This window comes from Gossypium hirsutum, chromosome A07 (genome assembly GCF_007990345.1).
Source record: "Gossypium hirsutum isolate 1008001.06 chromosome A07, Gossypium_hirsutum_v2.1, whole genome shotgun sequence".
Lineage (NCBI taxonomy): Eukaryota > Viridiplantae > Streptophyta > Magnoliopsida > Malvales > Malvaceae > Gossypium > Gossypium hirsutum.
In genome coordinates this window covers 10771103-10843191 of record NC_053430.1, presented here as the reverse complement: position 1 = coordinate 10843191, position 72089 = coordinate 10771103, and the positions used below count along the sequence as shown (strand labels likewise).

General features: G+C 32.0%; 2 protein-coding genes across 2 annotated transcripts; one reads left to right on the top strand and one right to left on the bottom strand.

Annotated features, from left to right (window-relative positions):
• Positions 1–12268: 12268 nt before the first annotated feature.
• On the top strand, positions 12269–16190 carry LOC107899379 (protein DETOXIFICATION 8). The gene is given in 8 exon segments (XM_016825080.2): positions 12269–12607; positions 13822–14104; positions 14107–14365; positions 14452–14538; positions 14628–14684; positions 15174–15412; positions 15496–15701; positions 15792–16190. Coding segments are annotated over 8 exon segments (1422 nt in total). The 5' UTR covers positions 12269–12376; the 3' UTR covers positions 15852–16190.
• A 22285-nt stretch (positions 16191–38475) lies between these two features.
• Positions 38476–39370, bottom strand: LOC107898415 (uncharacterized). The gene is made up of 2 exons (XM_016823897.2): positions 39238–39370; positions 38476–38994 (listed from the first exon to the last, which is right to left on the bottom strand). Exons 1-2 carry the CDS (start codon positions 39287–39289, stop codon positions 38552–38554), a joined length of 495 nt encoding a protein of 164 aa, XP_016679386.1. The 5' UTR covers positions 39290–39370; the 3' UTR covers positions 38476–38551.
• Positions 39371–72089: the final 32719 nt, after the last annotated feature.

Genomic DNA, 72089 nt, shown 5'->3' with positions numbered 1-72089 from the left:
TAATGGAATAGAGCTATAATAAGTAATTCAACTGTTTGGTTGAATGGAATAGAACTGTAATAATATTCTTGTGTTTGGTTGAATGGAATGATGTTGTAATAGCATAAGGAAAAAAAACTAAAATGACCAGAATACCCTTGCAGAATTTTTTAAGGTAGATGATTATTCTTATTATTATTAAATTTTAATAAGATTATTATTAAAAATAATTTAATACAAATAATAAATAGTTTAACCATATTTTAACATAATTATTATTAAATATAATTTAATAAAAAATATAATTTAATAACATTCTTAATATAATTATTATTATATGAATTAAAAAATCAAAATATATAATACTATAAAAATATATATACTCTACTTTATTATTTTTAAATTGCAATACATATTTAATGTGTTAAAATATCATTACTGAAACAAATAATTTAATTATTCTATAATAAAAAATAATTAAATATTAGAAGTAATAAATAACTCATTGCTAAAAAAAATAAATAACTTGAGAATTATATTTCACATCCAAGCATAATATTCATATATTAACAAAAAGTTACATGATTTCATTAGTTTATATGTCATAATCCATATGTTTTAAAATTTTACAACATAAAAAAGTTACATCATTGTAATGACATTCTATCATGTCATTATACCATTCAAATATTACAAACACAAAAATTTACCAAAATATCAACACAACCATGATTTTTAATGGTCGGCAAGAAATCTTCTGACCCATTCCAATCGCACAGCAGAAGGTAAACTAAAGAAAATGAGCATTTGCGTTGGATGATCTAGAATTTTGCTCAATGCTCGATAGCGTTCATCCTCAGTTAAACCTTCCACTTCACATAATGTTGGATATAATTTCAGAGCACTTTCTTGAATGGTCATTTCTGACTTTTGTTGAATTACCACTTCAGATGCAATACTCTTACTGATTTCAAGGCCAACGGTCTGTATGTTTTCCGCCAATAAAGCAGCAGCATTATTAAATGAAGTAGAAAAATCACTTGCATCAGAAATCTTTTTTTTTCTTCTTTGAAAATGCAGAATCACTTTGGTTTCTAGTTGGTTGCGGTTCTAGTTAAGGTTGTGTAGCTGAAAGATCCATGTCATCCAAAGAAACATCAACTTCGGATCCATGAAAATCGTTTCTTTCTTCATGAGTATTTGTAGCAGCTACATCCTTAGCATTTATTTCTTCAATAATATCAGCAGCTGTTTGAGCATCTTTTCCGGTAGCTCGATCTTTTGCTTAGATGGCAGTAAGTTGTTCATAATAAAGGAAACTCCGATGTCTGAATTGAGCTGCTTCTTTATGACTCTATAAAAATGAGAAATTCATATTAGATATAATTTTTTTCAAAATAAGATAATAAAGACTTGAAATAATTCTTACATTTATATATGAGTTCCACACCGCATCTTCAGCAACAACAAGCTGCCTATGCTCATCCCAACCAAAGCCGCTATTATTTTTTCCACTAAGCATGTCATAAACGATTGACTAATCCCTTTTCAATGTCCTAATCCTCGATTCAAGATTAGGTTTAGCCTTCAACATGGCATTGGGTAAAACTTTTTCTAACATTTTTTCTAACTCATTTAAATTGCCAGCTTTGAATCCCGTATCCGCATTAAAGGTTCCAGCATTGTGCAAGTCGACCATACAAGCAACCAACGTAGCATCTTCTTCTGGAACCCATTTCCTTTTAGTTCATCGAGAACTCTGGAAAGAAACACTTGATTGGGAAAAACCTGACATAACTATCTTAAGAAAAAACACAAATGAAAATTAAGTTCAATATTATGCATCAAAAGGTCAACACTTTATAAAATTATAACACATGGTGAATCAAAAGAAAATAAATTATCATTCAACAAGTCTACTACAATACAAAAAAAAATTCAAAATGTATTAAAACCATTAAAAATAAAAATTGTTTAAGAAAAACTAAAATGTATTAAAACCATTAAAAATAAAAATTACAAAAAAAGTATTAAAACCATCAGAAAATTGAAAGTCAAGTCAAAATCATGATTATGCTGCAAGGATGTATACAAAAAGATAATAGCACAGAACATTGCCAAGAAGCTAAATACTGTCACACAAGTACAAGAGAATAATCCACTATGCTCTAAACATTTGAAGATTCACACATTTTCTTAACAAAGATAATGTGAAGGAGAAACTATCCAAGAATTACATGAAAATAGACCCAACTGATCAATCGGAAGACAAACTACATGAATAACCTATCATTTAGCATTTGATTCAGTAAGTTTTAGCAACCATTCCAATGCAGAACTAAGTAAACCTCGAGGAACAAGAAAAGGAACTCCCATCTTTTTTCTATAATAATATATATAATCACAAATGTGAATAATCTTCTGAACTAACAAAAATATTCTTATTATATTACTAAATTGACATTAGAATAATATTTTATTTTAGTATATTACTTATTAGAAGATATGCAAAATTATATATCCCCCTTGTCAAGCCGAATTACACTTCTATAATAATATATATAATCAAAATGGAATACTTTTTATCTAGTTTTTTTTTCAAAAATTGTATGATCTTAGATTTAATTATAATTTTTTTTCAAGGCAAAAGGTTAATCAAGCTTGAGTATGGAAATTTAGTAAACAAGCCCAATCAAGTCAAGCTCAAGTAGTTCAAATTTATCTCGAGCTGAGCTCGAGCTTAGCAAATGATACTTGATAAAACCGAGTATCGAGCGACAAGTTCCAAATCAAGCTCAAGCTTACCACTATTCATGCTCAGTTTAACTATATTACAGTCCCACTTAGAACTGTCAAAATAAACGTAATAAATAGTAACAAGCATACTAAATATGACTTTCTGCTAGATGAATGTTGGTCCATTTATTTAATTATCTACAGAAGTAAGGCTAAATGTATCTTATAATAAAAACCTACAAAATATATACAATTTTGCTCAGAATAAAAAGTATTCCTTTAGCATAGGAATAGCTAACCCATAGCAGTAAAAATTATGAATATAGGAAGCTACTGTTTACTTTATACATTTTACCATTAAATTTTGAGAATGTAAAATGAAAGATCTAGAAGAATAACACTGAATTGTAGTAGTAAGGTTTTTGTGCACAATGAGTCAAAGTAAATGAAAAAAATAAAAACCAAAAATCACAAATGCAGCAAAATTGCTAAAAGCGAATCAATTTCACATAATGTTAAAACACAGTTGTAAAGAAAGGGGAGCAAAATACAAACCCTAATATAATACCTGAACTAGCGACCTTGGATGCAATGCAATTTTATCTGTGGCTATATCAACTTTGAACCAGTCAACAAGTATTAGTTTGAGAAGGGGATCTCAACCTATTATCTATGAAAAAGGTTTACACTATTAATTGATTCTTAACAGAATAACCAGTATCTCAGCAGGAACAAGGAATGATAGGCCAATATCACATATATACTAAAATCAAAGCAGAAGGACTGTCCCTCTGTCAGATGTGAAACAAAAAGATTTTTTTTCCATCATAAGAAAAGCCATAATTTCTTATTTGCATTTAAAGTTTCACATTATTTCACAAAGAATTCATTACGCCAAGATAACAACAGTTTCAAAGCAATCAAAGAACCCATACAATAAGAAAGCTAAAATTAAGAAATGAATCAAAATGTGATAATAGTTCAAATAAAGCACGTGAAATGACTGAACTAAACCAGAGGGTCTCATATTTTAAACCAAACAAAGACTACAAAGTGAGACAGCAAATACCACTAGCACATACACATGTAAAGCCAATTTCAGTTCAGAATTTAAAGGAAACTAAATCACACTAGTGACCCATCATAAACAGAATTAATGATAACTAGCAAACAAAGCAAACTTATCAACTCAAGAGAACAGACAGAATGTGTAGCACTTCAGTCAAACAGATACTGACTATCATTAATTTGAAATAATACCTGCCCTCTACTAGCAATGGGGCGAAGCTTGAAACCTTCTTCCAAGGGATCTGAAATACTACCGCAAAAGAATAATTTGAATCGGAGAAAAGAAATCTAAACAAAGGTCTCGCCACCTACAGAATTTAAAGACCCTAAAGGAGCATGCGTCATATATTCCGCAGAAGGCCTGGAGCAATTATGAGGAATGAGAAATAGAATCGGAGCTTGAAGTAAAAAAAGAAAACGTACCTTTGAGGAGATGAAGATGAATGGCGGATGGATGAATGCTTGATTTGGGGAAAAACGTTGGAAGAAATCTGAAGTAGATTTTTGGGGAGAAGAAAGCAGGCTATTTTGGTCCCAAAATCTGAAAATGTATTCAGCGTGTGTGTTGAATAGCAATTCAGAGCCCTCACCGCTGAATAGCTATTACAGGGCGTGAGGGAATGTGGTTGTAATAGTTAAGCTACAGAATCACCTAAACAGTAAACCAAACATATGAATCATTATAGCGAGCGGAATAAGGTAGGAATGGAGTAGCAATTCCATCCAACCAAACATGATGTTAATATTTTGTAAAGTGATTTTTGATAAAAATGTCAAATAGTGATTATATTGTGAAATGTGTAAATTAAGGGGTTGAAATGTGAAATAAATGGAAGTTATGGGCTGTTAGGGACCTATAGGTAATTTGGCTAAGCTAGATTATAAAGAAATTATGTGGATTTTGTGTATTTGTGAAATAAAGACTAAATTGTAAAAATGTAAAAGTTTAGGGGCTAATACGTAAATATGCCCAAATGAGTAATTTTGGAGTAAATTGAATGATTAGATGAATAAATAAGTTAATTTTGAATACATATAGATCAAGAAGAAAGAATTCAGATTTAGATTGGGGGAAAAGCAATGTTGTCGAATAGTCGATCCGATCAGTCAATTCCGAAAACGAGGTAAGTTTGTATTATTTGATGGATGAAATTGAGTTAGTAATTATTCCATTGGATAAATATCGAGATATTAAATGAAATGTATAAATTGAGTAAGACAAGTTACCAAATAAGACCATAGTCAGGCTATGACAATTGAATAATAAAACCATAACTGGGTTATGGCATGTGAATGAAAGACCACGGTAGGGCCTTGGCAATGTATGTGTAAGACCATAGTTGGACTATGGCATCAGAATATTGATGAATTTGTATTGTAAGCATTTATAAACCGGAGAGGTTTGATAAGAGTATTGATGAGAAATGGAAAAGTATCGATACAGGCATGTATGGAAAACTATTCAAGTATCAAGTTAGAGAAAATTGAGAACTCATGAATAATGATATGAATAAATTTGATGTTAGCTCATGAATTGATGCTTTAAATGTTAATGATATTATCTATTTTGAATTGCTAATGAATGTTGTGATTATTTCATGTTCACATACGAACTTACTAAGCTTTATAGCTTACATTGTTTAATTTTCGATGTTTTATAGTTCTACAAAGCTAGATCGGATCTATGGATCGTCAAAGACTTCATTGCACTATCTATTTTGGTACTTTTGAAGTTATGTATATATGGTATATGTCATGTATAAGCTTGAGTCATTTTGGTATGTTTAATAGATATGTATTTTTGCCATTTGAGTTGGCGTAAGATGATAAACTTGATGATGTTTTATGAATGTGCAATGGTTCTATTTTAATGTTTGGTAATAGACTGATCTTGAATGAATATGGTTAAAGTTATTATGTATGTTTGGATTGGTTTAGTTGGATGAATTTTATATATGAATTATGCTTAGTAAAGTAAGATAAATTGATTAGTATTTGAATAGGTAAATGTTATCGATTTGAGTATTGAATTTAGTTAAAATGGATATGGTATAATTATGTATTGGTTGATGACTTTGGCTGCATATTTGTGACTTAAAATGATACTATATGAGATTGTGTAAGTATGTGCAAAAAAGGTGGCAAATTGGTTTTGCAAATGGCCTATTTTTGTCCACACGGGCAGAGACACGGGCGTGTGTCTCAGCCATGTGTGACACATAGTTAGGTTACACGGTCCTATGTCCCCTAGTGTTGAAATTGAATTGAAGTCAATATGCTCTACACAGTCTCACACAAAGGCATGTGACTGGCCGTGTAGTATAAGTCAGTATACCCCCTAAATGGTATACGGCCTAGCACACGGGTGTTTGTGGCCATTTCGTAGGGCACACGGGCTGGACACACGGACTTGTGGTTGGCCGTGTGACCCAAGTCAGTATACTCTCTAGTTTTTACACGGCCTGGCACACGGGCGTGTCCTCGGCCATGTGATACAAGTCAGTATATATGCCCTGTTTCAACACGGCCTAAAGGCACACGGCCTGTTCACACTGGCATGTGACCCTTGTATGATTGAAAATTTCTAAGTTTTTTTTGAAATTTTCGTATGTTATCGGTTTAGTCCCGAACCACATTTAAAGCGTGATTAAGGCCTCTAGGCCCTTATAAGAGACAATGTGATTGATTTGAATGATATATGAGAATGAATGCTTGAGGTTAATAAATATAAGCTAAATGTTATACATTGATCGGTAATGTCTCGTAACCTTACTCTGGAAATGGATATGGGTTAGGGGTGTTATATTATCCCTTCTTGTGGACGTTTCGTAATGTCCCCAATCAGATGTGGATTGCCAACCACTAGAAGTTGATGTCATTCTCCAATACGTATTTCCAGCATCGAACATCGACCCACTGATGTGCATGTCCCATCAACTAACTGGGTGTCGTGCAGGAGTTGTGTTTTCCATATTGCCACCAAATACAGGCGCTTTCATGTTTTGTCTCCCACTAATGGAGTGTCGGCTAGGGATCGTGTATTCCTCTCGAACAGCAGTTGATGTTGAAGTTGCAAATGTTTCATTTGGCGATGAAAATTAAACAAACAACTCAAGATAGAGCGATCCATTAGCGAGATAAGTCTGGACCATCGCCTCAAAGCTACGAACACCTTTGATATCAAATGAGCCAATCATGAACTACTGTAGAAAAAGAGCGTCCACGTAAGAGCTTTTTTCAGAAATTTTGCTAACAGTGCATCTTGCTTGAAGCATTTTTACACTATTTGTTCAGAAACGTCTTCTCAAAATTATTTTTTCATGAACTACTGTAGAAAAAGAGTGTCCACATGGTAGCTTTTTTTCGTAATTTTGCTGATAGTGCATCCTGCTTGAAGCGTTTTTTACACTATTTGTTCAGAAACGTCTTCTCAAAATTATTTTTCAGGAACTACTGTAGAAAAAGAGCGTCCATGTGAGAGCTTTTTTCTGTATTTTTGCTGACAGTGCATCCTGCTTGAAGCGTTTTTGACACTATTTATTCAAAAACGTCTTCTCAAAATTATTTTTTTAAGATAAAAATAGTCAATTTTGTTTAAAAAAAATAAATACAATGTTATTTTAAAAAAAACTAAACCCTAATTTAATTGCATTTAACCCTAAACCCTAATTTAATTTATTTAAAACCATAAAATCCTAATTTATTTTAAAACCCTAAACCTTAATTTATTTAAAACCCTAAAAACCCTAATTTACTTAATTTATTTAAAAACCATAAACTCTAATTTAAATAATTTTTATAAACTAACACTAAATCCTGATTTATTTTTAAAATCTACTAAAACTCTAAACCCTAACTTATTTTAGCAAAACCCTAACCCTAAAAGCCCTAAAAACCCTAGGGGCTAAACATGCAAATATCCCTAACATATAAAAACACGGAGCAAGGCGCGCCCCTGAGGGAGGTTTTTTGCCATGTTAGCAAAACGCTTCCACGTAAGTGCATTTTTGGCTGATGTGGAAAAAAGCGCTCCCCCAGAAGCGCGCTTTGCTGGCATTTTCCCTTAAATGTCACTATGTAGGCGCGCTTTGCAAAAAAGGCCCTTTCCGGTAAATAATTGTGTAATCGGCCCATTTCCGTAAATATGCTTGGAAATGGGACTTTTTAGGTATATTAGTTGTATTTAGGGTTTAAATTTAGGAACTAGTTTTATATTTAGGGTTTAAATTCTTTTATCTAAGTTAGACTCTAGATGTAGTAATTGTTTTTGCATTATGGCTTGAATTAGGTAACTATTTTCATATTGAGTTTTGAACCTTTTTTTTTTGTCTAAATTAGCTCTTAAACTTGGTAATTGTCTCCGAATTAGAGCTTAAACTTGACAATCATTTCCACATTGTGACCTAAACTTTAGAGTTTTTAATGACTAACTATTGGGAAAAAAAGATTTAAGCCATAATATGAGAATAATTGTCAAGTTTAAGGTCTAACTTAGACAAAAAAAAAGTTCAAGATCCAATATGAAAACATTTGACAAACTTAAAACTTAATTTAAATATAAAAAAAATTTAAACCTCAATGCTAAAAAAAATTATTTAACAACATAGAAAAAACTTAAGAAAATAAAACAGGAAAAAGAAAAAAAATAGCATACTCATGCTGTGGATTTTCATGCATAACATATATTTATAAATTATATAATGTGATTTTGGTTGAAAAAAATATATTAAAATTTTAATATGATTATTATTTTTAACTTATCTTATATAAAAATGATAGAAGCACATTTATAACCATATTTATTAAATTGTAACAGAATAAGTATTTTATTCATTAAACATTAACTCAATAATAAATACAATAAAATTTACATAAAATATATTTAAATATATCATTTGATGTGTATTCAGTAAATTTTTAAATACATATCATTTGATATTTATTTATATGTGTACACTTGTATCATTTTAGAAAATTGTAAAATATAATTGACATGACTACGAAATTTTTGAAATTTTAAGTTTAAACTTTAAGCCTCACGTTTAATACTTGCCTAAATATACAGATGACATATAAATATAATAATTAATAAAATTATTATAGGAATATTAAAACCTTTCCATAGATGGTTTAAGTTGTTTAAGAATTTTCAGAACTTTAGTTTATTATTAAAGTTTAATGGTATTAAATTACATATGGATTGTAGTTGAAGGCTACCCACAATATATCACAATTTTGTATTTATTGAAAAAAAAATTGAATACATAGGTTTTCCCACCTAACAAAAATCTACCAAAAATATATATTGCACCAATAATTAAAGAGTAAATAAAATTTTCACAATAAAGTATGTTTATGTATGGTTGGGGAGCGACTCGATTAAATAACGACAAAGTAAAAAATGACAGAAGAATTTGAGAAATTGAATACACGAATTTAACGTAGAAAAACTTCTTTAAAAAGGATAAAAAATCACATGTAAAGATAATTTTACTATAATTGCAAAAGAACGAATAGTACAAAAGATGAAGATAAAAAATTAAATCTCGAAACCTAAAAACAAAGAATCCTCCAAACATAAACACAAAATTCTCTAAAAGTGTTATAAATTTTTCACTAAATAATTAATCATAATAATTTTAAAATTTTATTATTTTCAAGATATAATTACACAAATACAATTAAAGAACTAAAAGTTATCATAACCATTCTAATAATAACATTTCTTGCAATTGTTTTATGATAGTTAAACATATAACATGTGATTCTTAAATAAAAACTATATAATTTTGGTCGTCAACATACTAAAATGTAGCATGTGATAATTATACATCAGAAAATATATTTTTTTTAGCATTTAAGATAAAATTTATTATAGATAAAGAAATTATAACTTTTATAAAAACATTTTATGTAAATATTATATTATGTGAATTAATGAATATTTTCATAATTTAAATAAAATTATTTTTATAATTTTTTTTCTAAAAATTGTCTATTTCTATAATTTTTATATTATAAAAATATGTTTTCTATAGAGCATTATGGAAATTATAAAAAGAATTGGTTTTTACCTAATTTTTAAATTTTTTTATGAAACAATATACACCTATTTTATTTTTTATTGTTTGAATTTTTAATATATATTTTATTTGTAATTTTCAAATGTTAGCGTCATTGTAGCACTATTAGCGTCAGATGTTAAATGTTGAATCCCTACATCTCAAATATTCATTACAATATGAAAATTTTAGTATCATTGTCTTAAATACGATTTTATTTAGGTCAAACTATTAGATTTTGTACTATAAATAAGTTGATGTATTTTAATTTAGCTATCTTTAATATTTGTAATTTTATATTTTTAAAATTTTTGTCTAAATTAAATAAAAACTATTTAATTTATTAAGTTATGTTATGTTATTTTTAAAATTTAACGTGTTGAATATATTATTGTATGTGTGTCATGTCAGTCTATCATTTCCACATGTTATTAAAAAAAATAGTTAATAGATTTAACAATTGTTGTTTGCAGTAAGATTAAAATTTCAAGAGCCAAAAAATATAACGACTAAAAATAATCCAGTTGAAGAATATAAACTAAATTTCTAGCTTTACGCATAATACAAGTGTAATACTAGAATTTAGCCAAACAAATTTAATAATTATCGCTCAGTTAAAACTAAATATTTAAGAAATGAAAAGTATAAGAATTAAAAATTTTAAAATAAATATAAATATTAAATCTACAACTTACAAAATATATTATCCAATAGAAAATTTTGACATTTTATTTAAGAAGAATCAAATATAAATACTAATTCTTTTAAAAAAGAAACAAGTATTATATAGGCATAAACAACCTCGGAACCAAACATATACATTTAAAATAAATAAATAAATATGATGCATAAAAATTAGAAATGTCGCCATCAAACTATTATCCAGCGCTAAACACCACTCATCCAATTTCAGAAGGACAATACATCACGAGAAAATTAATTTTGGTATGTTATCAATTATTCATTCATCCACAAATATTTAATATATTTGTCTTCACCTACATTACTTTTTTTTTCCCATCAAATTCAGTTTTCAAAATTTAACCATCTCTATTCTTAATAAAAATATTTGATATATTTTACAGCATATCATTTTCATAAACTATTAATTAATTAAAATTATTTGCGGTTAAATAAAATAATTAATATATTTTAAAAACCTTTAAATTTTTTATATATAACTGTTGTATATAATTTTCCATGCTATTATAAAGCTTTTGATTAAACCAATATCACTTGACTTTCACATTAATTCAAATAATGTTAATAATTTTAACTTCCAAGTAATCTTTCGAGTGCATTTTTTAGATATACTCTTTACTATGATACTCACGAGAACAGATTTCACATTAATATCTCCTTTCTGGATCAGCTTGGTCAGTTAGTCATTGCTAGTAGTAGATCAGCTGCGGGCAATACTTGCTACCGAGAACAGATTTCATTTTTTTAGGATTTCGTCGTAGCAAGAACAGTAGCCTGCCCGGCTCTACTAGTCAAGTAGAAATTCAAGTGGATCAGGAAATTGGTTGGTTAGTTATCTCTGGCTTGGGGCAAAGGCTCTCGTCCATTTCAAAAGTAGAAATTCACTTGAAAACAGACTTTTTTAGATTACCCGATCTACAAATGTCTTATTTACTCTTCAAAAGCATATTTTGCTTTAATATTCGTGTAAATCTTGCTCACTAACAATCATCTCTAATTTTAACTATTGCGTCCCATATGAAGTTATTAATAGCATGTCCAATTATCACTCTACTTAAGCCTATAGTGATAGATCGCTTGGCTACTTATCCTTGACCCAATAATAAAGGCTTGACACGTGATCTCTCGAGACTACAACTAAGACAATAAAACTCTCAAATTCGACAAAAAATGGAAACTCCTTACTTTTCTTCTCCAAACCTTCTCTTTTGATTCTAATCTTATCACTTCTAAATATAATCTATGATGATTCTCTGCCTTGTATCCAACTAGATGAACCGTTTATCTCTACTGTCCGCTCCACCTTATTTGATCCAACTATAAACATATAATAAATTAATTATATAAACCAAGATCTAAGCATAATAAACTTATTAAATAAAAATAAAAACATCATTTACTATAATAATAATAATAACTATCCGCAAACTTTTTTTTTTCATTTTTTTATGTTTAATAAATACGTAGGACTAAAAATAACCATTCATTTAAAGAAAAAAGATCATATTATTTTATTTTTCCTCTGAATTCATTATTTTTTAAGATATAGAATACTCGGCGAAGCGTTTGAGACAGTAGTCAAATAATTGATTTGAATAATTAGGTGGAAATACTCGGCGAATCGTATAAGAGACTCCAAGGTGTACGCTAACTAAAATGTCCACGTGATTTAATTTATTTACCATTAATACCGACAAAACCTTATCATCTGCTGTCGTGTACGTAGCAGCAGAAGCAGCGACATTACTATTGTAATAAAATCAGTCTGTGCCGTGGAGAAAAGTGAGAAACAATTTTTGCTGAACAAGAAAAAGAAAGTTGACATAAAAATGGACGAGGCACTGTTACAGGGAGATGATCGGAAAACATGGGGGACGACGGTGTTCGTGAAGGAGCTGAAGAAGGTTAGTTACATGGCGGCACCGATGGTGGCTGTATCGGTATCACAGTATCTATTACAGGTGATATCGTTGATGATAGTTGGTCATGTTGGTGAGCTTGCTCTTTCTGGGGTTGCTATTGCCACTTCTTTTACCAATGTCACTGGCTTCAGTTTACTTGTAATAATCCTTCTTCTTTTCTCCTTTTCTTGCTTTTCTTTTTTGTTCTACTTAAGGTTATATATATATATATTTAAAACTGTTTTTAAACCCTAAACTAAACGAAGGATTTGAGACAAAATAAGAAAATTTATATTGAAAGGCTGATGTAAAGTTAAAAGAGCTTGAATTAAATTATAAATTTTATCAAGGATCAAATATGTAATTTATCCGTCTCGTTTGGCTTGGGGAAAGTACTACACTGACAAAGTAGTAAATATCTTACGTTAAAATATAATAAATTTTCTGAATGAGGAAATGAGTTGGTAATATGATAGATTTAGTTTGGACTGGATTTAGTTACGATATTAAACTATTTAAGTTTAGGGTTAACATGAAATATTTGTAAAAAAAAATTAATTATTATATTATAGATAACGAGTTATATATATCTTATTTTAACATACATAAATTGATATTTGATATTTATTGTATTATCTTTTATGTGTTGAAATAAATGAAATTTTTAATTGAAGAATTAATTTACTATGTATAAAAATTAATTTATCTATTTTTTTTAAAAATAAATATAATTTATTTTTAATAATTAACCTTGATGTTATTTTTACCATTAATTTTTCCATTAAAAAGGTAAAGTTAAAGGTTTAGTTAAAAAAAATCTCTTCAAGTATTAGAAAAGATGCTTTCTTCGTAAATTGAGCTCTAAATTTTCATATTGGCCTTTAAAGGTTTTCCTTTTTTTTCTGAAATTTTATTTAGATTATTATTTCTATCTTATTTTACTCAAAAAGTTATATGTCTAATAAGAATGGGTGATGTGTCACATTTTCATGGACTACTATTATCTTTTAGTAAAATGGAACAAAATTAATAATTTAAATGTAATTTTTGATAAAAAAATTTTAAGGACCTATTTAAAAAGTGCTATAATTTATGGGCTAGTTTATGAATAAAGCCTAAAAAAAAGACATATAATAGCATTTTAATTCTACAAGTTACAATAAAATAGGTCAGGCCACAGTGACTTAGTTTAGCTTAGTTCAAGTTTTCAAATCACTAGCACGGGATTTTTTTTTTTTACTTTGATGATTGGATCCAATTGAATCTGGTTTTTATTTGAGTGAATTAGATAAAATATTTTCAATTCTGTTCATAAATTTCAAGGTCTCAATGTAAATCGATGGCTAACACTATATAATTTTCATTGGAAACAGTTTGGAATGGCTGGTGCATTGGAAACACTAGGTGGTCAGGCTTATGGAGCCGAACAATATCAAAAGGTCGGAACCTACACTTACTGTTCAATCTTATCTCTCATTACAATTTGCCTCCCAGTTTCCCTCTTTTGGATTTTTATGGACGAATTCTTAATATTTATGGGTCAAGACCCTCAAATTTCACATGTAGCCAGCATTTACTCCATCTGGCTCATCCCTGCATTATTTGCCGATGCTATTCTTCAATCACTGGTTCGTTATTTCCAGTCCCAGAGCCAAATTCTCCCATTGTTTTAAGTTCATGTGCCACCATATGCTTCCATGTACCACTTTGCTGGGTTCTAGTACATAAAACCAATCTGGGTTACGTAGGTGCTGCATTAGCAATCACACTTGCCTTGTGGTTTAATGTCATTGTGCTCGGGTTTTACATGAGATGGTCCGCTAGTTGTGAGTCGACTCGGACTGTTATTGTGGGGGATGTTTTCGCGAGTATCAAAGAGTTATTAAGCTTTGCACTCCCTTCTGCTGTAATGTGTTGGTATGTATATTTCAGCTTTCTTTCTTTGTTTACTAATCAATTTTTGAACGTACATATATGTTCATTTTTATTACCATGATGATCAGTCTTGAATGGTGGTCATTCGAGCTTCTCGTACTTCTATCCGGCCTTTTACCGGATTCGGAACTCGAAACATCGGTTCTTTCTATATGGTATGTAACCAAATTTATTCGAAACTTCGGTTTTTTCATTTTTTCAATAAGAATTTTACTGATTTCTTCTCATTATGTGCCGAGTAAAGCCTTTCAACAACATCATTACACTACTTCGTACCGTATGGAGTTGGTGCTGCTGCAAGGTTAGACCAATATCTATTATATCCGGTAAAAGTAATATGGAAGATTTAATACTAGGAGTTAAATTGCATTTTGTCACCTCTACTAAAAAAATGAATAAATTAATATATGTACATTAAATCAAAAAATAAATTGGTCATTTCTATTAAAAATTTTATCTTTTTGTACTGTTAAAAATTGACATGGCTGATAGAATAATTATATAGTGATATGTGGTGTGCCACGTGTACTTTATGCTTATGTACAATGGTCAGTTTTTAACAATAGAAATGGATTTAATTTTTAAGCAAAAGGCTAATTTGCTCTTTGATCTAAGTACAATAATTAATTTATCCATTTTTTGAATGAACGGGGCAAAATACATTCCGACACCTAGTATATGAACTTCCATGGTATTTCTACCATTATATTGTGTATGCCATTGACAAAAGCTTAATTGCACCTGCATTGAGACTTACATGTGCCACTATGCCACTCCTTTTGTTTTGCAGTACTCGAGTTTCGAATGAACTAGGAGCAGGGAACCCACATTCTGCTCGAGTAGCAGTCAATGTCGTGATGATACTCGGAATTTTTGAAGCAATGATTGTTAGCATAACCCTCTTCAGCTGCCGTTATGCTTTCGGATATCTATACAGCAACGAACAGGAAGTTATCGACTACGTTGGAGAAATGATTCCTTTAATTTCACTATCCGTCATCGTTGACAGTTTACTAGCAGTTATTTCCGGTCAGTCTCTATACATTGTTCCTCATTCATGTGATATTCAGACAAATAAAGCTGTATAACTTGAGTTTTCTTGCACGTTTCAGGTGTCGCGAGAGGAACCGGGTGGCAACACATCGGAGCATACGTGAACCTTGGGGCATACTACCTTGTTGGAATCCCAGTTGCTGCTCTGCTATGCTTTAGCCTACATCTTAGAGGAAAGGGACTTTGGATTGGAATATTGACCGGTTCTTCTTTACAATTGGTTCTTCTAGCTTTAGTTACTGGTTTCACAAATTGGCAAAAACAGGTATATATATATATATAATAGTATCATCAAAATTTTGGGATTTGAATGTTAGTGTTTAGCTAAGTGAAAATTTTGGTATGGATGTTGCAGGCAACCAAGGCACAAGAGAGAATATTTGAAGAGAAATTTTCCAATGGATTATTAGCTTGAAGAAACATGAACTGGTCATGAGTTGAGCTACCAACATTTTGATTTAGTTCTTATGGATTTTGTGTTTAGTTATAAACCTTTTAATCACCATGTTTATACAATAAATTGCCATCGTGTTGTCTGGTTTTATGTCCACTTTTTTGTCCATTAAATCTACTGTATATATATATGTATTGCTGAGGGTTAGGTTTTCGATATGTTGATATTGTTTTTTGGTGAGAGTCTTGTTTCTCAACTTTATTGAAAGCTTGAGCGGGTTTATTTAGTAATTCTGTTGAGGGTTAGACTCTCCATATGTAGCTATGCTTCTGCATATGAATTTAGGATGCTTAATCATGACTGTTTGGTGTTATCTTTCACATATATTTCTGTTGGACATTTAAAGATGTTAATAAGGCAGCTTGTTTGTGTGTTTGGGTGATTTTATTGTATGGATGGAACACTCCTCTATTGATTTTGTCTTTAGATGCTACTTTTGACTTAACTAGAATGGGTGCATGATTTAAAATTAACTCTATCTGCCTCAGCTTAATTTTGTTTGTTCCACTGTAGTTAGTTCTACCTTGTTTATCTTTTGCTTCTGTTATTAATATAATCACTCAACCTTTAAAGTAACAGTAAATTTATAGAATGTGAGCACCTCATAAAGTGCAAAACTATAAGATACAAAATCAGCCTAATTCAAAAACTTTATCCAAAAATAACTTCAACTCAAATTTTACTTAGAAAAAAAAAATCAAGGATAAATATTAAAATTACACATGAGCTTTGGTTTAATGTGTAATGTTATCTATTAAATTTGATTTTGTGCAATTATATTAAATTTTGGATTGATTTAAATTTCACAAATTATTAACATAATTATTGATATAGTACCATTTTATGTTTATATTGCATACACGAAGAATTATGTTTATCCCATATGAAAAACTCGATATAGTTATTTCTTTAAATGTGTATAATTAAAGTAAAATCAAAATTTCCCATATAAATTTGAATCACAATCAAATTTTATGTAGATATCTAATTACACTTTCTATCAAAGCTCATGCGTGGTTTTGAGATTCATCCTAAAATTTTAAAATCTTAACTTGAAAAATTCACTTAAAATATAATTTAAGCATTTATTCTACCATTGGACCCTAACATGGAAGTCACTCCCTTGTTTGGTTAGTAGCAGCACTTGGATTGCTTTTACCATGACTTTCAAGCCTTTCTTATCCATTTGCAAGTGTTCTGCTAGATACGAGCTGGTCTAAGTGGGTACCAATGCTTGTGATGTAGATTTTCATCAAATAAAAACAATGGACTAAAAGAGGCCTATTGGTGGTCTTCTTCAAAGGCTTATGTCTTTTATGTTGCTTGCCTCTTTTGCCAAGGTTTCTTAAATGTTATCTTCTTTTTCTTCAACTCTTATGCTTTTGACACTATTGACACATGTTAGTGATGTTTTGAGCTCAAAGTAGAGTAAGACTTTAATTTAGGATGGTGATGGTTAAGTAGTGAAGAATTAGGGATAAAAACACTATTAAGGTCTTTGTACTAGGAGTTTAATTGCATTTTACTACATCTACCAAAAAAAGGGCAAATTAGTTCTTGTATGTTAGATCAAAGAGTAAATAGATCATTCTGTTAGAAATTCCATCCATTTCTGCGGTTAATAAATGGTCTTTCTATGTCAGCATGAGGTACACATGGCACGCCACATGTCACTGTTTGATTATTCCATCAACCAACAAATTTTTAACTAAAAGGGCCAATTTACTCTTTGATCTAACAAACATGGACTAATTTGTCAATTTCTTAAGTAGAGGGGGCGAAATGCAATCTAACTTTTAATATAGAAGCCTCCATAGTACTTTTACCCTACAAATGCATGTCGATTAGAGCAGATTCTCATACCTAAGTACCATTTTTGTTCTGCACTTGACAATTTTGCTTGATGATTTAAGGAACAAAAGGTGTTTATAGAGACTGAAGTGGTAAAGATTGTCATGGAAGCTTGTGCTAAAGCAACCTATATAAAGAGATGTATCTTCACTTTTCTCCATTGGCATCCATTTGGAGGAATGAAAATATAAATGGGATTATTAATGAGAGCTATTAGATCAGTGAAGAACTTTGTAGAGAAAATAAGTGTTAGCTTTGATTCCCCAAGATTTTGATATAACAACATTTAAGATCAATTTTATATATTACATTTTTTAAGTCATTTAGTGAAAATATGGTTGAAATTTTTATCAAACATTTTTAAAACAATTTTAAAAGTTGAAAAATAATTTTTAAGAATTTTTTAAGTGTTTTTAAGTTAGGTACAACACCTTGGCCAAAAGGTGCGATACTTAAAAGTTAATGTGCAAAATAGCATAGAGGTATAACACCCTTCCACTGAAGTACTACCCCTTACCCAAGAGGTACCGCACCTTTCCAGTTGGGGTGCAATACTTGTGGCTCAACAATCAAATTTTAAAGAAAGGTACCACACCCTAAAGGATAGGAATCGCACTCCAAAGGTCTGCAAGTGTTTTTAAGCCCAAAATTAATTCTCCCAATGGTTAGAATTCATCCCCAATTACCATAAATGTTCAAAAACTCATTCCTCAATATTGATACAAGTAAAAAACACATCAAGACACAAAAGATGAACATCCAAGCATAGAAATCAAGATAAAAGCCTCTAATTCATTATTTCTTCATTTTCTCTTGTATATATATCTTGTAACAATTCGTTTTTCAGTGGTGTTGAAAATGATGGTTTCAAAGCCCCATTCTCTAATAATTGAGCCCGTAAATATTATTAATTAATATTTATGAGTCAATTATAATATTATATTAAATTTTGGTCTAATGAATTTGTTAATTGGATAGTTAGTTAAGGTACAAATGTTTTGACCCTAAAGTCAATGGTGTTGAAAAATGAGGTATCAGGACCTCATTTCTGTAAATTGAGTTTGTAGATTTTTTATTAAATATTTGCGGAGTTATTATATAGATGAATTGAATTTTGGATAGGTAATTTCACCGAATTAGTGGTTAATTATGGTATAAGGACTAAATCATAAAAGTTAATCGATATAGATTTTTAATTTCTAAAGGACTTAAATAGTAATTAAAACAAAGTCAAAAGTGATGATCGGACCATTTTAAGTATAGTGAATGGTTGGTGGTAGGGATTTTCTTAAAATAATGTTAAAATTCTTAGTTGAATCATTTTTTATATGTTAATGAAATAATAAGCAAAACCTATCATCTTTTTTATTTTGTATTTTGCATTGAAAATACAAAGAAGAAAACTAGAGAATCCATTTTTCTTATTTCAAGCTTTTCAACCATTGCATGATCGGGATTTGGGGACCAAATCGTAGATAATCGTTAAAAAAGCAAATTAGTGGATTAGTCCTTGACGACTTGTTAATTCCTGATTTTGTCAAGTAAGTCTATATGATATGATTATATTTAAATTGTTATATAATTTAATTTTGAATTTGTGTATGTTAGATTGCAATTTGAAATGTTTGCAATTTGATACAAAATGAGATATATGGACTAAATCGTAAAGAAATGATAAAATGACTAATAAATTGAATATGATGAATTGAAATTTAAGATATTTAATGAATTAATAGATGAGTATGACTGTTCAAATCGTATTGGCATGAATTTAATATATATTATCGATACAAAGGACTAAATTGAAAATAGTGTAACTTGGTGAAATTATGAAGTTGTCTCGGAATTGAAACGAATCATGCTATGCTTTGTATGAAATGATAACTTGATTAATGAATTGATGATACTGAGATCGATAGAATAAGAGTTGAACTTGTTATGAAATTGGCTTATTGGTTGCTCTATTAACTGTTCAACACTTTGGCGCTCTTTAATTAGCACTTCTGTGCTCTCGGTTTAGCACTTTGGTGCTCTTTGATTAGTAAATCTGTGCTCTCTATTCAACATCGGTGCTCTTTGATTAATATTTTTGTGCTATCTGTTTAGCACTTCGGTGCTCTCTGATTAGCACTTTTATGCTCTCTATGTACACTACGGTGCCTTTGTACAGAATTATGGTGCTTTCTGGTGTGGTTTAATACTCGTGTATTGAATTTGTTTACTAAGGTTTATCGGGCTAATTGGTATATGAAAATTGAGAAATGAAAATGATATGATATGATGCTTTTATATATATAAATAGTTGAACGTAGAATAAATATTGCAAATGGTATTGGATTGATGACTTCGTATGAATAATACTGAATTAAAATGTTAAATGTTTATATTTTAGTAAGATACGTTTTACAATGAACTCACCTTGTTGAATTGTGTTACCATGTTTAGGCCTATTTGTCAAGTTAAATTACTTATTGTATTTATGTGTAAAGTGAGGTAAGTTGTTATTTTATGCCTATGAACTTACTAAGTATTTTGAAATACTTACTTTGTTGTTGTTTCCTTTTCTGTAGTTTTTCAACTTGCAAAACACGTCAATCGAATTGCCTCAGAGCTCACACTATCTAGCTTTCAATTTGGTAGTCTTTTGATTGTTTATGTCGGGTTAGTGACATGTACTTAGGTGTTTTGAAATGTTAGTTTGGAACTTTTTGTATGTATATATGTGTATGATTTACATAGTGATATTATCTAGTTGAATTGGTACTCTTGATGGAAATGTTGTTATAAACAACATTAATGATATAAGACAAGATTATGGCTTGTTGATAAAGAATGCTTATGGTATATTTGTGCACTGTAAGTTGGTTTATGAATTTAATGGTAGCCTCGTTCAATGGTTGGTACAATGTTGTGGTCGAATAAATTAAAGCATGTAAGAATGATGGTTGATTGACTTGAAATTGCATAAGTTGACTTGAAATGATTTGGTGCCAATTAAGACATATTGGTTTAGGTTGTTGGGAAACTGTTTAAATGATATGTTTTGTGCAGGTTATGTTGGGCATTTTTGCACTAAGTGGTTAGCTATTTAGATGGCCAAGTGATTGGTGTCAAATGAATTATTTTGCACTAAAAACAAGTTCCTCGCTCCAACGTCGATTTCCCATCGTCACAATGTTGGCCAACAATTTGTGATGTTCTGACAACAAGTGGTCCGACGTCAAGACATGACATACTGTTTTGGTGACATCACGACTTCAGCCCTGAATTTTTAAAACTTTGCAATTTGGTCATTGTTTGATCTCAAGTAAATTTTAGAGCTCATGTAAGCTGGAGAAAGGTTTTAATTTGTACTGAGTGATTAAAATGATAGAGTTTATTAGTTTTTGACTCGTGTTGTTTGTTAAATGTCTGTAATTGTTCCATTTTTTACTGTAGCATCCCATAGCTTGGACCGGGCGACTGGTTCGATTGAAAGGTGTTACATATCTCTTACGTGGTTATTGTTAGATCTTTTTACCATTCTCATTTTCATTCTTTGAGAGAGCTTAACATTTGTAATCACACACCTTTGAGAAGTCTCCATTGTTAACATATTTTATTTTTGCTTGTAAAGGCTACTTGAGGTTTTTGAAATATAAAACCTTAAGTTATTTATAGAAGGTTATAGTTGAGCCTTATGAAAGCTAGAGGGTTATAGTTTAGACACGAAAATTAAGGGGAAGATTCTATCTCAACATTTTGAAAAAGATAGGGATTGTAAACTTTATACCTTGTCCTTGAAAGGTATCAATTCAAGTATAGCGAATTGGGAAATCTTTGGTTAAGGTATACCAAGGTAGTGGAGATAGGCAATTGGGACCGAATCACTATAATTCAAAGTGTCCAAGCTTTGTTTTCATTTTCTTGTCATCTATAAAAGTTTGCAAAGAATTTTAAAATACCAATTCACCTCCTATTGCTATTTTCTGGCCTAACAATAAGGTACTTGTTTCTATCATTGGAACAACTAATTATTCATTGATAACTCTAAATTATATAGATTTTTATAGCACCTTTTTACTTAGAATTTATGCAAATCCCTAGTATTTTGATAGCTAATTATGTGTTTTTAGTACATATTGAGAATTTTGGCACAATTAAATCAAGATTATAATTTTTGAGTAATTAGGTACTAATTTGACATAACTTCACTTTATGTTGCTGCATTTTGAAAATTTCATAATTTGTGCTACAATTATTGTAACTTGGTACACTAACTTGTTAAATGTTCGAAGCCAGTATGGGTGACACATGCACGTGAGCTGAATATCAATCAACATGGGATGGCAAGTTAAGGCATTGGACTCAACAAAATCATTTTAACCCAACATGGAAATGGGTTGTTGAAAAGAACAAGTCTGTTTTCTACATTGGAGCCCAAACTATCCATTAAGGGGGAAAGAAGCCTGAATTCGACAATGACAGCCCAAGAAACTTTGGAAAAATTAATTAAGGGTCCTTACATGTAACAGTCCGGTTTTGACCCTAGTCGAAATAGTGGTTTGGAGACCACATATCCGAATCAGAAAAATAGTTAAATATTATTTTCTGTGCTTATGATGTGTGAATTAGCATATGTGAAAGTTTTGTCTGAAAATTTGATTGTTTGTGTGCTTAATTTTGAAAAAGGACTTAATCGCGTAAAATGTAAAGGTTGCCTGCTATATGTTAAAAGTGCCTATTTGATTTGGCTTATTATTTGAGAGGTCCTTATGTGGTTTTTATTCCATTTATAAGGTTAATGGACATGTATGACCTTAATATTTATGTTTTAATAGTTTTATAACAAAGGGTAAAATGGGAATTTAATTAATATGTTAATTAAAATAAAACCAAAAGCATGAAAATGGCCATTAACATCCATATTGCCGAAATTTGATGAACAAAAGAAAAGAAAAAGAAAATTAGGGTTCGACTAAGGAAATCTTTGATTAAGGTATGGATTTTGTTCAATTTTTGATAATTTTTACGTTTTTGTAATCGTTGCTTCGTATACTAACAAGCCCATGCCTCAATTTCTGATTTTGATGATGATTTTGAAATGTGTCATGGATGAATTCATGAGCTTTATGTTGTTAATTGATGAAATATGAAAGTTTGATGTTGGGTTTATATGTTTTGTCTTTGGATTTTTGATGATTTTGAGTAAAATAGGCTAAATTGTGAAATTTGTAAATTAAGGGACTAAAATGTGAAATAAATAAAATGTGTGGACTTGAATAAGAGCTATGAATATTTGGCCAAGTATAAGTATATGCAGATTATGTGTATTTTATGATTTTGTAAGTTAGGGACTAAAGTGTCAAAATATGAAAATGTGAGGGCTAGTTTGCAAATTTCCCTAAATTTGTGTTTATGGATTGTTTCGAATAAATGTGTGATTAAATGAGTTAAATTTGAATTTTAAATTAGATCGAGAACTAAAGAATACGAAATTAGATCGGGGAAAGTCGAAAGTCGTCGAGTAATAGATTCCATATATCTGAATCCCTACGAGGTAAGTCGATATACAATAAACGTGTTTGAATTGAATTCTTATTATTCATATGATATTAAATTGTGATGAATGAATGTCCGGGGTAAATACATGCTATCCGAGAAAGTATCGACAAAGTTCTGACGTCTGAAAAGCCCCGTACAATAGGATACATATGTCATGACATAGGGTTTTCGATATCTGTTTTGCGTGTAAGACCATGTCTGGGACATTGGCATCATATTTTACTTCGTGTAAGACCCTGTCTGGGACAGTGGCATCGATGTTTGATTATATGTAAGACCAAGTCTATGACGTTGGCATTGTATATGTTCTTTGAGCTATCCGCGTATCCTTATGTTTCCGAACGGTTCAAATGGGCATTCTGAGAAAATGAATAACTTAGTGAAATCATATCAGATTCAGGTATGTTTACTTTGTATAGCCTATTTGATAATGAAAGGTAAGTATTTGAATATGAGATTTGTGTTAGCATTGGTATACAAAGTATAAATCATTTGATGATACTTATTTGCTTTGAATAATATGTTTATTTGTATATGGCTTACTAAGCTTTTGAAAGCTTACTTTGTGTGTGTTTGCATTGTTTTATAGATATCGAGGCTACCGTAAGCTCAGGTATCGTCTAGGATCGTCACCACACTATCAAACCTTATTTTGGTACTTTGAAAATGTATATATATTAAAGTATAACATGTATAGGCTAGAAGTTGTGGAATTATGTTTTATGATGTACATATTTAGCCATATGATATGGCTAGTTTGTGTTTAAACTTATAGTTTGATAATGGTATATGATATGTGATGCTAATGTGAAAGTTTTGGTATGAATTGATTGATGAATTGAGTTTTGAAATGATTGGTAATATTATAGCATGAATTATGTATGGTTTCGTATAAATATTAGCTGAAATGGATGTGCAAATATGCTTGGTTTGGTGATTATAGGTTTGATCCAATTGGGGTGGCAAGTTGGCTATTCAAATGGCCTATTTTTGTCCACACGGGCAGAGACACGGGCGTGTGTCTCAGCCGTGAGTGATACACGGCTATGTTGTACGGTCGTGTGTCCCCTGGGGTATCCTATAATTGTAAGTCAGGCTCGACCATGGCCAAAGCACACGGACGTGTGGCTAGCCTTATGGCTCACAGGCGAGTCTTGTGGCCTTGTAAGCAAGTCAGTATGTATGCCCTGTTTTGACACGGCCTACCATTGGTGGAAAAATGTTAAAGTGTTTGATGAATTGTCTTTGAATCCCGAAGAATGTATAAAATGTGTCGTTTCACTTCTGAGAGATACGATGTACCATTGGTGGAAAACTTTAATATTGGTAGTTCCGAGTGAACGAGTCACCTGGGATTTCTTCCCAGCCAAATTTCGAAAGAAATACATCAGTCAGAGAATCATCGACCAAAAACGTAAAGAGTTTCTCGAGCTTAAACAAGGCCGTATGTCTGTCACAGAATACGAGTAGGAATTTGTAAGACTGAGTCAGTATGCTTATGAATGTGTATCTACGGAAGCAATAATGTGCAAAAGATTTGAAGATGGTTTGAACGAGGATATTCGTTTGTTAGTCTGGATTCTCGAGATTAAAGAATTTGTTGTACTTGTTGAACGAGCATGTAAAGCTGAAGATCTCAGGAAAGAGAAAAGAAAAGCTGATTATGAAGCTAGAGAAGTGCAAAAGAGTTCATCGTGCAAGTCATTTCAGTCTGCACCAAAGAAATTTAGAGATGATAATAGTTGTTCAAAAGCTAATGTGGGGCATTCAAAGCTCCAGCTACATATATTGCCAGTGTCGGAAATGCTAAATCTTATCGCCCTGAGTGTAAGCATTGTGGTAAAAGATATCCCAATAATTGTAGACTGTATGATCGGGCTTGTTTCAGATGTGGATCGTTAGACCATTTTATCCGTGATTGCCCTGAATCTATCGAGCAAGAAAGTATGCAAAATTCAAGACCGAGTGGCAATACTTCTCGTGGTAGACCTTCCAGAAATATGGGAAATGTAAGTGGCAGTTAGAGAGGGACAAAAGATACAGCTGTTAGATTCGAGGCTCGTGCACTTGCCAGAGCCTATGTTATTTGAGCTTGTGAGGAAGCTTCGTCGCCAGATGTGATTACGGGTATATTTACTCTTTACGATACTTCTGTGATTGCTTTGATAGATTCTGGATCAACATATTCGTATATATGCATGAATTCAGTGAACAGTAAGACTTTGCTTGTAGAGTCTACTGAATTTGTAATTAGAGTTTCGAACCCCCTAGGCAGATGTGTTTTGGTTGATAAAGTCTGCAAGAATTGTCCATTAATGTTTCGAGACATTTGTTTTTCGGCTAATCTGATGCTATTACCTTTCAATGAATTTGATATAATTCTGGGTATGGATTGGTTAACTTTGTATGATGCTGTTGTGAACTGCAAACGGAAAATTATTGATTTGAGATGCAAAAATGATGAAATAGTCAGAATTGAATCTAGTGATTTGGATGGATTGCCTAGTGTAATATCTAGTGATTTTGATTATGTGATTGATTCGAGAATGTCAGAAAAGAAAGTTGAATCTGTGCTTGTTGTCTATGAGTTCCCTGATGTGTTTCCTGAAGAACTTCCGGGTTTACCTCCGGTTAGAGAAGTAGAATTTGGCATTGAATTGGTACCTGGAACTACTCCGATTTCGATAGCTCCGTATAGAATGGCTTTGATAAACCGTAATTTATACATATTTTTACCCTATGCTTAACGCATTTTATGGATGATTTTTCCTTAGAATTGGCGAATTCGATGCTCCTAATGCCATAATTTCATGTTTTATACTTAGGTGAGCATAGGAGAGCAAAAGAAACGAGAAACGAGCCAAAAACTGAGAAAATGGGCCAAAGTACGAAATCAACACGGCCTGGATTCCTCACACGGGCATACCACACGGTCGTGTCAATTTGGCAAAATCGAAGCACGACTCACACGGGCGTGTCCCTGCCGAGCCCAAGTTTAGTCCAATTCAGAAAAGTCCAATTTTGAGGGTTTTTAGGCATTCCAAAGCCTGTAAATACACCCTAGAGGAGGAAGAAAATGGGGCATAGAGAGAAGGAGGCAGGGAACTGCTTAAGGGAAGCCGATTGATCCATCTCAGAAGCCGGAGTCACCATCAAGACTGAAGATCTCCCCTCAATTTCCCTTCAGGAGTTTTGGGTTTTCTTTATGTTTTGTATTCATTATTCTTCTGAGATGTCTTCCTTTTTAGTTATGAACTAAATCCCCTAAATACCTAAGGGGAATGAAACCTAAGACGAATCTTGTTATTATTTTCCGAATTGTATGATAAATATTTAACTTATTCTTAATTATGTTTTCTTAATTCTTGTTTTGATATCCTAGGATATTGATTCAAGATAATCTCTTATTCAGAGAAAGAATAGACCCTGTCTAAGAGTACATTTGTCATAATTAAGCGGAGTTGTTTGCGCGCCTAGACATAGGGTGACAAGATTTTGCCGGATTAAGGTGAAACCTAATAAGGGGATCCATAGATTGAGTTAATGCAACCCTAGAGTCTTAATTAGAGAAAAGTCTCAATTATTCAATCTAGGGATTAGACGTTATTAGTCTTGAATAGGGATAATAACATAACTTAGGGATCTCTACGGGACAAGTTAAATGAATAAATCGTCCAATTCAGAGCCAGAATAACGAGTAAAGTCTAGGTGGATTTTTCCTTAGGTATTGTCTTAATTTAATTGTTTTCCAAAAGTAATCCCCCAATTCTACTTTCTGCGAATTCTTAGTTTAGATAATTAGTTAGTTAAAATAATACCCCCTATTTTTAGGCTAGATAATAAAATGATAGTCATTACTAGTACTTTTAGTTCCTTTGGGTTCGATAATCCAGTCTTGCTAAAACTATACTACTGTTCGATAGGTACACCTGCCTTCATCGTGATAATAGTTAGTTTCAAAAACGATTAATTATAAGTATTTAAAACCTGTCACATTAAAATCGCGATCAGGCTCCGACCGAATTAAAAGAATTAAAGTCTCTGTTGCAAGAATTAACTGATAGAGGGTTTGTTAGGCCGAGTTTCTCACCTTGGGGTGCTCCGGTTCTATTCGTGAAAAAGAAAGACGGTATGATGAGAATGTGTATAGATTATCGTTAGTTGAATAAAATGACTATCAAGAATAAGTATCCTCTACCTTGAATTGATGGTTTGTTTGATCAGTTGAAAAGAGCTGTTGTATTTTCAAAAATAGATTTAAGATCGAGCTATTATCAGTTACAAGTAAAAGACTTAGACATTCCGAAAACTGTTTTTCGAACGAGGTACGATCACTATGAATTCTTGGTTATGCCTTTTGGATTAACTAACGCACATGCTATCTTTATGAATTTAATGAATAGAATTTTCAGACAGTATTTAGATCGATTTATTGTCGTATTCATTGATGACATATTGATTTATTCACGAGATAAAACCGAACATACCGAACATCTGAGAATAGTGTTACAAACTCTGCGAGATAAACAGATGTATGCAAAGTTCAGTAAATGTGAATTCTGGTTGCAAGAAGTCGGTTTTCTGAGTTATATTGTATCAGCATCTGGTATACGAGTTGATCCAAGTAAGATTTCAGCTATTTTGGATTGGAAACGTCCGAGGAATGTCGCTAAATTTCGCTTATTATAGAAGGTACGTAAAAGGCTTTTCTATGATTTCAACTCCGTTAACAAAGCTGCTTCAAAAAGATGTGAAGTTTGAATGGTCTGAAAAGGGTTAGAGTAGCTTTGATCAGTTAAAAACTTTGTTGACTAAAGCTCTAGTATTGGTACAACCCAAATCGGGTAAAGAATTTATGATTTATAGTGATGCTTCATTGATCGGTCTGGGATGTGTTCTAATGCAAGAAGACAAAGTCATTACTTATGCTTCAAGACAGTTGAAGCCACACGAAAATAACTATCCGACACACGATCTTGAGTTAGCCGCCATTGTGTTTGCTTTAAAGATTTGGTGCAACTATCTGTTTGGTGAGAAATGTCACGTATATTCTGATCATAAGAGTTTGAAGTATCTGATGACTCAGAAAGATTTGAATCTACGATAGAGAAGGTGGCTTGAATTGCTTAAAGACTATGAACTTGTGATAGATTATCATCTGGGAAAAGCAAATGTTGTTGATGTTGCTTTGAGCCGAAAATCATTACTTGCTTTGCGTACGATGAATGCTCATTTGGTTCTGTTCGATGATGGTTTAGTTTTAGCTGAATTGAAAGCAAGACCTTTGTTCTTACAACATATTATCGAAGCTCAGAAGATTGATAATGAGATTTTAGCTAAACGAGATCAGTGTGATTTAGAGTCTGATTCAGAATTCAGAGTAGATGAAGATGATTGTTTGGTATTCGAGATTGAATTTGTGTCCTAAGAAATCCAGAGTTAATTCAGATGATTTTGAGTTAAGCTCATAACAGTCCATTATCTGTGCATCTGGGTAGTACGAAAATGTATAATGATCTAAAACAGTATTACTGGTGGTCCGGAATGAAAAGAGATATTTCTGACTTTGTTTCGAAATGTTTGATCTGTCAGCAAGTTAAAGCTGAACATCAGGTGCCATCTGGTTTCTTACAACTGGTTATGGTTCCGGAGTGGAAATGGGATCGAGTAACAATAGATTTTGTTTCGTGTTTGCCCCTATCTCCGAGAAAGAGAGATGCTATTTGGGTCATAGCAGATCGATTGACGAAATCAGATCATTTTATTCTTGTTCGATCTGATTACTCACTAGATAAGTTGATTGAGTTGTACATTTCCGATATTGTGAGACTGCATGGTGTGCTATTGTCTATAGTGTCAGACAAAGATCTAAGATTCACATCACGATTCTGGAAAAAATTTTAAGATGCTCTGGGTACTAAATTGCATTTCAGTACTGCTTTTCACCCAAAAACGGATGGTCAACCTGATCGAATGATTCAGATACTCGAGGATACGTTGAGATGTTGCATTCTTAAAGGTAAGTGGGAATAATATTTGCCCTTGATTGAATTCACTTATAATAATAGTTTTCAGTCGAGCATTAAAATGACACCATACGAAGCTTTATATGGTCGTAAATGTCGTGAACCTTTGTATTGGACTGAGCTCAGCGAAAATAAGATTTACGAAATTGATTTGATAAAAGAAACTAAATAGAAAGTAAAAGTGATCCGAGATAGCTTAAAAGTAGCTTTTGATCGTCAGAAATCTTATGCAGATCTGAAAAGAAAAGATATTGAGTTTGAGATCGGTGACAGAGTGTTTTTTAAGGTGTCTCCATGGAAGAAATTACTTCGGTTCGGTAGAAGAGGCAAATTGATTCTGAGGTTCATTGGGCCGTATGAGATTACCGAGCGTATTGGGCCAGTAGCATATAGATTGTTGTTGCCACCAGAGTTAGAAAAAATTCATGATGTGTTTCATGTATCAGTGCTTTGACGATACAGATCTGATCCGTCGCATGTGATTTCCCCGTCTGAGATTGAAATTCAGTCTGATATGACTTACGATGAAACGCCAATTAGAAAAGATTCATGATGTGTTTCATATATCGGTGCTTTGACGATACAGATCTGATCCGTCGCATGTGATTTCCCCGTCTGAGATTGAAATTCAGTCTGATATGACTTACGATGAAACTCCAATCCATATCTTAGCTCGAAAGGTTAAATAGCTGCGTAATAAGAAATTTTTTTTAGTAAAAGTGATGTGGCATCGGCATGGCATTGAAGAGGCGACGTGGAAGCCTAAAGATGCCATGAGACAGCAATATCCAAAGCTATTCAACGATAAGATTTTCGATGACGAAAATCCCTAAAGGGTGGAGAATTGTAACAGTCCGGTTTTGACCCTAGTTGGAACAGTGGTTTCTAGACCACATATCCGAGTCAGAAAAATAGTTAAATATTATTTTTTGTGCTTATGATGTGTGAATTAGCATATGTAAAAGTTTTGTCTAAAAATTCGATTGTTGGCGTGCTTCATTTTCAAAAAGGACTTAATTGCGTAAAATGTAAAGGTTTCCTACTATATGTTAAAAGTGCCTATTTCATTTGGCTTATTATTTGAGAGGTCCTTATGTGGTTATTATGCCATTTGTAAGGTTAATGGACATGTATGACCTTAATATTTATGTTTTAATTGTTTTATAACGAAGGGTAAAATGGGAATTTAATTAATATGTTAATTAAAATAAAACCAAAAGCATGAAAATGGCCATTAACATCCATTTTGCCGAAATTTGATGAAAAAAAAGAAAAGAAAAAGAACATTAGTGTTCTGCTAAGGAAATCTTTGATTAAGGTATGAATTTTGTTCGGTTTTTGATAATTTTTACGTTTTTGTAATCGTTGCTTCGTATACTAACAAGCCCAAGCCTCAATTTCTGATTTTGATGATGATTTTGAAATGTGTCATGGATGAATTCATGAGCTTTATGTTGTTAATTAATGAAATATGAAAGTTTGATGTTGGGTTTATATGTTTTGTCTTTAGACTTTTGATGATTTTAAATAAAATGGGCTAAATTGTGAAATTTGTAAATTGAGGGACTAAAATGTGAAATAAATGAAATGTGTGGACTTGAATAAGAGCTATGAATATGCGTCCAAGTATAAGTATATGCAGATTATGTGTATTTTGTGTTTTTGTAAATTAGAGACTAAAGTGTCAAAATATGAAAATGTTAGGGCTAGTTTGCAAATTACCCTAAATTTGTATTTATGGATTGTTTTGAATGAATGTGTGATTAAATAAGTTAAATTTAAATTTGAAATTACATCGGGAACTAAAGAATACAAAATTAGATCGGGGAAAGTCGAAAGTCGTCGAGTAACCGATTTCATCTATCCGAATCCCTACGAGGTAAGTCGATATACAATAAACGTGTTTGAATTGAATTCTTATTATTCATATGATATTGAATTGTGATGAATGAATGTCCAAGCTAAATATATGCTATCCGAGAAAGTATCGACAAAATTCCGACGTCTGAAAAGCCCCGTACGAACCTTAGGAATAGTTAAGATACATATGTCATGACATAGGGTTTTCGATATCTGTTTTGCGTGTAAGACCATGTTTGGGACATTGGCATCATATTTGACTTCATGTAAGACCCTATGTGGGGCAGTGGCATTGATGTTTGATTACATGTAAGACCACGTCTGGGACGTTGGCATTGTATATGTTCTCTAAGCTATCCGCGTATCCTTATGTTTCTGAACAGTTCAAATGGGTATTCCGAGAAAATAAATAACTTCATGAAATCATATCAGATTCAGGTATGTTTACTTTGTATAACCTATTTGAGAATGAAAGGTAAGTATTTGAATATGAGATTTGTGTTAGCATTGGTATACAAAGTATAAATGATTTAATGATACTTATTTACTTTGAATAATATGTTTATTTGTATATGGCTCACTAAGCTTTTGAAAACTTACTTTGTGTGTGTTTGCATTGTTTTATAGATTTCGAGGGTACCGTGAGCTCGGGGATCGTCTAGGATCATCACCACGCTATCAAACCTTATTTTGGTACTTTGAAAATGTATATATTATGGCATGTATAGGCTAGAAGTTGTAGAATTATGTTTTGTGATGTACATATTTAGCCATGTGATATGGCTAGTTTGTGTTTAAACTTATAGTTTGATAATGGTATATGATATGTGATGCTAATGTGAAAGTTTTGGTATGAATTGATTGATGAATTGAGTTTTGAAATGATTGGTAATGTTATAGCATGAATTATGTATGGTTTGGTATAGATATTGGCTGAAATGGATGTGCAAATATGCTTGGTTTGGTGATTGTAGGTTTGACCCAATTAGGGTGGCAAGTTGGCTATTCAAATGGCCTGTTTTTGTCCACACGGGCAGAGACACGAGCGTGTGTCTCAGCCGTGTGTGACACACGGCTATGTTGTACGGTTGTGTGTCCCCTGTGGTAACCTATAATTGTAAGTCAGGCTTGATCACGGCCAAAGCACACGGACGTGTGGCTAGCCGTATGGCTCAATTCAGTTTCAACCACGGCCAAGGAACACGGGCATGTCTTGTGGCCATGTCTGCAAGTCAGTATGTATGCCCTGTTTTGACACGGTCTAGACACACGGGCGTGTCTAATACCGTGTAAGGCACACGGCCTGTTCACACAGGCGTGTGACCTGTACTTCTTTGAAAATGTTAAAGTTTCGAAAAAAATTTGTATGTGTTCGGTTTAGTCCCGGTTCCTTCCTAATGCATGTTTAAGGTCTCGATGACCTACATAAGGGACTCTATATTGATATTTGATCTCTGATGCTTTGATACTTATGAAATGTATGTTAATTGTTCCGATTTTGTCTAGTAATGCCTTTAACCCTAGTCTAGCGATGGATACGGGTTAAGGATGTTACATTACATGTGTATATTAAATCACAAATCAACCCTAGTCAAACCCTATAGTTTTCGTCCAACCCATGCCTTAAATTAAGCAAAAATCAAGCTTGAAACATGAAAAAACTCAACCCCTTGTTCCATGAAATATGGCTGACCATAAATGATAGGTTTCTAATGAGTGTTCATGCTATTTTTAGCAAACTCCTAAGCTTTCCCTTATGTATAAATACCACCTCCATTCACCCCTCAAATCACTCATCAATCAATCAATCATTCATTCGACACACTCCTTTCCCTTTCCTCTTCCATGCCTAAAGCCTTCCATTTCCCTTTATTTTTCCCATCCTCTTTTTGAGATTTCCCCCAGTAAGCCATTCTTGAGAAAAAAATCTCTCTTAGCTGCCCACCTTGAGGAGTAATTTGCATCGGAGCAATGCCAAAAATCAAAGGAAGCCACCATGGATAGTTCTCGAGAAATCACCGAATTCATATAAGAGTTTCTTCTTCCTTTCCCTTTAATTGTTCTTTGTTTATAAACATGTTTGCAAATTATTTGACTGCACTTAAATTGGTTCAACTAGAATGGTTGCAACGCCTTGATTTGATTCATTCACTTCATGTTTATATTGTTCTGTACCTCAATTATTTATACTTCCAATTAAAATCATTCATGTTATTCATGCATTAAGATATGTTTGACTACATTAGAATTAATCACTTAATCCGGACCAGATGGTGATTAATGGACGTAATAATTAGAAGATGCATGGTTAATTTATATTTGAACAAGAATAAATTAAAGGCTTGTAATAATTCTAAAAGAACACTATTACCTTGCATAAATTTTAGATTTTTGTGATTAAATTGTTTTAAACCTAACCCGTCCTTGTTACTTTACATAAATTCTAAGGAATCCTTAGTTAAATGTTGATATAGAAATATGCATGTTTTTCTAAGTGATAAATCTAAGATCTCGAAAGAGCATATGATTTTAGATTTCAAGTTCATAAGTGATCGAGTTGCCATGGAGTTTTTCCGAAACATTTGTTAAGCATGATAATGAATGAATTAAATTAAAAGTTGTAATTGTTTTAGCTTATTCATACTATTGTTGTTAAATCTTGTGAATTGTTGCTAAACCATTAATTGCATTTATTTAATATCATTTTCATATTAGTTGTTAATTTAAATAGGACATCCATCACCTTCAAATATTTAATTTTCATAACCAATTTGTAAATTAATGATTTTACAACTGTTGATTAATAGATATAATCCCTGTGGTGACGATACTCTTTTTGCTTACGTATTACTTGATAATGATAGTGTATACTTCTACATTCCGTCGCGAACCAAGTTTTTGGTGCCATTCAACGTATAATAACAACTAGTTTTAAAAGATGCTTGGCGGAATAAGGTTTTAAGGCACATCACAAAGGCATAATAACAGTACACCAAATCATCAACAATATGAAAGTTTGAATATTTGGCGAAGTGTCAGTGACATTCAACCTATACAAAATAATGTACGTAGGTACAAACAAATTTTCACTATTTACAAAATTTTAACAAAAGAGGCTAGAAATGCAAGCCACCTCAAGATATACATGTTACAAAATAGACAAATAAATGGCTCACAAATGAGTCAGTTGTCTGGCTGAGTCCCTACAAAGAATTCTCAATGCCCTAAAATACCTGAAAATGGGATAAAGGAAACTAGGTAAGTTCAAAATAACTTAGTGAGTTCCAAGATTAAATAATAACCCATACAAACCTACCTATAATACAATATCTTCATCCAAGTCCGCGTACATAGTACATTGAAGGAATATCAAAATAAATATTCATCCTTAAGAGAAAATAAACAACTCGCATGCTAACATATATTATGACTAAATTAGGTACCTAGGTGAATATTAATAGCATCTAAATACAATTCACAAGCTAACATATATTATGACTAAGTTAAATGCATTTGCGGATACTATCTGCATCTAATTACATTTGTCAATAAGCATAATCCATTGTCAGATGTTGATACATTCCAGTACAGTTCACATGCGGTCCATTTACAAACATTTATACACCCTTTCTTGTGCTAGCTTCGGATCCTTCCAACACTCTGAAGAGCTAATGTTCCATTTATACCAATTGAATCTCCACAAATCCTCCTTATTAATTTGAACACATGTCTTGCGCCGTAAGGCTGGGGTCCTTCGCCGATCTCGGTTTGCATTCACATGCCCTATTGGAGGAAAAGTGTGTAACCTATCAAATTATCCATTTGCTCTTCCCATCATATTACATTTTAATAGGCCTTCATTACCCCTTTTTCCACCTTTCCGGATATTGAGCTTGTGCACCAAGGAAGAAATATCCATTTCAATCATTCATGCACATTTATTTAAGTTTCGTATCTACTGTTTGTTATCACAAGAATGCACATGCCAAATTCTAAGGGAATAACTAACTTTACCTGACAAGACAACATAAAATTTTAAGCTAGTTTAGCTAAATACAATTAATCATTTCGATTAAATACAGAAACAATCGAGACTGTTATGCAAAAATAAGAATCGACAACATGCAAAATTTAACTAGAAGAAAGTTTCCTTCCTTTCAAAAAAATCCAGTAAAAACCTATATATATATGAATTCAACCACTCTTATATTTCCTAATATTTGAACTAAATGAGGACTTAATAAATTATTAGCAATTGACTCGAAAGGCAATTTCCAAATAAGCTATAAACATAGGTTTTTCCTTCTAGCAATGAAGAACACTTCTAAATTTCTTTGGAGATAACAAAGAAGAGTCGAGGAAAAGGAAATTAAAGTATTTCCTCTTTTATACCTCTATTATTTATATAAAAATAAGCTCTTACCACTCTAAACATGATCCCTAGTCACGTTACATGCACACATGATTCCACTAATTAAGCACAACGATCAAGACTCTCCAGGTGTTATGCACAGCGACACGTTCCTTTCCCAAGGGTTGCCACGTCACTAGTACGTGTCCCATTTATCGTGGGTTAATAATCAAATAATTAAACCCAAAAAAACTGAACTCGCCACTGGCGTGTTTGCGCACGGAAGAACTTACCAAAATGCAAGCTGCAAGATGGCGGAACACAACAAAACAGTTTGCTAAAGGATGCACCTAATAGCTCTTGTCTAATCTTTCGAATTAGATGAGCTCACTTACAAGTTCCTTACAAAATCCACTTGAACAACCATCCAAAATAAAAATTCAAAAATTTGGGGTGTGACAAGGAAAAACAAATGTAGTCTTATCAAAAGAAGATGATGAAAAAATTCCAATTAAAACTAGCACTTCAGAGCTTGGTACTTTTTTAAATAAGGCTAGTTGGCACACATCTTGTAAAATTTGAAACCTCGTTAGTCTAATATTTTTTGAGATTTTCGTTTCATGAGTTAAATTGTTAATAAAAGAAAAATAAATCGTCAAGCACTCCAACATGTCTCTTTCAACATAACATAGAGGGTCTACAACAAGCTTTTTAAAATCAAATGACTGAGTGGACCAGAAATGACTGGTATATGGGAAATATTCAAACATTTTGTTGAGATTTTTGTTTCTCCAGTGATAAGACCGAAGCCAAAAAAAAATTTGGGGGGCCAAAAATGATTAATATTTCTTAGGGAATCAAAGTGATAATTTATCAATATGTTAACTTTCAATTTTATAGAAGTTAAAGGGACTACATAAAGAATTTTTCATATGGGGCCAAGGTCACTTTTAGCCCCCCTCGCCCTTGCCCACCAATTCAATGTTAACAAAAGGAAAAAGAAAAAATAAATAAATCTTTGAGCACTCATTTATCTTTTTCAACAAAACATATGAGTTTATAAGAATAGATCTAGTCAAGAAAATGAAGTATCTAATTCATCAATGAAACCATAAAGAAATTTTTTAAATGCAAAATTAAAAATGTTTGATATGACACGATTCTGGCAGTTTAATGATCTGTGCATTCTAGTGGTTTATCCACATTTCTGTTTGGCAGCTTGTCTACAATTATCGTGGCTCAGCCACATATGTTTGTTCTAGTAGCTGGGTTGTAATATAGTGGCTTGACCACATGTATCCGATCTAGCAGTTTTAACTGTAATCTTTGGTGGCATTGACCATAACTATTCTTTTGATGTGATTTGGTTGGATGAGTTATAAGGAACACTATTTAGGGGGAAAACTGGGAGGGAGTAAAAGTTTTGGGGCAAAGTAAAGAGGTTTGGAAGTTTAGGGTAAAAATGTAAAACATTATAGTTTAGTATTCAGTTTATTCGAATTATTTGAGTTATTCGAATTTGAAAACCAAACTTGATTCGAACTCAAAATTCGAAAAAAAATCAAGTTGACTCGAATAATTTGATTAATTCAAATAACTCGATTCGTTTAATGCGAAATTTGATTTTTTTTTATTTTTTCAGTTGAATCGAGTTTTGCTCACCCCTACTTGCAATGGGTAAGACTAAGGCTGACAAGGTAGCTAGGATGAAAGCAAAGAAGCTAAAAGTAAACCCAGTTACTGTTTGCCCTAGTATTCTTATGGCTACCACCTTTCCAAATCCATACATACAAACTTCTATACCATACCTTAATGGTACACCGAAACCAAATACTTTTTATGTTACTTTGACTATAATTCTTTTTATTATTATTATTATGACCTATCAAACATATGAAAAATACAATGCAAGTGGGAATTTGATGTTGCAACAAGGTTGCTTAGCAATTGCAAAGGTGAAAAATGTGGCTTAAGCTCATATTAATGTGTATGAAGGTAGGAATCATGGACTAATTAGATGATGTTTATACTTGGATGAAGTAGCGAGAACACAACAAGAGGCCATTAAACTTGAAAATGATCGAAAACTTGTAGGTTTCTTGTGGGGAAAAAATTTAGTCTTATGAAAATAAGATGATGATGAAATCCCAATTAAAACTAGAAATTCAAAGATTGTTGCTCTCTCAACGCATGTCTTGGAAAACTTGAAACCTCGTTAGTCTAATATTTGTTTAGATTTTTGTTTTCCGAGTTAAATTGTCAATAAAAAATGAATAATCTTCCAGTACTCCAACATGTCTCTTTCAACACAACATAAAGGGTTTACAACAAGGTTTTTAGAATCAAATGACTCTGATTGGACTAGAATCAACTAGTATATGGGAAGTACTCTAACATTTTGTTGAGATTTTTGTTTCCCAATTGTTTTGGGAGCATAAATGAATATTATTTCTTGTGGAGTCAAACTGAAAATTTATCATTATGTTAACTTTTAATTTTATAGAAGTTAAAAGGACTACATAAAGAAATTTTCATTTCTAGGGGACCAATGTCACTTCTAGTCCCCCTCGCCCTTACCCACCAATTCAATGTTAACAAAAAGAAAAAAGGAAAAATAAATAAATCTTTGAGCACTCATGTATCTCTTTCAACATAACATATGAGTTTATAAGAATGGATCTAGCCAAGAAAATGAAGTATCTAATTCAACAATGAAACCATAAAGAAAGTTTTAAATGCAAAATTAAAAATGTTCGATATGACAAGATTACACAATCTAAATATAACATTACACAAAAAACATAAAAATAACACGTATACATCATTCATATTTGAATTGGAAGCATGAGTTTAATTATTAGTTTATCATCTATTTTTTTTTAAGATCAATAAAGTGAATTTTAATATAATAAAAAGAAAATCAATCCTCTCAACACATTTTTCTAGTCACTTGTTTTATATGCTGATTTTCTAGTATAAATTATTGAAAAGTCTAAAATTAGAGCCTTTGAACAAAAACACTATGTTTTTCATTCACTACAATGGCATATACAAAAGACGCTATCACATTTATAGTATCTGCAAGTTGGTCCACAAAAATTAGCACAATCTGCATCGTCAACACATTTCTCGTTCGCATTTGGTACCGCAGCATTTGGTACAGCAGCATTTGGTATCGCAACATTTGGTACAGCAACATTTGGTACCGCAACATCTGGTACAGCAGCATTTGGTACCGCAACGTTTGGTACAACAACATTTGGAACAGCAGTATTTGGTATCGTAGCATTTGGTACAGCTGCATTTGGTACTGCAGCATTTGGTGCTGCAACATTTGGTACAATGGTAGAGGATAACGGATCAGATATCAATAGACAACTGCATTTTCCGATTGTTAGGTCACAAAGGCCGAGATGGTCACAATTCAATTGACATTCTGAGTCATGAGTACATGCTTCCAAGTAGAATACACCTGCAAATTAAACAATAATTTTTCATCATTTATTCGGTTTTAATTATTTTTATTAGTTATTGATATATATAATGATGATGATGATGATGACGAAGACAATGATAAATATGAAACAATTGAGATTTAAATCACAACAATTGCAACCCTTCTTTTTATCTTCAGATTGTAAACCCTTTTGTACCAAAAAGAAAATATTTATGTAATGATTGAATATCGAAGTAGAGAATTATTGTATATACTAACAAAATGCTACGATCAAAACGATGAAACAAGAAGAAACCCCAAAAGAAGTCATTATTTGAAATCAGCTGAGAGATAAAACTAAAAATTGTTTATATGGAGATGAGCTAGTAATGTACAAAGTATGAGATGTATTGTGCATTTTATAGTTGAATTTGTGGACCTTTTGCACCTAATATTAAATTATGCAATTGCAAGTTGATGACATACTTGCCAATTGTGTAGCAAAATAAAAATCCCATATTAGGAAAATAGAGATTTTGCAATTTAATTTTCACATCACTTATGGTATAATAAGGTTAAGAGTATCAGTAAATCTGTTATAGTTACCATATATATAATTTTTCTATATTTTAGAAATTAATTGAAAATAATATTCCAAAATAATAATATAAAGGCAATAAAAATAATTTTTTGTGTTTAATCATAAACCTTTTAAATCACTATATTTATATAATATCAAGTTGACATTGTTTTGTATGGTTTTATGTCCCACTTTTTTGTCTCCTAAAACACCAGTATACATAAATATTATTAAGGGTTGTACTTCAATATTTCGGTTTTGTCTTTCTGATGGGTTTATACAAATATTTTATTGAGAGTGCGTGATTAAATAGACGGCGAGTTTATAGTGTGCAAGCACCTCATAAGGTGCTTACAAGGCTAATCATGTGCAACTTGAATGTATGCCTTAATACCATGGTGCATCAATTTTTAAAATAAATATTTTAAATTTTTTTTACTCTCATAAAAATAATATACAAAATTATAAGGTACAAGATGAATCTAATTAAGGAAATTATAATAAATTTTTTTGAAAGATTCATTTAAAAAATAAAAAATATAATGATAAATTTAGTCTTTAGTGTTTGTATATTTTGTCAACTTGGTTCTTATTTATATTTCTTGAGCTTTAAGAAAGAGTAAAATAACTTTTTTCAATGAAAATGCTGACTAAAATTTTAATTTTTTGAATATGTTGGTGTAGCAGACCACATGACAATCTACATGTACTTTATATTAACACAACACTATTTGTCTTATATGTCACATTAAAAAGTATTTTAGAAATTCAAAAAAATTAGCAAAAAATATACGTGGATTGTCATGCTAGCAACAATGTGATTTTACTCTTTTTTAAAGATTGAACGTTAAATTTAACCATAAAAAAAAGAACAAAGACCAAATTGACAAAAAAAATATAAATGTAGAAAACTAAATTGATCATTTCACAAAATAACCTTGTTTGATTGGTAGCATCACTTAGGTTGCTTTTACCATGGTATTCAAGCCATTTTCATCCATATGCATGTGACCTCCACTAGATGTGAATTGAACTAGGTGGAACCGTGGCTTGTATTAGATTTGTGTAAACCGGATCGCATTTGATTTGGCCTGAAAAGTTCGAGGTTGCAATAGCCCGTTTTTAGTCAAATCAGAATAGTTATTTTGAAACCACAAATTCGAGGTAAAAATATTTATTTTTTTATTATTTTAATGTTTACAGCATGATGGAGTGATTTTGTAAAAATTTCGTTAAGAAATTTTATCGTTTAAATGCTTAATTTGATAAAAAGGACTAAATCGCGTAAAGCGTAAAAGTGAAGTTCTATTAGCTAAAAGTATCTAATAGCTATAGAACCTTAAATTAAATGTCCTTATGTTGTAATTAAACCATTAATAGCATGAGTGGACATATATGGACATATTTTAAGGTGTTTTAAATGGTTTTATAATAAGGTTAATATGGTAAATTATAAAAAAAAGGTTAATTAATGAAACAAAAACATAAAGATGAACTTCATTCATCTTTCTCAACCGTGTATAGCAAAGAAGAAAGCCATTTTAGGGCTTGAAACATTCGGCTACTTCAAGGTTCAATTGTAAGTCCATTTTTGTTCTGTTTTTAATTATTTCTATGTTTTTTGTGATAGTTGCATCTAGTACTAGCTAGCCCAGGGACTATTTTGCAAAACTGTTAAATATTTTAAAAGTTTCCATTTATGAATAAGTATGTATTTTGAAGTTTTCTTGATAGATTATGAATATTTATTGATAGTTATACAAGTTTTGTTAAGTGATTTTAGTGAAAATGCTATTAAAGATTTTAAAAGTTGTCATTGATGAATAAGTATGTATTTTGAAGTTTCTTGATAGATTATGAATGTTTTTTTTATAGTTATATAAGTTTTGTTAAGTGATTTTAGTGAAAATGCAAATTAGGGGTTAAATTGAGAAATGTGTAAATGTAGTGGTTAAAAGATGGAATAAGTGAGAAATATGGGCTGCTAGGGGTATAATGGTAATTCGGATAGCATGGGTTAGTCTTGAATTTCATGAATTTGTGATTTTGTGTAATAAGGACTAAATTGTAAAAATGTGAAAGTTTAGGGGCTAATGTGTAAAATAGCTCAAAAGTATATTTTGGATTGAATTGAATAAATAGAGGAATAAATAAGCTGATTTTGATTACTTGTAGATCAAGAAAAGAGAAATTCGGACTTAGATCAGGCAAAAAGCAAATTAATTGAAAAGTCAGTCCGTTCTGTCATTTTGTACACGAGGTAAGTTCGTATAATTGAACTTAAATGCGCATTTATTTAATTGATGGATGGAATTGAGACTGTATTTATCCTATTAGTTAAATTTGGAGATCTTAAATTAAATGTACGGTTTAAAAAAGAAGAGTTGTGTTTAAGACCATAGCTGGGCTATGGCAATCAGAAAATAAGACCATAACCGGGTTATGGCATGTGAACGTAAGACCACGGCAGGGCCATGGCAATATATGTGTAAGACCATAGTTGGACTATGGCATCAAAAAATCAATGTACTCATACCGTAAGCATTTATAAGCCCGGAGTGGTTTGGTAAGAGAATTGTTGAGAAATAGATACATATCGATACAGTATGCACGTAAAACTGTTTTAGCAACGAGTTAAAAAAGTTGAGAACATAAGAGTTAATATGTGATTAAACTTTACGTTAACTCATTGTTTGGTGCTTTAAATGCAAATTATGTTATCTATTTTGTAATGCTAATGAATAATGGGATTATTTCATATTTACATACGAATTTACTAAGCTTTATAGCTTATTTTGTTTCTTTTTCTATGTTTAATAGTATTTCGAAGCTAGATCAGATCTGGGAATCATCAAGAACTTCATCACACTATCGGACATCTATTTTGGTACTTTTGAAGTTGTGTAAATATGGTATATGGCATGTATAGGTTTGAGTCATTTTGGTATGTATGATGAAAATGTAATTTGGCTATTTGAGTTGGCTTGAAATGATGAATTTGATGATGTTTATAAATGTGCAAATGGTTCTATATTGAGTTTGGTAATTGAACTATATTGTGTGATTGAGTATGAATTTATAATGCTTAATGATACTAGGTAATTTAATTGCTATAAGGGTTGATAATTTGAGAAGCTATGTGCTTATGAATTGGTGTATGATAATGTATGTATGAAATGGTAAAATTTGAACATTGGTTGATAATATTTGGCTACTTATTTGTGTCTTGAAATGGAACTAATTGAACTTGTATCAGTATGTGCAAAATGGGTGGAAAAATGTCTTGGTAAATAGCCTAATTTTGTCCACACGGGCACAAACAAGGGCGTGTGTCTCAGCCGTGTGTGACACACGGTCACGTAACACGGCCGTGTGTCCTTTGGTGTTGAATTCGAAATCAAGTCAATATGCTCCACACGGCCTCACACACGGACGTGTGACTTGGCCGTATGGCATAAGTCAGTATACCCTACAGGTTTGGCACGGCCTGGAACACGGGCGTGTATGGCCATTTTTAAGGCACACGGGCTAGTCACACGGGCGTGTGTGTTGGCCATATAACCCAAGTCAGAGAGTTACATAGGGTCGGACACAGGCTGGGACACGGCCATGTGCTCCCATTTTAAATGTTCACACGGCATGTGACACCGGCACCTTTCACACGGCCTAGTCACACAGGCGAGTGTCCCCTGTTTTTGAAAAAAACTTCATTGTGTTCTAAAAGTTTACAATGTTATCGGTTTAGTCTCGAACCACTCCCAATGCATGTTTAAGGTCTCACAGGCTCGTAATAGGGACCATGTGATTGAAATTGATTGATGATTGCATGAAATGTAAAAATTTATGCAGAGTTGAAAGTTTAATTGTTTATAAGTTAGGTAATATTCTGTAACCCTATTATGGTGTTGAATACAGGTGATGGCTGTTTTAGAGGTGCAACTCACTTGTTAAATAAATAAATAGACGCAAATTTAGGGATCTGTGTGGGCATTTTTTTATTTTCTCCATTATATTATTTTTACCCTATAAATAAATATTATTAGGTTAAGGTTGTAGAGACTTAAACCTGACCACTTTTAGTTTTTTTTTTATGGGTTTGTTTAAAGTAGCCTATATAATGAAATGTATCTTCACTTTTTCTCTATTGGCATCCATTTGAGGGAATGGAAATATAGATGGGATTATTGATGATAATTGTTGGGTCAGTGAAGAATTTTGCAAAGAAAATAAGGTACTTTGTTTCTATCATCGAAACAACTACTTGTTCATAGGCCTCAAATGTTTCATATGAATGGCATTGTTTTATTTTAGCCAACTACCACTTGCAATGGGTAAGACCAAGGCTGAGAAGGTAGCTAGGATGCATTTTACTTTTTTTTTATTTTATCATTGTATTTTATTTTAATAAGAATTTGGGTCACAACACTAACAATATTCACCTTGACACGAATTCTCAACGAATAAGTTCTTCACCTCTTCTATGAAACCCCTTAAGGGTCTATCTTCAACACTGAACACCAACCAAGTCTAAGCAATACTCAAACTTGGTTATAGGAAGTGACTTAACCATCATATCTACAGGATTATGGTGAGTATTGATTTTGCTCACAACAATATTACCACAAGCAATAATATCACGAACAAAATGATACCAAACGTCAATGAGCTTTGTTCTCTCATGAAACATTTGATCTTTCGTATGGAAGATGACACTTTGATTGTCACAAAAATACTGTACTGATTTGAAGGTCTTCATTGAGTTTACTAAAGAGACCCTTTAACCAGATAGCTTCTTTACAAGTCTCAATAATCGTCATGTACTCAGCTTCAGTGATAGACAAAGCGACAGTGGTTTGCAATGTGGCTTTCCAACTGATTGCACAACCCTCAATTGCAAAGACATAACCTGTGAGAGATCTTCTTTTATCAAGGTCTTCGGTAAAATCAGCATCAATATTCTCAATGACTCCATCTCTATTTTCCAAATTATAAACAAACATCAGAAGTGCCTCGTAAGTATCTCAAAATCCTCTAAACTATTTGCCAGTGTAATTTATCGGGATTCGCCATGTATCTACTAACTGCACTAACTGCATATGATAAATCTGGACATGAACAAACCATAGCATACATAAGAGATCCCACTCCACTAGAATATAAAACATTTGACATATAGTCAATCTTATCATCTGATTGTAGAGACAAAGAGGATGAAAGTCTGAAATTGGCCGCCAAAGGAGTGCTAATAGGCTTAGCACTCTGCATATTAAACCTACAAAGAACTTTCTCAATGTACCTTTTCTAACTTTGGTACAATTTACTAGCTTTTCTATCTCTGAGAATCTCTATACCAAGTATTTTCCTTTCTACTCCCAAATCCTTCATCTCAAATTCTTCACTAAGCTGGGCTTTGACCTTTCTTATCTCTCATTTATCATTCACTGCTATCAACATGTCATCAATATAGAGGAATAGATACACAAAAGAACCATCAATATTCTTCTTAAAATAAAAACAATTGTGAAAGCTACTTCCCTTGAAATCATAAAATGTCATAAAATAATCAAACCTCTTGTACCATTGCCTTGGTGACTATTTCAAGCCATAACGGGACTTTTTCAAAAAGCAAACATAGTCCTCTTTTTCCGATACTGTAAAGCCCTCTGGTTGTTGCATATAAATGTCCTCCCCAAGTTCTCCATGTAAGAATGATGTTTTTACATCTAACTATTCGAGCTCCAAATCATACATGGCTATAATACCAAGCAAGGCTTAAATCGAACTATGCTTCACAACTAGAGAGAACACATATGTGAAGCCCACACATGGAATTTGACTGTAACCCTTTACAACAAGCCTTGTTTTATATCTGGGTTCTTCAACTCCTAGAGTCCCTTCTTTCCTCTGGAACACTCATTTACATCGAACAACTTTTTTACCTTTAGGAAGCTTCATAAGATCCCATGTTCTATTTTTGTGGAGTGACTTCATCTCTTCTTACATGACAAACATCCACTTTTCTGAGTCTTTGCCGCTAACTGCCTCGAAAGAAGTAGATGGCTTTTGATTTTCATCTATATCTACAACCACATTTAAAGTATAAGCAACTAGACCAACCTCGGCATACCTCTTTGAAGGATTAATTCCTCTTCTAATTTCGTTTTTGGCAATAGAATATTGTGGTGAAGAAGTGACTCTATTCTGATTTTCTATACTAACTTGAGGAGTTGACTCTATTGTAGATACCAAATCAGTCTAAAGCTCTACTTATTTTTATTGTTCTTTATTTGAAGAGTCTTTAAGAGATAAATTAGGTAGCACAGTAGTTTCATTAAAAACATCTTTGCTAATAACAACTTTTCTATTTTCAGGGCACCACAACTTATACAATTTTACACGAGCCTTATAACCAAGAAAAACACATTTAATAGATCTAGGTTCCAATTTGCCCTTATTAAGATGAGCATATATAGGACACCCAAAAATCTTTAAATCAAAATAATCAGCAGGCTTACTAGACCATATCTCTTATGGAGTCTTTTTCTCAATGGCAATGAATAGAGATCAGTTGATAAAAAAATGTAATAGAGGCCGCTTTAGCCTAAAATGACTTCGGCAAATTAGCATTTGACAACATACATCGAACTTTCTTCATAATTGTTTTATTCATTCGTTCTGCAACGCCGTTTTGCTGTGGAGTATGACAAACTGTCAAGTGTCTCATGATCTCTTCTGATTTGCATAATTCGTTAAACTTATCAAAATAGAACTCCAAGACCTTATCTGTGCAGAGACATTTTATCTATTTTCCTGTCTGTTTTTCAACCATAGTTTTCCAAGACTTGAATGCAGAAAACACATCGCTTTTTTGATTCAGGAAGAATGCCCAAACTTTTTTGGAAAAAATAATCAATAAAAGTTAGCATATAATTAGCTTCATCTCTCGAAGGCACTCTAGATGGTCTCCAAATATCAAAATGAGTGTAACCCAACGTTCCCTTCCTGTTATGGATTCCTCTGGTGAATCAAACTCTCTTTTGTTTCCAAAAAACGCAGTCCTCACTGAACTTCAGTTTGCTAATGCTTTGCCCATCAAGAATTCCTCTTTTGCTCAATTTTGTCATACTATTCCCACTCATATACCCTAGGCGCATATGCCATAATCTAGTAACATCATCATCTGACAAGGAAGAGGAAGCAACTGTTGAATAACCAATAACAATAGAACCTTACAAAACATATAACTTGGAAATTTTTCTTCGTACATTCATCAAATGAGGGAACCTTTGGAAATCTTCAGAACTCCACTTTCAGCTGTGTATTTGTACCCTTTTGAATCAAGAGTACTCAACAAGATCAAATTTCTCTTCAATTCTGGAACATGTCGTATGTCACTAAGTTTTCTGACAGCTCTATCAAACATCTTAACTTTAATTATTCCAACACCCATGATCTTACACAAAGCACTATGTCTCATCAAAACAACACCTTCAGATACTTTTTCATAAGTTGTAAACCAATCCCGGTTGGATCTCATATCGAAGGTGCAGCCAAAATCAAGGATCCACTCCTTGCATATTTTAGAATTTTTGGCGGAAGCAACTAGGAGTTCACCATTGATGTTGTCTTCTATAACATCAACTTCATCGAATTTTTTTTGTTGTTTTCCCTTTTGATTCGCAACCTCCCTTTTGATATTGTTATGTAACTTATAGCACTCAGATTTAATGTGCCCTTTCTTTTTACAAAAGTGACAAGTTTTACCTCTATTTGAAGATCCCAATCTACCCTTAGATTTACTGCTAGGATTTCGTTCATATGTCCTTCCACAATCATCATCAGTATTCTACTCTCGTTCCAACGAACAATAAATTCCTATCCCTAAGAGTCAAAGTTAATCACAAGATGCTTCATCTTATCATACGAGGTCAAAGAATCATAGACCTCATCAACTGTGAGAGATCCATGGCTATACAAAATCTTGCCTCTAAAGGTTGAATAGGACGGGGGCAACAAACAAAGTAGAATCAATCTTAAATCTTTTTTACCAACTAACCCTCTATTGCCACTTGGTTCGAGATAATTTCCTTAAACACAGTTAAGTGTTCGTGCACAGACGCACCTTCTTCTGAACAATGAGCATAAAAACGATGCTTCATATGTAACTTACTCGTCAGGGTTTTTAACATGCATAGATGTTCCAGTTTTGCCTATAATGCAGCAATAATCTTATCCTTCATCACATCCTACAAAATTTCATTAGAAAAATGAAAATATAATTACGTCAAGGCCTTTCATTCTTTACGCTTCTTCTTTTTATTCGACAATGTCGAAGTCATCTTATCTATGCCCGGTAGGGCATCTTCCAAATCCATATACAAAAGAACTGTCTGTATCTTTAACTGCTACAACACGAATACGGTGCTGTAATCCAATAGCAAAATTTCATACTTCAGTGACGCCATTACTGTGATTAAGATAAGCAACCCAAAAGCTTTCATACCAATTTGTCAAAGTTGAACGTCGACAATAACAATATAGAATGATTGCAACTAAAAAAAATAAAAATATGAACACAGAGATGTTATCTGGAAACTCTTTTAGGAAAAAAACTACAGACAGATGACAAGAAAATTCACTGATGTCAAATTCAAATGATACAAGAGGAGTTTAGAATACATCTATTTATAGATTAAAAAAATCTTATTCTAATCAATGTTAAATAAATGAAATGTAGTCCATAAAAGTAACATATTTTAATCTTATTCTTAATGTGTTTTTGGATGATTAATTATCCAAATTAGTGAATTTAATGCTCCTAATTCTTTAAATTCATGTTTCTATACTTAGGAGAGCATTTGGGAGCGAAAAGAGCAAAAAGGAGCCAAAATCAAACAAATAGATCTATTTTCAAGAGCCACACAGCCTGGGCATTTCCACACTAGCTAGGCACACTCCCGTGTGGTTGGATACACGCTCATGTGTCAGCTCGTGTCGATTTGCATCCTATTTCCTAAATACATGGAAAAAACCTAATTTTTAGGCTTTCTGAGCATTCTAAAGTCTACAAATACCCATTAGAAGAAGACATAAGGGGGCAATTAGGGAAGACAAAGAAAACACTCAAAAAAACACCATCAGAATCAACTCGGAAGCGAATCTCCATAAAGATCAAAGATCTTTTAATTACTTTCGAAGTTTTATCGAGTTTCTTTATGTCATGTGGTTATTCTGAATTTGAGATGTTTTCATTCAGTATTATAAACTAATTCGCTAGATACCTAGGGAGGATGAAACCTATGATGAATCCTTTTTATTTAATTTATGTTTTTACGCAATAAATATTTTATTCTTGTTCTCAATTATGTATGCTTATTTCTTGTTTTAATATTTTTAGGATAATAATTCATGTTTAATGTGCTTATATCAGTGGAGGAAAAGTCCCTATTTAAGAATAGATCTAGCATAATTGAGTGATATTGCATGTAATCCTAGAAATAGGACGGCATAAATCTACCGAATTAGAGTCAAATCTAATAGGAGAATCCATAGATCGAGTTAATGCGACGATAGAGGTTTTAATTAGAAAGAGATTTTAATTAATCAATCTAGAGTCAGTTGGTCTTACTCTCAAAAAAGATATTAACATAATTTAGGGATTTCTACTGATCAAGACACAAGTGAGTAAATCGTTTAATTCATATTCAAAATAAAAGGTGAAGTCTAGGTGGATTCTTTCTTGTGTATTGTCTATCTCATTGGTTAATATTCGATTATTTCCTTGATTTATTCTCTGTTGCGTTCATAGTTAAATTAGGTTAGTAAATTTAGATTAAAATATATCTCTCCAAATTGTAGGCTAAATAATAGAAAAACGGTAATTAATAGTACTTTTAGTCCTCGTGGATACGATATTCCCTACTCACCATAGCTATACTATTGTTCGATAGGTGCGTTTGTCTTTGTTGTATTTATAGTTAGTATAGTGACCATCAAAAAACCTTATTGTAATCAATTTAAAATAAAATAATTATAGTTCTATATGAATTTTACTTTTATTTTATTTTACCAGGTATTTTATTTTAATAAGAATTTTGGTCACAACTCTAACAGTCTAATATTTGTTCAGATTTTTGTTTCCCGAGTTAAATTGTAAATAAAACAAAAATAAATCTTCCAGCACTCCAACATGCCTCTTTCGACACAACATAAAGGGTTTACAACAAAATTTTTAGAATAAGACGATCGATTGGACAAGAATCAACTGGTACATGGGAAATATTGTAACATTTTGTTGAGATTTTTGTTTCCCCATCAATAAGACCGAAGCAAAAAAATTGTATTTCTTGTGGAGTCAAAGTGAAAATTTATCATTATGTTAACTTTTAATTTTATAGAAGTTGAAAGGGCTACATAAAGAAATTTTCATTTCTGGAGGGCCAAGGTCACTTCTAATCCCCCTCGCCCTTGCCCACCAATTCAATGTTAACAAAAGGAAAAAATAAATAAATAAATCTTTGAGCACTCTTGTATCTCTTTCAACATGACATATGGATTTAGAAAAATAGATCTAGTCATGAAAATGAAGTATCTAATTCAACAATGAAACCATAAAGAAAGTTTTTAAATGCAAACTAAAAAAGGTTAGATATGACATGATTACACAATATAAATATATCATGACATTAAAAAACATAAACATAAAACAAATACATCATTCATATTTGAATTAAAAGTATGATTATAATTATTATTTTATCATCTATTTTTTGTCAAGATCGATAAAGCGGTTTTTAATATAATAAAAATCAAATTAATCCTCTCAACACCTTTTTCTAATCACTCGTTTTATGTACTGTGATGCGTGATATTCGTAACAAGTTTTAAAGATTTATAAATGAAACGTTCTTAAGACTAACTTATTATCACGATTAAGGCAAGTGTACCTATCGAACAATAGTATAGTTCAGCAAGACCGGATTATCGAACCCAAAAGAACTACGAGTACTAGTATTTACTTCCTTTTTATTATCTAGCCTAAAATTTAAGAGGTTTGGTTGTGTAAACTAATTACTAACTAAGAATGCACAGAAAGAAAAACTTGGGAAAATACTTTCGGGGAAAATTCGACTGATTGAGATAATACCTAAGGACAAATCCACCTAGACTCACTTGTTATTTGACTCTGAATCAGACGATTTATTCATTTGAATTGATCCATAGAAATCCCTAAGTTATATTATTATCTCTCTCGAGACTAATAATGTCTAACCCTAGGTTGAATAATTGAAATCTCTTTCTACTTAACACCCTAGAATAGCATTAACTCGATCTATGAATTCCCTTATTAGGTTTCACCCTAATCCGGTAAAATCTTACTGCCTTATCTCTAGGCGCGCAATCAACTCCGCTTAATTATGGCAAATTACTCTTAGACAGGTCTATTCCTCTTCTGAATAATAGCTTTACTTGAATCAATATCCTGGAATATCAAGACAAGAATTAAAAACACATAATTAAGAACAAGTCAAATATTTATCATACAATTCAAATCATAATAACAAGATCTGTCTCAGGTTTCATTCCCCTTAGGTATTTAGTGGTTTAGTTCATACTTATGAAAGAAAACATCTCAAAAGCATAAACATAACAAAACATAAGAAAACCCAAAACTCCTGAAGAAACTTGAAGGGAGATCTCTAGTCTTGATGATGAATCCGGCTCTTAAGATGGATCAATCGGCTTTCCTTGAGTAATTCCTTGCTTCTTACTCTGCGTCCCGCTCTTAAGTGCCTCCTCAAGTGTTTAAATAGGCTTTGGAATGCCTAAGAGCCCTCAAAATTGGCCTTTTTCGAGTTGGACTAAACTTGGGTTTGGCAGGGACACGCCCGTGTAACACGCCCGTGTGCGATTACTGAAGGTCGTGGTCAAGGCTGTTAAATGGGCACGAGCGTGTGATCCACCCATGTAAGTCATGCTTCAATCCTGCCAAATTGACACAGCCGTGTGACATGCCCGTGTGAGGAAGTCCAGGCCGTGTTGTTTTCCCATGTGGGTCCATTTTCTCCGTTTTCAGCCTATTTCTCGCTCTTTTTACTCTCCTATGCTCTCCTAAGTATAAAACATGAAATTAAAGAATTAGGAGCATCGAATTCACCAAATCTAAGGAGAAACCATCCATAAATACGTTAGACATGGGGTAAAATATGTATAAATTACGATTTATAAATATGTATAAATTACGATTTATCATACTGATTTTTTAGTACAAATTATTGAAAGGTCTAAAATTGGAGCCTTTAAACGAAAATACTATGTTTTTCATACACTACAATGGCATATACAAAAGCCGACATCACAGTTATAGTATTTACAAGTTGGTCCACAAAAATTAGCACAATTCGCATCGTCTACACATTTCTCATTCGCATTTGGTACCGCAGCATTCGGTATAGCAGCATTTGGCATCACAGTGTTTGGTACAATAGCATTTGGTACCGCAACGTTTGGTATAACAGCAGCATTTGGTGCTGCAGCATTTAGTACAGCGGCAGAGGGTTGCGGCTCAAACAACAGCAGACAACTACATTTTTCTATTGTTAGGTCATAAAGGCCGAGATGTTCACAATTCAATTGACATTCCAAGTCATTAGTACATGCTTCCAAGTTGAATACACTTGCAAATTAAACAATAATTTTTCATCATTTATTGATTTTTTTAATTATTTTTATTAGTTACTAATGATGATGATGATGACGATGATGACGATGAAGATGACGATGACGATGACAAATTTTAGACAATTGAGATTTAAATCACAACAATTGCAACCCCTCTTTTTATCTTCAGATTGTATACCCTTTTGTACCAAAAAAAAATATTTATGATATAATTATTGAACATCGAAGTAGAGAAATATTGTATACACTAACAAAATGCTACAATCAAAACGATGAAACAAGAAGAAACCCCAAAAGCAGTTGAGAGATAAAACTAAAAATTGATTATACAAATATGAGCTAGTAATGTACAAAGGATGAGATGTATTGTGCATTTTATAGTTGAATTTGTGGACCTTTTGAACCTAATATTAAATTATGCAATTGCAAGTTGATGATATACTTGCCAATTGTGTAGCAAAATAAAAATACCATAAAATGAAAATAGAGATTTTGCAATTTAATTTTCACATCACTTATTGTATAATAAGGTTAAGAGTATAAATATATCAGTTATGGTTACCATATATATCAATAATTTTTCTATATTTTAAAAATTAATTGAAAATAAGTTTCTAAAATAATAATATAAAGGCAATAAAAATAATTTTTTGTGTTTAGTTATAAACCTTGTAAATCACCATATTTATATAATATGAGGTTGACATCGTATTGTATGGTTTTATGTCCCAGTTTTTGGTCTTCTAAATTACCAGTATAAATCAATATTATCAGGGTTGTACTTCAATATTCCGATTTTGTTTTTCTGATGGGTTTATGTAACACCCCTTACCCGTATCCAACACCGGAATAGGGTACAAGGCATTACCAAAACACATACACTTGTAAACGTATTTAACCGAGTTATAAAATTTCATCAAAATTAAAACTTTCAAAATAATTAACATGTTTCTATAACTTTTCACAATATATCCTCAAAATATTATAATCATAATAATTAGGGCCTACCAGACCCGATACATACTCATGCAATTTAATGCTTCATTTCCATTTCATTCAATTCGCAATTTCTCATGCTCATAATTTAAATCATATCACTAGCAATTTCCATTTAATTCACGTACAATTCAATGACATCAAATTCAAAACTAATACGTATTTACCATTTAACTCAATGTTTATTGATTATACCATTCAATAACACATTTATGAAATTCTCAATTTAGCAATGAAAATATCACTTTAGTTTGAATAACAACATCGTCCTGATATAAATACACTACCATTTATCCATTTACTTTAATTCTTTTGGGCCCATTTGTCACTTACCATCCTTAATCAAATTAGGGAACGGTCACGGAAAATTGAGTACTTCACTTTCACTTTGCCATAGTATAACTATGGTCTTACGTATGATCACTTATCACTTGTCCCTGATCAGATAAGTGTAGCCACCTATCACTTTGTTTCTTGATCAGATAAGTGTAGCCACTTATCACTTTGTCTCTTGATCAGATAAGTGTAGCCACCTATCACTTTGTTTCTTGATCAGATAAGTGTAGTCACTTATCACTTTGTCTCTTGATCAGATAAGTGTAGCTAAAGCTATCACTTATCACTTTGTCTCTTGATCAGATAAGTATAGCCGAAGCTATCACTTATCACTTTTCACTTGCCACTTGATCAGATAAGTGTAGCCGAAGCTATCACTTATCACTTTGTCACTTGATCAGATAAGTATAGCCGAAGCTATTACTTATCACTTTCCACTTGTCACTTGATCAGATAAGTGTAGCTAAAGCTACCACTTATCACTTTGTCACTTGATCAGAAGTACTCAAATCCGGCGTTCCGCTCAATTTGATCATTTATTCATATATCAGGCTTACCAACATGTGTTAATTCATAAACCATTCATGGTATTATTTCATGCCAAATCATATACTGAATATACCATACACACATACTATGAAACTTTATTTTCACACATGAGCTTAAACCATGACCAATAATGCACAAAAATAAGCATCATTCATATTTCATCGTTTATGAGTTATAATCAAACATATGACCATTTATACACGAATCATTCATATATTTCCCAATTTTCCTCCTCCTCCTCTCCATTCCACATCCTTAATGTGTATAACACACTTAAACAACATTAACCATAATTTCAATATTCACTAACATGTATGTTCAAAGCTGTTTATCCGAGTCAGAGTCACTAAATTATTTTTATCTAGAGCTACAGAGCTCCAAATTAAGATCCGTTAATTTTCCCTGAAACTAGACTCACATATCTTCATACCATAAAATTTTCATAATTTTTGGTTCAGCCAAATAGTACAGTTTATTCTCTAAAGTTTCCCCTGTTTCGCTGTCTGACAGTTCCGACCACTCTTCACTAAAAATTAATTATCTCATTGTACAGAATTTGGATGATGTTTTAGCTTGTTTCTTCTAAAAATAGACTCATTAAGGATTCTAACCATATAAACTATAACTCATAATCATTTTTGTACAATTTTTAATGATTTTCCAAAGTCAGAACAGGGGAACCCGAATTCATTCTGACCTTGTCTCACAAAATCTATTATATCTCATGATTTACAATTCCATTGCTCACATCATTTCTTTTATAAGAAACTAGACTCAATAAGCTTTAGTTTCATATTTTATTCATCCTCTAATTCAATCTCTACAATTTTTGGTGATTTTTCAAAGTTACACTACTGCTGCTGTCCAAAACTGCTTTAGTGCAAAATGTTGATTTCCATTTTGCCCCAAATTTCACAGTTTATACAATTCGGTCCTTTCTCAATTAACCCCTCAATTAATCTAATTTTCTCAATTAGTACTTTACTAGACATTATAAGTTGTTACACAACTATTGAAATTCAGAATTTCCACATATAACTCTATCTTCAAACTCTTTTACTATTAGGTCCCAAACATTCACTTTCTATTCAATTCTTTCAATAAAATCAGCATATGAATAATTTAAAGCTCTAATTTCATGCTAAATCATCATATACTTCCAGCACATATTCATATCAACTTTCAACTTCTTTCATAAAATCAAAAACTAATGGATTTAACAAGTGGGCCTAGTTGTAAAAGTCATAAAAATACAAAAATTTCAAGAAATAGTCAAGAATTGAACTTACTTGTAATAAAAATATGAAGAACCAGCTTGAAGAAGCCCTTCCATGGTGTTTTAGCTGATGAGAATTCAGAAAAATGAAGAGAAATCTAGATAATTCCACTTGGGTCCTAACTTTATTAAGCAAATTTTGCAATTTTCCAATTTTGCCCTTAATTCTCCTTACTTTCTTGCTGATTTCATGCCTCTGCCGTCCAGCCCAAATAGACCTTGGGTCTATTTGCCTTTTAAGCCCTCTTCCTTTTATCATTTAAGCTATTTAATCATTTCCCAAAATTTTGCATTTGTTACAATTTAGTCCTTTTTGTTCAATTAATTATCGGAACTTTAAAATTTCTTAACGAAACTTTAATACTAACTTTTTAACACTCCATAAATATTTATAAAAATATTTATGGCTCAGTTTAAAATCCCCGAGGTCTTGATACCTCATTTCGATTCTAATTATTTTAATATTTATTTATAGTGCACTATTCACTATTTCAAAAATTTTCCTAACTTCATATTTAACTTATACTTACTAAATTAATAATATTTTCTACCCATTTGTCGAATTTAGTGATCTCGAATCACCGTTCCGACACCTCTGAAAATTCAAGCCATTACATTTTTTTTCGTCGGATTTGTGGTCCCGAAACCACTGTTCCGACTAAGCCTAAGATCGGGCTATTACAACTCTCCCCCCTTTAGGGATTTTCGTCCCCGAAAATCTTACCAGATGGTAGGTTAATGATTTACTTCCACAATATATTTCAAATTCACACATGATTTTGGATTTTCATATCTTTTACAGATAATCACATAGATTCATAAGAAAATCAGGATAGCGATATTTCAGCATCTGAAGCTACACAAAGTATCGAAAAATTACAATCCATATAGAATGATATCCATTTTGATAACCTGAGTAGTTTTCAGAACTATCAAATATTTCTCTCTTTTTATATTGTCCTCATTTTCTAATTCATTCACTTTTCCGACCACATTATTATTCTCCCGTACACGAACTTCTGTAACACTACACTCGTAAGCTTATTCAACCAAAATCTCACAAATTTCATTGTAACATTTTATTAATATGGGGGTGAGTGTAGTAAAGCCTCAAATTTATCTTACACATAAATGCGCATAACACATACCATCACAAATAGCCAATTCATTACTAAGTTCACATTCTCAAAGCATTTAATAAACATTTGCTTTTAATCACTTTTGTTCTCAACACAAAATTCTAACTCAAATCACTAATTCACAATCAAAATTTCTATATAGCATCATAATCCAAATATCATAACTCATATGCTTGTATAATTATAACATTCATCAATAAAAAAAATGTTTTATTCTTTGATCCATACCTTTATGAGTTTCAACTCATAATCAATACATTTTCACTCAAACATTTTAGTATTTATTTCTATACTATTAGAATTAACTCAGTTGAAAAACATATCTATCTCATCAAGATAATTTTCGTCATAGAACAATACTGATAAGGGGGTGATGGTGAAGTCATAAATCTTTCAACTTGCTCTCATAGATACATATATATATATGATTTTGTATTCATCATCAATGTAATACCATCATAACTACGTAATTCATTCCAAGCAAATTAACACATCTATTTATTACAAATGTTTTCTGTCACTCACAATTTCACACAACGAATTTACTTACTCAAGCTCAACGTTAATATCTAATTAAATTCCAATACTTGGCTTCTATTTTACTTACCGACATTTGCCAAATTAGAGAACGTCTTACGGAATTGAGTACTTCGTTTTCTCGATGCCATAGTCCAACTATGGTCTTACACGTAATCACAAATCACATACCGATGCCATAGCCCAACTATGGTCTTACACGAAATCACATATCACTTACCGATGCCATAGCCCAGCTATGGTCTTACACGGAATCACATATCACACATATCACTTACCGATGCCATAGCCCAGCTATGGTCTTACACGGAATCACATAATCACATGTTCACATGTTGCCATGGTCAAACCATGGTCTTTTCCGTCAATTCTTCACATATCACTGAACGAAAGTACTCATTCCTGCGTTCTACTCAATTTGACTTCGAATTCAATTTTTCATACTATTATAATATTCATGGTTTAGACATAAAACAAAATATCTTATTATCTTTAATTTAACAATTAAACATAAGATTCTATCATATGAACATACTAATTTCACTTATTCAAGCAGATGTACATACACACGTTCCATCTATTTAAGTAAATTTGCTTATCATATTCACTTAATCAAATATGTTGAGCACATAGCATTATATAATCACCAACATACTTGGATGAGCTTGTCACAACATAAACTTTTTTTTTTAACTTATAGTCATCTCTTTTCATACATGAACACATCCATATCACAAATTTTTATACTTACCTTTCCAAATTCCAACATAACGTGAGCATATTTCATTTATCTCAATATCATTTTTAGCATTATCGAAAATAGCTCGATTGAAAATCATCTCTGTCTTAACAAAGCAATTTCGTTAGAGCCCGGAGATGTCACATCATCAAGAGTAATAACGTGGCATGTATAGCTAGGCTCACATATGCTACGTTTGGTCCGAGAACCGACTAAACCGTAGCTCTGATACCACTAAATGTAACACCCCTTACCCGTATCCAACACCGGAATAGGGTACAAGGCATTACCAAAACACATACACTTGTAAACGTATTTAACCGAGTTATAAAATTTCATCAAAATTAAAACTTTCAAAATAATTAACATGTTTCTATAACTTTTCACAATATATCCTCAAAATATTATAATCATAATAATTAGGGCCTACCAGACCCGATACATACTCATGCAATTTAATGCTTCATTTCCATTTCATTCAATTCGCAATTTCTCATGCTCATAATTTAAATCATATCACTAGCAATTTCCATTTAATTCACGTACAATTCAATGACATCAAATTCAAAACTAATACGTATTTACCATTTAACTCAATGTTTATTGATTATACCATTCAATAACACATTTATGAAATTCTCAATTTAGCAATGAAAATATCACTTTAGTTTGAATAACAACATCGTCCTGATATAAATACACTACCATTTATCCATTTACTTTAATTCTTTTGGGCCCATTTGTCACTTACCATCCTTAATCAAATTAGGGAACGGTCACGGAAAATTGAGTACTTCACTTTCACTTTGCCATAGTATAACTATGGTCTTACGTATGATCACTTATCACTTGTCCCTGATCAGATAAGTGTAGCCACCTATCACTTTGTTTCTTGATCAGATAAGTGTAGCCACTTATCACTTTGTCTCTTGATCAGATAAGTGTAGCCACCTATCACTTTGTTTCTTGATCAGATAAGTGTAGTCACTTATCACTTTGTCTCTTGATCAGATAAGTGTAGCTAAAGCTATCACTTATCACTTTGTCTCTTGATCAGATAAGTATAGCCGAAGCTATCACTTATCACTTTTCACTTGTCACTTGATCAGATAAGTGTAGCCGAAGCTATCACTTATCACTTTGTCACTTGATCAGATAAGTATAGCCGAAGCTATTACTTATCACTTTCCACTTGTCACTTGATCAGATAAGTGTAGCTAAAGCTACCACTTATCACTTTGTCACTTGATCAGAAGTACTCAAATCCGGCGTTCCGCTCAATTTGATCATTTATTCATATATCAGGCTTACCAACATGTGTTAATTCATAAACCATTCATGGTATTATTTCATGCCAAATCATATACTGAATATACCATACACACATACTATGAAACTTTATTTTCACACATGAGCTTAAACCATGACCAATAATGCACAAAAATAAGCATCATTCATATTTCATCGTTTATGAGTTATAATCAAACATATGACCATTTATACACGAATCATTCATATATTTCCCAATTTTCCTCCTCCTCCTCTCCATTCCACATCCTTAATGTGTATAACACACTTAAACAACATTAACCATAATTTCAATATTCACTAACATGTATGTTCAAAGCTGTTTATCCGAGTCAGAGTCACTAAATTATTTTTATCTAGAGCTACAGAGCTCCAAATTAAGATCCGTTAATTTTCCCTGAAACTAGACTCACATATCTTCATACCATAAAATTTTCATAATTTTTGGTTCAGCCAAATAGTACAGTTTATTCTCTAAAGTTTCCCCTGTTTCGCTGTCTGACAGTTCCGACCACTCTTCACTAAAAATTAATTATCTCATTGTACAGAATTTGGATGATGTTTTAGCTTGTTTCTTCTAAAAATAGACTCATTAAGGATTCTAACCATATAAACTATAACTCATAATCATTTTTGTACAATTTTTAATGATTTTCCAAAGTCAGAACAGGGGAACCCGAATTCATTCTGACCTTGTCTCACAAAATCTATTATATCTCATGATTTACAATTCCATTGCTCACATCATTTCTTTTATAAGAAACTAGACTCAATAAGCTTTAGTTTCATATTTTATTCATCCTCTAATTCAATCTCTACAATTTTTGGTGATTTTTCAAAGTTACACTACTGCTGCTGTCCAAAACTGCTTTAGTGCAAAATGTTGATTTCCATTTTGCCCCAAATTTCACAGTTTATACAATTCGGTCCTTTCTCAATTAACCCCTCAATTAATCTAATTTTCTCAATTAGTACTTTACTAGACATTATAAGTTGTTACACAACTATTGAAATTCAGAATTTCCACATATAACTCTATCTTCAAACTCTTTTACTATTAGGTCCCAAACATTCACTTTCTATTCAATTCTTTCAATAAAATCAGCATATGAATAATTTAAAGCTCTAATTTCATGCTAAATCATCATATACTTCCAGCACATATTCATATCAACTTTCAACTTCTTTCATAAAATCAAAAACTAATGGATTTAACAAGTGGGCCTAGTTGTAAAAGTCATAAAAATACAAAAATTTCAAGAAATAGTCAAGAATTGAACTTACTTGTAATAAAAATATGAAGAACCAGCTTGAAGAAGCCCTTCCATGGTGTTTTAGCTGATGAGAATTCAGAAAAATGAAGAGAAATCTAGATAATTCCACTTGGGTCCTAACTTTATTAAGCAAATTTTGCAATTTTCCAATTTTGCCCTTAATTCTCCTTACTTTCTTGCTGATTTCATGCCTCTGCCGTCCAGCCCAAATAGACCTTGGGTCTATTTGCCTTTTAAGCCCTCTTCCTTTTATCATTTAAGCTATTTAATCATTTCCCAAAATTTTGCATTTGTTACAATTTAGTCCTTTTTGTTCAATTAATTATCGGAACTTTAAAATTTCTTAACGAAACTTTAATACTAACTTTTTAACACTCCATAAATATTTATAAAAATATTTATGGCTCAGTTTAAAATCCCCGAGGTCTTGATACCTCATTTCGATTCTAATTATTTTAATATTTATTTATAGTGCACTATTCACTATTTCAAAAATTTTCCTAACTTCATATTTAACTTATACTTACTAAATTAATAATATTTTCTACCCATTTGTCGAATTTAGTGATCTCGAATCACCGTTCCGACACCTCTGAAAATTCAAGCCATTACATTTTTTTTCGTCGGATTTGTGGTCCCGAAACCACTGTTCCGACTAAGCCTAAGATCGGGCTATTACAGTTTATACAAATATTTTACCGAGAGTGAGTAATTAAATAGATGATGAGTTTATAGTGTGCAAGCACCTCATAGGGTGCTTAGTAGGCCAATCATGTGCAACTTGAATGTATGCCTTAATACCATGGTGCATCAATTTAAAAAAAAAATTGTACTCACATAAAAATAATGTACAAAATTATAAGGTACAAGATGAATTTAATTAAAGAAATTATAATAATTTTGTTTTGAAAGATTCATTTAAAAAATAAATAATATAATGATAAATTTTAAATGTTTAAAAGGAATGAAATTTGGTTATATTATAAAGGGAAAAATAGTAATTAGTTAAATAGGTAATATAAACAAAACATAATGAAAATTATATCATCTTCTTTATTGAGAATTGAGACCAAAATCCTAGAGGAGAAAAGGGAAACCCTTTGGCTAGCTTTGGTTCTCCGATTGGGTGAGTAAACTTCGTCCGGTTTTAGAAATTTTTATGTCTTTGAGCTCATATCGCTTAATCTAACTAACTCGAGGACTAATTCATAAAACTGTCAAATATTTTAGATTGTGCCATTGTTGAGTTTAGGTTATTCTTGAAACTTTATGAAAGATTATTGATTGTGGCTATTAGATAGTACTATTTTGTTTAGTAGTTTTTGATGATTTTAATATTTAAGGACTAAATTATTAAAATGATAAAATTACAAGGACTTGATATGAAATAATTTTAATTATGGGTTGTAATGAGGCCATGGAATATTCGGCCAAGTCGGGATTTGAGCAAAATGGTTAATTTGCATGTTTTGGTGCTTAGGTACTAAAGTGAATAAAAGTGAAAAGTTGAGGGCAATTTTGCAAAATTTTAAAATGGGACTTAATTACATAAAATGAATTAATTTTTATGTTTATTTAATTAATTTAATGGAATTATTATTTTAGATCAAGAACTTGTTGACAATCACGGAAAAGAAAAGGTTGCAGAGTAGTCTATGTACTTGAGTCGTTACTGCAAATTAGTCTTGTAAGTTTTGTACCATTATTTTTACATTATAACTATAATATTCCATGTTTATTATGATATATCCAACGTTATATTTAACTATGGACTGATTGGAGAATACATGATAAATGAATATGGATATTAACTATCAGGCCTTGAGTCGGTGATACAAACTGTAACGATTACTAAGATCTTGCATGTGTTACGGATTCTCCACAACTTGTGTCAGTAGCATCGTGAGCAAGTGGTTATTTAGCAGGTACTATTTACTGGTGATACATACCGTAGCGATGGCTTGAGATCCTGCATGTGTTGTGAATTCTCTACAACTTGTGTGAGCAGCATCGTGAGCCAGTCAAAACACTGAAATTAACTCGAATGAGTGATACCCTCTGATTACCTGAAATGTGATCTTAATACGACGACTGAGAATATAATGTGAATTAATGCACTATGTAATACTCACCTGTTGTGAGTTGCGATTGACAGGAACTTCGTCATTTAATCTTATAATTTGATCTGTTATGTCTATTTTGGTAAGATTTATAGTTAAAGTTAGCGAACTTACTAAGCTTCAAGTAAGCTTACTCGTGCCTTTTCCTTTGTTTTGTAGATTACATTTTGTGATCGGAAGATCGGATCAACATGAGGAATCACACTATCCCGAGGACTCTTTTGGTAGATTTTGTAAACAGCTTGGCTTATATGGCATGTAATAGGGCAAATGATTAAGTAGTAAAGTTTCATAGCTTTATGCGGTATTATGGTATGTTTGATGTTTTGAAACTAAAGTAAGCTCGAGTGTTTGACCATGGGATAATGAGTGTGATGTTTAAGCTTGGGGTGATGTGGTTGAAATAGGTTATATTGTACATGTATGTGTGTTTGAAGGTAGTAGTTATGATAATGAATGTATATGTGTCCTATATTGTGTTTAAATGTATGATGCATTGGTAAAGTCTTAGGTGGTTGGAATTGACATGTTTTGGTTGCTTTTAGATGTGGTTATAATCTTGTGATCATGTGTTATGAATTGGATTAGGTACCTATATAATTGGGTGAAAAATGAGCATGATTTTGGTCACTTTTGGGTACATACAGCTTGGGACATGGGCTGTCACATGACAATGTGTCACACATGGGCATGTGTCTCTAGTGTGTTAAGTGCAGGGTTCATACAGCCTGTGACACAACCATGTGACCCAAGTCAGAGAGTTACACGGCCCATGCACACCAGCATGTGAGATCACACACGGGCATGTGGGATGACCACATAGCCATGTCTAGAGCCACATGGCCTGGACACATGGCTGCGTGACCCTTGTTTTGGAAAATTTTCATTTTTGTCTCAAATCTCCTGTTTTGTTCTAAATTGGTCCCTGATTGTTCCTAAACAATTTTTTAAGGCCTCATAGACTTGATTTAAGACTCGTGAATGTATATCTTACTTCGTTCTTAATTGTTTATGAATATTGTTAATTAATTTGATGAGTTGGATGCTATTGTTATGGAATATTTCGAATTGTGTGGTAATACTCTATAACCTTATTCCAGCAACGGCAACGGGTTATGGGTGTTACAACATGGTCATCTATCCTACACGACCTGCATGGTTTCACACAACTATGTGTTCCACACGGCCTACGCACACAAGCTACAAAATCATACACGGCCACACGACCTACCACACAGTCATGTGCCACTGGGCAATTTTGGAAAACAACCCTGTTTTTCAGATTTTCCAAATTTTCGAAAAGTTTTTTGGGTTAGATCACACATATGATTGTTGATTTGGTTTACTACCCAACTGAGACTCGCGAATCCTACAATCAGAATCAAAACACATCGATTTCCAACCAAAAATAAACCCAAAATTTCTCCTAAACATCCCCTTTTTCACAATGAAAAACAACCCCAAAAACCATTGTTCAATCACTTACAATGAAATTAATAGTAGCCAAATTTGTTCCTAACTAACTGGGGAATTGTCGAACATTGTATGATTTTCTCCTAACAACATAAGAACATGCAACAAAGAGATTAAATTCAAAAGATTTTAAGCAACACAATGTTTAACATAATCCAACTTGAAACACTTGAACACTTACCAGACTCGTCATGACTTCACCATGAAGAATGAAAAATTACCCAAACTAATAGTAGGATCACAACGAAAAGTAAACTTTCAATGCGCAATACCCAAAAAAATTTTGAAAACAAAAGAAAAAAAAAGAAAAATTGGAGAAAAGGGAAAGAAAGAAAATAAAAAATGGAGAAGTGAGAAGTTGAACGTGATATTGAACAATTGGCATTCAGGTAATATGTATCAGATGACGAATGGTTATATGAAATAGTTGTGTGAAATGTTTACAAGAACTGGTCATATGAAAATATATGTACAAAATAGTTGTATGAAATAATTATGAAGATAGATAAACAAAATAAGAATAAGTACATGGAATATAATTTATGTTAAGTTTGATATAAACTTTACCGGAATAAATATACATAAAATATATGGAAATGATGGTGCATGAAATATTGATATAATGAAATGATTGATATATACTTATGAAGAAACGGTATGAGAATGATATGTTTCATGATATGTACATATATGATTATCTTTGATATGTTAATACAAGGAAATTATGTAAGTAAAGACAATTATTAAACTCAAGTGTAACATGTCGAGAAAATAAGTATATAAATGTTGAATTTATATGAAATATATGCAAGTATACTAACAATGATGTTGTTTGACGCTTAGACAAGTGTCAAGCTATTGATTGAATGGTAACATGTTTAATTATAAGAAGTATTGAAATGGTAAGTACTTAGATGAAAATAAAATTTAAGATTTTGCAAAAAAAAAAATTTATGATCCCGATTTAATTCTGGTTGGTTTTTAATGTATGTTTGGGGCTTCGAGGGCCCAATAGAGAGACGTTATGATTATTTTCAAAATATGAATAATAAATGACTCAGAATTATCTAAAAATATTTAGTAAACTCCGGTAATGCCTCGTACCTATTCCAGCAATGGATACGGGTAGGGGGTGTTACAGTTTAAAACAAAAGAAAATTCCTATTTACACGCACAAATATTCAAACGGAGGACTAATGGGTAATCTAACACTTTACCAGTGAACCAGCAGGCTCATTCTATCATAACTTGGATAGAAATGAGATTTAAGCCAAACGACTAGGGATATGAATTGAACTAAAAATTAACAAAATCTCAAAGGAATGGCTCAAACCCAGAACCTCACACATATAAGCAACACATTCAACCACTGAACCAAATCAATTCATTTGTCATAATTTTCACAACCAAAACTAAATATCTGGACAAGATCACTCTTGGTTTTACTAACCCAATTTCTTCTAACCTGATTTTTAGGATGTGACAATGTGGGCCACAAGGGCATATGTGAGACTGTGTGCCAGGTCGTGTGGGCCCAAATGTGGAAATTTTTCCTTAGGTTTATATTCGTCGTACAAGTCGAATATAGGCCTTCCATAGGGTCCATATGGTATAAATTAGGCTAAAAATAATGAGTTCTGATGTCCCGTTACTGTTAAATACAATTTATGTACGCATAATATGTTAAGCATAATATATTATAAGCTAAGTATATCATATACATTTTCAATATATGTTAATTCTACATGTACATTGGGGTGGGAAAAATGTTTATGGAGGAAGTGTAAGCAGTTTAATCTATCTGTCATATCTGGTGGCTTAGCCACATGTATATCTGTTTCTGGTGGATTACCCACCTAATGATCTAGCAGCTAGACTACAAATATTTTGAAAAGTGACATACAATCACTTAGTGGTGTGTAGGGATGGTCGAAGATGGTGTGTAGCGGATGGGGATATGATTGTAAATCTGCATCTGACATGTTCTGATTTTATTTTGATTTTGTTCTGTTTATGAAATATGTCTAGTTGGAATCTGAAAGCATGTCTGAAATCGTATTTGTTGATTTTATTTTAAGTTACACACTAAGCTTGTAAGCTTATTCTCTGTTAGTTTGATTCTCAAGTAATCTTTAGACATAGGATAGGTCGGTGCGACGGGAGCTCGATTAAACACTTTTATTCTGTGTTGATTAAAAACTTAGTTTATTCTGCTTTGGTATTGTTGGACTGTTTTGAACATTTTGGGCTGTTTTACCTTGGATTTTTATTTGCTGTTTTAAATTGTTTATTGTTTTTAAATTAAATTTTCACTATCAGCAAAACGTTGGATTGTCAAAATTTCATTAGCGCTTTCCAAACTAAATTTAATTAAGAGTTTTTCTACAAATAAGAGTGTTTTTTAATATAAATTCAGTCAACAAAATTAACAAATTAAATAAGAAAGATATTTTCACTAAAAATAAATTGAAATTTTTTTCATCAAAAGCTTGCGTTATTTCTACAAGCCCAAATGATTTTTGAGTTTTCAAAGTGTATTATGGTAGCTTCTCCAAATCTGACCGTAGCGTCTAGGCTAGGTTTGGGGTGTTACATATGATGTAATGATTGAATATCAAAGTAGAGAATTATTGTATATACTAACAAAATGCTACAATCAAAACGATAAAACAAGAAGCAACATCAAAAGAAGCCATTATTTGAAAGTTGCTGAGAGATAAAACTAAAAATTGATTATACGAAGATGAGCTAGTGATGTACAAAGTATGAGATGTATTGCACATTTTATAGTTGAATTTGTAGGCCTTTTGAACCTAATATTAAATTATGCAATTGCAAGTTGATGATATACTTGCCAATTGTGTAGCAAAATAAAAATCCCATATTAGGAAAATAGAGATTTTACAATGTAGTTTTCACATCACTTATGGTATAATAAGTTTAAGAGTATAAGTAAATCAGTTATAGTTACCATATATATTAATACTTTTTATATTTTAGAAATTAATTGAAAATAATTTTCTAAAATAATAATATAAAGGCAATAAAAATAATTTTGTGTTTAGTTATAAACCTTTTAAATCACCATATTTATATAATATGAAGTTGTCATTGTTCTGTATGGTTTTATGTGCCACTTTTTTGTCTTCTAAATCACTCGTATACATGAGTATTGTTCAATATTTCAGTTTTGTCTTTCTAGTGGGTTTATACAAATATTTTGCCGAATGCAAGTGATTAAATAGATGGTGAGTTTATAGTGTGTAAGCACCTCATAAGGTGCTTAGAAGGCTAATCATGGATAACTTTAATGTATGTCTGTAACACCCCAAAATTTATATTGTTGTTCTGTTAAATTGTGACACTAGTGTGTATCTGATTCAGTGATTAAGTGTTCTAGGAGTGTTTAAGAAGTCTTGGGTCCAAGCCATGTCTTTGGTAAATTTTTGGAATTTTTCTAAATTAAGCCTTAACTTTGCTCAATAGGCTTAAGTTAAATTATTAATAAGAATATATCAAAATGGCCCTACTGGTTTGATGGTTAAGTGGTGTGTTGCAGTGCTAAAGGTCTTATGTTTGAGTGTGGGCAGGAGCTTTATTTTTTGTTACTTGTGTCGTGTGAGAGTTTGAAAGGAGCAAAATACTGTAGTGGTTGAGTGAACGGTTTTTAGGAGAAAAATAAGGGATTAAGGGTGGTTATCGTATTTTCTGTCAGTCTTTTCTTTTTCTCAAAAAATCTGCACGTTTTTCTCTTTCATTCTCCCTACCGAAGTTCTCCTCTCTACTTCACTATCATTATCGTTTCTTTTGTTTTTATTTTTATTATTCCTTTCTCCTCTCTACTTCACTATCATTATCGTTTCTTTTGTTTTTGTTTTTATTATTCCTTTCTGCCAGCAAGTGTCCAAGGATCATAATTTTCACGCTTTTGAGCATTGTTAGTAAGTTGTTTAAGTACGTTTCATATTGGTAATGAATATTCTATTAATAGGGGGCTGATTTTTTGTATTTAGGTGGAAGATAAGAGGTGATGGTCAGCCAATTAGGGCTTGAGTGTTGCAAAATTACCGCTACTTGCTCGAGGTAAGGACTTCGTTAGATTAAAAAGAGTATTCCTATTAATGGTAGCTTTTAGAATCGCGAATTAAGTGATTAATTGATGGTATTTTGGTCGAATATAGGTTCTGGAGTGTTCAAGGTTCAGTTCAGCATTAAATCGTAATAGGTGTGTACCCGAAACGCAGAAAACGAGATTCGGCGAAAAGCTGAAAAAGTATTACACAGGCATGTGATCTACGAGCCAGTCGTGCGCGCATAACATAGCCGTGTGATGGCCAAACGGGCCGTGTGCGACACACGGGCTAAACTGAATTGGGTCGTGTGGGCCTACACGGGTTAGTCCACATGGGCATGTGGAATTCTTGGCCAAGCCATGGGATCCACAAGGCCAAGGCCAATTTGGGCTGTGTCGGCTATACGGGCTTGTGGGTCCACAAGGGCAGGCCACATGGGCGTGTGAGCCCATTTTTTTGAAATATTCTGTAAGGTTGCACGGGTCGCCCTAGTTGACTGTGGACCTACTGTAGGGTCGGTAAGCTTTACTTAGACCCCTAATTATGTGATCTGATTGTAGGGTGCCTGACTGAGCATGATATATGTACTGAACTGAATGAATGTTCTGTTATTAGCATATTTGCATGTCATTTATGGTATGTTGCATTGCACCAGGGTGAGTTGATGATATTTGGAGGAAGTATCTGAAAGGCTTTTAAGCTTGTTATCTGGCAGCTCAGCTGCAACCTTCTGATTATGTGACGCATCTCAGTACAGCACGGTGTGTAGGGATGGATGGGTTGATTTAATCCCTACATGGTGTGCAGGGCTGGATGGATATGGTGTGTAGAGGCTGGTGGGTAGGATTCTGATTTTCTGTATTTGATATGGGCCAAGGCCCTAATATAATTGTGAAACTATATCCGATTGGGCAAAGGCCCAAACCGAATCTGTAATGGGCTCAGGCCCAGCCTATATTTGACTGTTTTCTGATATGATCTATATGCTTGTTTTCTGTGGGGATTACACACTGAGTTTGTAAAAACTCACCCTTTCTATTTAATCTGTACAGGTAATCCCCAGACTTGACGGATCGGTATGACGGAGGACTCGAATGTGGTCACACAAAAATTTTAGACTGTATTCCGTAAATTTTTAGATTTTATTACTTATTTAGGGGTTTGATGTAAATTTTGGACTTGGACTGTTTGGTTTAAAACTTGGGACTTTATACTGCTCTTATGGGTCTTTAAACTGCACCTCAACAAAACATAGGTTTTCTCTAAAAATTAAGGTTTTCGTAAATAAAAATGGTTTTTCCTAAAATAGTTGGTTACAAAAGCTTCCGCTTAAAAGACAAATTTTGAGGCAAATCACCTAGAGCACATTCTTTCAAATTAAATAAAAGCTACTGGACTGGAATGGTTTTTAACTTACCAAGTTCGATTTCAAAAATTCATTCCATGTAACATCGCTAGATTCGGCCATAATGTCTAAGCCGGGTTTGGGATGTTACAATGTCTTAATACCATGGTGTATCAATTTTTAAAATAAATCTTATTAAATTCTTTTCTTTTTTTTTGTACTCTCAGAAAAATAATGTATAAAATTATAAGGTACAAGATGAATCTATTTAAAGAAATTATAATTTTTTTGAAAGAATCATTTAAAAAATAAATAATATAATGATAAATTTAGGCTTTATTGTTTATATCTTTTGTCAACTTGGTTCTTATTTATATTTCTTGAACTTTAAGAAAGAGTAGAATCACTTTTTTTAATGGAAATCCTGACTAAAATTTAAATTTTTTGAATATGTTGGTTTGGCAAACCACGTGACAGTCTACATGTACTTTATGTTGACAAAACATTATTTATCCTATATGCCATGTTAATAAATAATTTAAAATTAAAAAAATTAAAAAATTAGTATAAAATATACATGGATTGTCATGCTATCAAAAATGTGATTTTATTTTATTTTTAAGATTGAGAGTTAAATTTAACTAAAAAAAATAGAACGTAGACCAAATTGACAAAAACATATATAAATGTTAAAGATTAAAATTATCATTACACAAAATACCCTTGTCTACTTGGTAGCACCACTTAGGTTGCTTTCACCATGGTATTCAAGTCGTTTTTCTCCATTTGCAAGTAACCTCCACTAGATGCGAACTATGCTAGGTGGGTACCATGGCTTGTGATATAGATCTTCGTCAAATAAAAACAATGGAATGTAAGAGGCCCACTTATGGTCTTCTTCAAAAGCTTATGTATTTTATGTTGCTTGTCTCGTTTCTTGCATGTTCCTCATTAGGCATTTCCCTCTTCTTCAAACCTCATGCCTTCGACACTATCAACACATGTTAATGATGTTTTTACCTTGAGTAAGACTTTAATTTAAGGTAGTTGATAACTACGTAATTTTCTATTTATTTATGATATTTCTTCTCTTGAATTATAATATTCATTATATTATTTATATTTATATTTTATTTATTATCGATTTAGGAAGCAATTGGAGGTAAAAAAGCTTACATTTTATTTTTGTTAAGTTTTTGCTGTTTAAACTTTTAACACACTGTAGTTTTAGTATTTTGGCAATAATAATAAAAAGGCGGGAGGTTTGACACAAAAATTACCGAAAAACCTAGAAATTTTTTGTTTTATTTTAAGTAAGGACATTTTTTTATTTTCTCCATTATATTATTAGGTTAAGGTTGAAGAGACTTAAATCTGGTCATTTTTTGTTTTATTTTTTTTTTTATTTTATTTTATGAGTTTCTGAATTTTCTTTTTCAGTTAAAGTAATATTCAAAGTTTGATTCTATAAATTTGTGAGATCGAATTGCATCTAATCTTTCTTTTCTATTTAGTATTTGCATGTCTTCTAGTTTAATTACAATTATTTAAGTTTGTTAAATATTCGGCCGGGTTTTGATAGCTTAAAATGATTACTTTGTCATATAATATAAATAGTGTTGTGTTAACATAAAGTAAATTATTAATAAAAGGAAAAGTAAATCTTCAAGCATTCAAACGTGTCTCTTTCAACACAACAGAGAGGGTTTATAACATGGTTTTTAGCATCAAGCTAAACCAATTAGATCAGAATCCACTGGTATATGAGAAATATTCTAACAGTTTTTTTGGGATTTTTGTTTTTCCACCAATAGGGGTAAAGCCAAAAAAAATTTGTTTTGGGGCAATAAATGAATAATAATTTTTTGGTAGTTAAAGAGAAAATTTATCATTGTGTTAAATCTTAGTTTTATAGAAGTTCATAGGACTATATAGGAATTGCATTTTGTCCTTTGTACTTAAAAAATGGGCAAATTAGTCTCTATATAAAATCAAAGAGAAAATTGGTCTTTCTATTAAAAATTCCATCTATTAGTACTATTAAAAACTGATCTATTTACATCAGTATAAGGTACATGTGACACGCCGTGTAGCATTGTCTGGTTATTTTGTTAACCACACATGATTTAACAGTATAAGTGAATTAAAATTTTTTATCAGAAAAGGACCAATTTATTATTTAATCTAATATATAGGGACATATAATAAAAGAGACAAACTACAATATACCTCATAATAGAAATCCTTCATGATAATTTTACTTTTTGTTGTTTCTCCTTCGATTTGTTGTACTGTTGTATGCTTGAATGTACAATTTGATTGACCAATTTTCAATCTTTTCAAGAATTTCGCTTTCAACTTAATCGAATATGCAATGTAAAGCATGGATTTTGGTTTTGTATGTTTATGTAGATGAAATTTTAATTTTAATTTAATATTATATATATCTAGCTTCAATTTTTATTTAATTGTGGATATTTAAAAAAACCAATTGGGTAAATATAATTGTTTGTGCATGTGTTAAGGGGGGACGACTCCTTTGAGAGAAGTATTCAAAGTATCGCCCATCAAGCAATCGACTGAGCTCCCAATAAATGAAGATACTGCCCCTATTTCGGAGTTTTATATCTTGTATCCTTCGAGAGCTAGCGTGCCATGAGTGGCTATCCTAAAGACCTGGTTTACAGAGCCGAGAGCACCTCGAC

Bases quoted from the DNA above. Each gene is read 5' to 3' on its own strand.
- LOC107898415 (XM_016823897.2), bottom strand. From the start codon at position 39,289: ATGACTTCTTTTGGGGTTTCTTCTTGTTTCATCGTTTTGATCGTAGCA. The intron at 38,995-39,237 runs GTTAGTATATAC...TTTAATTTGCAG, and splicing joins CGTTTTGATCGTAGCATTTT to GTGTATTCTACTTGGAAGCA.